The following is a 72,089-nucleotide window of genomic DNA, read 5'->3' on the forward strand; positions in this document are numbered from 1 at the left end:
GTACACACCCTGGCTCTGTTCTACAGTTCTATGAGTGATGGGTATACACCATTGCTCTTTTCTACAGTTCTATGAATGATGGGTATACACCCTTGCTCTGTTCTACAGTTGTATGAGTGATAGGTAAACACCCTTGGTGTGTTCTACAGTTCTATGAGTGATGGGTGTACACCCTGGCTCTGTTCTACAGTTCTATGAGTGATGGGTACACACCCTGGCTCTGTTCTACAGTTCTATGAGTGATGGGTATACACCCTTGCTCTGTTCTACAGTTCTATGATTTATGGGTATACACCCTTGCTCTGTTCTACAGTTCTATGAGTGATGGGTATTGATCATGGCTCTGTTCTACAGTTCTATGAGTGATGGGTATACACCCTTGGTGTGTTCTACAGTTCTATGAGTGATGGGTATGCACCTCGGCTCTGTTCAACAGTTCTATGAGTGATGGGTATGCACCTTGGCTCTGTTCTACAGTTCTATGAGTGATGGGTATACACCCTTGCTCTGTTCTACAGTTCTGTGAGTGATGGGTATATACCCTGGCTCTGTTCAACAGTTCTATGAGTGATGGGTATACACCCTTGCTCTGTTCTACAGTTCTATGAGTGATGGGTACACACCCTGGCTCTGTTCTACAGTTCTATGAGTGATGGGTATACACCCTGGCTCTGTTCTACAGTTCTATGAGTGATGGGTATACACCCTAGCTCTGTTCTACAGTTGTATGAGTGATGGGTATATACCCTGGCTCTGTTCTACAGTTCTATGAGTGATGGGTATGGATCATGGCTCTGTTCTACAGTTCTATGAGTGATGGGTATACGCCCTGGCTCTGATCTACAGTTCTATGAGTGATAGGTATAAACCCTGGCTCTGTTCTACAGTTCTATGAGTGATGGGTATACACCCTTGCTCTGTTCTACAGTTTTATGAGTGATAGGTAAACACCCTTGGTGTGTTCTACAGTTCTATGAGTGATGGGTGTACACCCTGGCTCTGTTCTACAGTTCTATGAGTGATGGGTATACACCCTTGCTCTGTTCTACAGTTGTATGAGTGATGGGTATACACCCTTGCTCTGTTCTACAGTTGTATGAGTGATACGTAAACACCCTTGCTCTGTTCTACAGTTGTATGAGTGATGGGTATACACCCTTGCTCTGTTCTACAGTTGTATGAGTGATGGGTATATACCTTTGCTCTGTTCTACAGTTGTATGAGTGATGGGTACACACCCTGGCTCTGTTCTACAGTTCTGTGAGTGATGGGTATACACCCTGGCTCTGTTCTACAGTTCTATGAGTGATGGGTATACACCCTGGCTCTGTTCTACAGTTCTATGAGTGATGGGTACACACCCTGTCTCTGTTCTACAGTTCTATGAGTGATGGGTATACACCCTTGCTCTTTTCTACAGTTCTATGAATGATGGGTATATGCCCTGGCTCTGTTCAACAGTTCTATGAGTGATGGGTATACACCCTTGCTCTGTTCTACAGTTCTATGAGTGATAGGTACACACCCTGGCTCTGTTCTACAGTTCTATGAGTGATGGGTATACAACCTGGCTCTGTTCTACAGTTCTATGAGTGATGGGTATACACCCTTGCTCTGTTCTACAGTTCTATGAGTGATGGGTATATACCCTGGCTCTGTTCTACAGTTCTATGAGTGATGGGTATACACCCTGGCTCTGTTCTACAGTTCTATGAGTGATGGGTATACGCCCTGGCTCTGATCTACAGTTCTATGAGTGATAGGTATAAACCCTGGCTCTGTTCTACAGTTCTATGAGTGATGGGTATACACCCTGGCTCTGTTCTACAGTTTTATGAGTGATAGGTAAACACCCTTGGTGTGTTCTACAGTTCTATGAGTGATGGGTGTACACCCTGGCTCTGTTCTACAGTTCTATGAGTGATGGGTATACACCCTTGCTCTGTTCTACAGTTCTATGAGTGATGGGTATACACCCTTGCTCTGTTCTACAGTTGTATGAGTGATGGGTAAACACCCTTGCTCTGTTCTACAGTTGTATGAGTGATGGGTATACACCCTTGCTCTGTTCTACAGTTGTATGAGTGATGGGTATATACCCTTGCTGTGTTCTACAGTTGTATGAGTGATGGGTACACACCCTGGCTCTGTTCTACAGTTCTGTGAGTGATGGGTATACACCCTGGCTCTGTTCTACAGTTCTATGAGTGATGGGTATACACCCTGGCTCTGTTCTACAGTTCTATGAGTGATGGGTACACACCCTGTCTCTGTTCTACAGTTCTGTGAGTGATGGGTATACACCCTTGCTCTTTTCTACAGTTCTATGAATGATGGGTATATGCCCTGGCTCTGTTCAACAGTTCTATGAGTGATGGGTATACACCCTTGCTCTGTTCTACAGTTCTATGAGTGATGGGTACACACCCTGGCTCTGTTCTACAGTTCTATGAGTGATGGGTATACAACCTGGCTCTGTTCTACAGTTCTATGAGTGATGGGTATACACCCTTGCTCTGTTCTACAGTTCTATGAGTGATGGGTATATACCCTGGCTCTGTTCTACAGTTCTATGAGTGATGGGTATACACCCTGGCTCTGTTCTACAGTTCTATGAGTGATGGGTATACGCCCTGGCTCTGATCTACAGTTCTATGAGTGATAGGTATAAACCCTGGCTCTGTTCTACAGTTCTATGAGTGATGGGTATACACCCTGGCTCTGTTCTACAGTTTTATGAGTGATAGGTAAACACCCTTGGTGTGTTCTACAGTTCTATGAGTGATGGGTGTACACCCTGGCTCTGTTCTACAGTTCTATGAGTGATGGGTATACACCCTTGCTCTGTTCTACAGTTGTATGAGTGATACGTAAACACCCTTGCTCTGTTCTACAGTTGTATGAGTGATGGGTATACACCCTTGCTCTGTTCTACAGTTGTATGAGTGATGGGTATACACCCTTGCTCTGTTCTACAGTTGTATGAGTGATGGGTACACACCCTGGCTCTGTTCTACAGTTCTGTGAGTGATGGGTATACACCCTGGCTCTGTTCTACAGTTCTATGAGTGATGGGTACACACCCTGGCTCTGTTCTACAGTTCTATGAGTGATGGGTACACATCCTGGCTCTGTTCTACAGTTCTATGAGTGATGGGTACACACCCTGGCTCTGTTCTACAGTTCTATGAGTGATGGGTATACACCATTGCTCTTTTCTACAGTTCTATGAATAATGGTTATACACCCTTGCTCTGTTCTACAGTTGTATGAGTGATAGGTAAACACCCTTGGTGTGTTCTACAGTTGTATGAGTGATGGGTATACTCCCTGGCTCTGTTCTACAGTTCTATGAGTGATGGGTATGGATCATGGCTCTGCTCTAACGTTGATTGTCTTATATGTATGTGTGTGTGTGTTTGTGTGTGTGTGTGTGTGTGTGTGTGTGTATGTATGTGTTTGTGTATGTGTGTGCGTGCGTGCGTGCCCCAAATACAAACACACACCCCTCCCCTATAATAAATGAAAAGCCCCTAAATAACGTTCACATTTATGAATACATACTCGCAGAAATCGGACTTTCTCCACAACCCTACCCCCCTCCTTATAGTTGTAGGAAAGTTTGCCCATATCTTTTCCGCTTCCGCTCTAATCTCATCTCCCCCCGCCCCCATCACACACACACACCTCACCTATTGTAAATTACCAGTCCATACATTCATGTTGAACATGTCGTATAGGCCACTACACCTTAAACGGAAACGTGGTTCTTGACAGTGAATATTTTATCTGTCTGGTGTTTTATGTAATAATTCATATACACAAGAATAGTCCCATCTTGTGGAGCAAGCTCTGCGTCAATCAAATTCTAATTGCGAAACATGCACACAAATTGAGCATCTCCACAAAAGTAACTACGACGTCTCTCCATGCGTTACCAAAACTAGTTCCTGTAGCATACGCTGGATGAATCCGTATGACGTTACTGTCACCGTGCAGTATGAATAATACCTGTTCATCCCGTCTTTGTGGTTCCGGATGTCTTACAAGCGATTCCGCTTCTCTTGATATATTATGTCATAGCAACAGATCGTATGATCCTTGTGCCAGGAGTCAATTACATTGTAAGCCGATGAATCTTACAACACCTCAATCAGAAACTGTGACAGCCTTTATAGCACGTCTGTATTGAAAAGACCGAAATGTTGCCAGAACTTGCACCGGGGGTGTTTTCTTCCAAATCTCACAAGGATACACTAAAATCCTCAGTAGAATGAAGTTCTGTTCTGGCTGGGGTAGGCAATGCGTATCATCACTATGTAGCTAGATCTCCAGCGCAATCATTCAATCTTCTCATGGACTCTGATTAAAAGGCTACATTGCTTAAAAGCTTGCCTTTGTCCCCCCAAATGGACAGTATTGATCCCGCGATCGTCGACGTGACATTCCGGTCAAATGGTCAATTGGGAAGATGTACACCTCTCTAATCTGACCATCTGGTTTCATACATTCTATAATCAATTATAATCCGTCTACTTAGTGTGTTTAATGAAGGTCAAAGTTAATCAAACAGCCGATGAAGCTATACCACATACGCAGCTGCCTTGGGAAGATGGTAATTATTTTTCGGGACCCAAACTGTTGATGGTTTCTGGTTCATTTTAATACTACAGTAAACTACGTTTATATCGAACACGCTTACAACGAACTGACGAATATAAGGAACTATTTCTTGGTCCCGTTCATTTGCTGTATGTACATATGCTTATAACGAACTGCGGTTATAATAAAATAAGATTAGTGACCCTTCAAAGTTCGGTATAACCGTAGGATATTGTATATGAAAAATATATCAGCTATGAATATAACAAAAACACAGTCTGTATATATCATAATGAATAGATTCAAGGTTGATTTTTTGGGAAAGGAATATCCTAAATTATTGGCGGGGGAGGGCAGTTTATCGGGAGCATTAACATATACGACACGTACTCTTTATAGAGTTGTACAAAACAGACCTCAAAGTGGTGGGTGTAGATATGTGGTTTCACGTGGTAGGAACACGTTATAATACCATTATAATGACAGTTTTCCTTGCTTTGTTTGTTTAACGTTTAAGTTGCTGCTTGTACTAGTCATGACTGATGCCAGGTTATACTGCTAGCCTACTGAAATAGTATGCCGTAGTATAACATGAATACCAACTCAGACACAGTATACTGACTACGAGGCGACCAGATTTTGTTTTCGCCCTTTAATGCCGAGCGCTGCAGGGTAACAAGAAGTCCGATCTTTTAACGGCTTTCAGTATGACGCGGCCGGGCATCGAATCCCGGACTTCCCGCTCTCCAGGCGGACGTATACCATTAGAACACTGAGACGGTCTTTGGGTCGCTTGTCCATTAGAAGATGATCGATAAAAATTATAAAAATCGTGAAATAGAAATATGCTTTTTACTACTACAATGTATATTCTTCGCAACTTCCTGTATCGGAGGTTTTTAATGTTTCTATTACAGACTTTAACAATGAAAAAGAGTGGTTGCTATCATTAGATCACTATAGTTGGCCTACTGTCCTAAGAATTGTAATACACTGCTTACCTATGGTCTGTTGATCTGGTGGATACTATTGTGGTGTTATTTTTGATAGATCGCAGGAAGATGGACTTCCCATGCACTGGAAAATCGAAATAAACAACACCTTCACACAAGTCGATTTACATGCCTCAAGCTGCCGTCAGGATGCACATTTGTCTCATGTCCCGAAACAAACAAAAGATGCCAACATTATTTGATTCTCGCCATTGTTGCAGCCAGTGCTAATCACGGCTGGAAACACAACATGTCAATGCACGAGCTCTGTATACAACCTGTCGTCGCAGACAAAGCAAACATAATCCAGCTCCACCTATCAATTTAGGACTTCAATCTGTCTTTCTGGTTTTGTTCCGATTCGGTCTTTAATCTACCCCCTTTTGTAAATTACTTTGTTAAGAAGATCTGGATGGCTTCAAACACAAGCCCTTGTCTGAAAGCTACCACAACTTGTTCAAATAATATTTTAATCATAACCCTTCAGTAGCTTTCTTTTGTTCAAATTCCTCACAAAATTGTCTCATATGCTTATGTGCTATGTCTTATTCAAAGGTTATGCCGATTAGATATTTTTGTCGGAAATGCAATATGGCCGCCAATATGGCTGCCAATGGACACCAGCGGATACAATATTCGCCTTGGAAAGATCAAAAATAATTTCCTGGACACTATGGGGATTACACAACTGTAAGTTAAACAATATATCTTTCTGGTTCATGTACATGTGGACGGTGTATTCCTACTCGACTAGTGCCGCTACGAGAACGAATTTGTAAATAATGTAAGAGGCTGTAATACTGTTGAAGATTATGTTAATTGTATAACATATACATTTTACTCAGATCTCCGATATATGCAGCTTCCGAAGATCCCTCCTTTGTCCATTTGAACAGCTTGTATACTTAATGCCAAGTTTTACTTTTCTTAAGCCCCTTGCCGCACTTCTATCTCAAATGTTCTAGCAGCGTCATTCTCACGTACTGTATCAGGTATTTACAGCAAATCTGTGATTTGATCACACATCAGCTGCAATAAGCATGAAAGTGCATGTGTGTATGTACGCTTACGTCTGTGTGAGTGTTTTTTTTAATGACCTGTGTGTGTCGTAGGCCTACAGCCGGATGTATTTTTTAATAATCACTTGTGTATTGTTCGTCATACAACATGTGACACATTAATAACATATTTCTCTTCTTCTAAAACAGATATTGATCTTGATAAATATGCAGATTAGTACGTTTAGCCTTGGGCTAACATCATATGACGGATTCAGCTTGTTTAAAAGGAGTCTAAACGCAATTCTGTATTCACATGAAACCAATACTAACGCCGCTGCCAGCTTCATCAACTATTCGGGAGATGCGTTTATTGAGTGAGAAGCATCACATAATACCATCAGTTCTACCTAATTTCACATAAATCCCGTGCATCCAGCCTTGTGTTGGTATACCGTGCTTTCAATACAACTGTGGTAGCTTTCAGACAAGGGCTTATGTTTTAAGCCATCCAGATCTACTTTGAGACAAAGTGATTTACAAAAGGCGGTAAATTAAAGGCCGAATCGGAACAAAACCAGAATGACAGATTGAAGTCCTAAATTGATAGGTGGAGCTGGATTATGTTTGCTTTGTCTGCGACGACAGGCTGTATACAGAGCTCGTGCATTGACATGTTGTGTTTCCAGCCGTGATTAGCACTGGCTGCAACAATGGCGAGAATCAAATAATGTTGGCATCTTTTGTTTGTTTCGGGACATGAGACAAATGTGTATCCTGCTCGTCGGCTGCTTGAGGCATGTAAATCGACTTGTGTGTAGGTGTTGTGTGTATTTCGATCCAACTAGTTACGCATGGAGAATCACATAATAACAGCATCCTTTTTTCTGTGAACATTGGCGTTTGGAAATAGATGTACATTGATCAGAGAACCAGAGGTGGTGAGGTGAAATTGGGTTTAACGTCGCGTCTAAGATTATTGCACTCATATAGCGACGTGGATGTGCGTGTGTGTGTTTGTGTGGCTGATTGTACAAGTCCGGACTGATGCCGATTTATAGTGCTAGCTCACTGAGATACCATGCCGCAGTTTAACATGAATACCCCACTCAGACACAGTATACTGACTCCGAGCCAACCAGTCCTTGATTTAGCCCCCTAATGCCGAAAGCCAGACAGGGTAACAAAAAGTACATTTTTTTTACGTCTTTTGGTATGAGGCGGCCGGGGATGGATCCCCGGACCTTCCGCTCTCCGGGCGGAGGCTCTACCACTAGACCACGGAGGCGGTCCATAGAACCGGTGCCTCTATGTGGATATTGTGGTCTGTTTCATCCTTTTCACCTTTTCGACTTTACGCCCAAAGATTATGTTTTGTCGGTTTATCAAGCCCATCATTATGGCACTGACGTCATATATTTACGTTTTCAAATGTCTGGTGAAATGGGTGAAGCAGACATTGTTATGAATTATGATATTAACAACCAACAATCACATCAAATTCACCATCGACTGAATAAATCCCAACATTAATGTGCAACTAAGAGATACGTTGATCGTTCTGTGGAGCCGTATAGCGTTTACACCTTGAAAATGCTGCAGTTTTCCATACATTTGATTTACGAATGGACTTCAATGTAATTGTGCGTTTATAAAGGTTAAAATAGGTGTGCAAAAGGCAGAAATGTTTTAAAGTCAATTGTTAATAATGTCAACCAACACAAACATGGCAGACAAAAATACGAAACCGGTGGAAATGTTTAGCTCAAGGATTCAGTAAAAAAGTATTTTGTACATGTATATGTTTTAAAGGACAATGATTGGATACGTGACACTTTTATGGATAGTAAGTTCTTTAATTCTTTGCCACGACTTTTCAGAGTTATTTCTTGCTCCTTTGTCAGGTGAATGCTAAATAAGTGCAAAGAGTGCAGATGAAAGCACAAATATAACAATATGATGACAAAACTAAAACATAGGATTAATGTACGAAGATAGCAATATAAATGACGTTGCTGCACTGAGTTTGTTTTAACGCCCTTTTGAACAGTTTTTTAATCACGGCGTGTCAGCTTAATGTGGAAGGAAAGCCCGCGAGCACGGGGAAGTGCTGCCAAATCTTAAAATATAATCGGGGATTCGAACCCACGATCATAGGTTTCTGGCGTGCCCAGAGGACACAACTCTGCACAGCGAAATGCGGCTTGGAGACCTGTACCCTCGAGGGTCGATGAGGACATAAACTAATATCGATGGTACATCAACACACGTCACGTGACGGACCGGTGGACAACGAGTTTATCCGACCGCACACTTCTACACAGCAATAACCTATAAATGCGTTCAGGGGGCACGGGTGGCCAAGTCGTCTAAGGCGCCGCGATTCGCTGTGCAGAGTTGCGTCCCTTGGGCACGCCAGAAACCTATGATTGTGGGTTCCAATCCCGGTTCGCCCCGATTATGTTTCTAGGTTTGTCAGCACCATACCAGTGCTCGTGGGTTTCACCGAATTGGTAAACGTCTGAGACCTGCATCACTTCGGGCTTTCCTCCCACATTAAGCTGACACGCCGCTATATAACTGGAATATTGTTTAAATCGGCGTTAAACCAAACTCACTCACTCACTATAAATGCGTTCATGTTTTGGACCGAGGCGGTAATAACACCGCAGTTGTAGTTGGCGGCAGAAACAAAACTGAGAGTTATTTATCATTTCATTATGAACATATCGTAAATATCCGGAGAATGGCGTCATACATTGTTGATCCGATTTACAAACTTGCCGTTTGTATGTTGCGAATGTAATACCAACAGTTTGGGGAGCATACGAAATGTACATTACATGTATCAAACAGTCATTCATGCTCATGTTAAAATAGTGTTAAATATTCTGCCTGGTTTGACAATATGACTGGGATGACACATATGAAGTTTTCATTCAAATAAATATCCCTGTCATCACCAAGGTGCGAAAGGTCCAAACTGGTTGTCTTCATGAGAAACATGCTTGTATTACTTAACTCTCCGAGTTGGTATAATACGTGCAGGTGAATGAGAAATATCGACATCTTTTGCTACCGTAATTACACACTGTAAAATGTAGTCATCTAATTGACGATGATTAGCTTATGACAATTCATCTTTTTAACGACAGAGATATTTATTTTTTGTTTCGTGTTTCATAATTTGGATTATCTTACCTTCCGTTAAGACGCTGGTGTCTGATTGGTTACTGAGTGGGCAATTTTCTCATGTCCTTCGCTGACAGCAAAGATACATATTTTACGTACATGACACCGCTAGGGGTGAGTGAGTGAGTGAGTTGGGTTTAACGCCGCTTTTAACAGTATTCCAGTTATACCACGGCGCGTCTGAGAAAGACACCACTTCGGGCCCGAAGTGATGTATTTCTCAGACGTTTACTACTTCGGTGAAACCCACGAACACGGGTATGGTGCTGACAAACCTAGAAACATAATCAGGACGAACCGGGATTCGAACCCACAATCATAGGTTCCTGGCGTGCCCAAGGGACGCAACTCTGCACAGCGAATCGCGGCGCCTTAGACGACTTGGCCACCCGTGCCCCCAGACACCGCTAGGACTGCCGAAAGTCTTACCAATGCGAATAGAGTGATACGAGTATACTGTCTCGAAACTAAGCGCTCATCAAAAGCAAATAGCGAACGTAACCGAGCATATCCGATTGTAATGCAAGGGCGACAACTCTGTATGTGTTTACGTTATCTATCAACTGTCAGGATGTTCGTGAAATGGTTTGCTGGCGATTTAGAGACATAAAGTAGACAGAACAGTTTCTTAGTTGTATCAGCTTCGTGTTGGAGGACAGCCCGAAATGAATCTAGTCCCAGACGTTTACAGCTTTGGTGATAATTGAACCTAGAACCTGGAAGTCGAACACACAGTCATATTTTTTCGGCCTAATGCGTATATGAGCGACAAGCGGCGCCTTAGACGACTCATCTTCCCGAGGCAAGAGAGTTAACTGACTATAAAAGTCCAGTTTATACCCTTGCCGAACTAGGCTGGTATTATGGAGTTACATTTTGGCTGGACTAACGAGTCTATGCTTAGTCCAATCAAAACCGCACTCCGAAATCGAAATCCGGTTCGTAAAGTGTCAAGCAGATTTCGGTTGATTGCAGGATTTGCAAAGCATGTGCACCGCTAACTCGTTGTCAACAGATATTTTCTAAATCTTTTCATTTTTTTAATCAGGGTGCTCACGTGATTTGATGCACTTCGCGATGTAAGACTCGTTTTATCACAATATATAGAATGATCTTGATTATCGATCAGATCGTCTTGACTGGGCGCCGCAGTTTTGTTTGAAGCAAATGCAAGTGATACGAGAGGTGAAATCGGATTGGTCCATAGGAGGGGCATCGAAGGGACACAACTCGTAAAGCCACTGGTGAAACTTTGTATAGACAATCGGTGTGCGACCCACAAGCTTCTGTGAGTGTTTGTATTCAATTTAACATAAGTATGCGTGACTCGTCCGTCCCAACTGTGCACCTCATCGAGACACGAATTATTTCAGTATTTCCCTCTTATTAATCAATTACATACTCCTAATGGCAGATTTATGTTTGGCCGATGGAGCGATAAAGTTCCCACGGAACAGTTTCTACAAGAAACTACCCGTACAGCCAGAAGATGCTGCAATATTCTTAAAGCGGTCTTTCATGATGCCAGTAGGGACTCAAGGCATATTTGAGAAACTTAGTTCCAAATCAAATAATAAAATCTATGACATTACATGGCTAGAAAGTCCATTGTCTACCTGTCCCATTCAAGGAGAATGGTGAACCGTGGTAATCTTACCAGAGACTTATTTCCGCTGAGGTTTCTACAGGCCGGACGAATAACATGTATTCAAACAGTAAATTTGATTACGACATCATTCTCATCAAAACATCCTTTTGCAGTGCTTGAATCGCTACGAAAATCTCATTTCAATCGATTGAAATCCTTCTTAGACTATCACCTAATGCAGATTTGTAGCTATCTTGTCTCAACCTGTTGAATCCCACAAAGCACGTTTTCAGTGGGAAGAGCTAATCTAAAAGAAACACAAAAAACTTTAGGGTGATATTTGAACAATCTAATTTGCACTATCAATTCGGTGTAAATCTGCCATTCTTCCCCTTTGAAAACTGAAGCAAAATGCTTGTAATACGCTTGTAATGCTAAACCTTCTCTAACCGCAGTCGACAACACTCGATCAACTTGTATTCACGCTGTGATGCCCTGTTGGTGTGGGAAGGCTGAAATCCCACGACTGGAAGGTTGATAACACGAGGAATTGCAATCACCACATTGATCAACATTAAATATCCATGTTCGGAAGCACGTTATGATTAGATAACCGTTTGGGACATTACGAAAGTCTGACACTTAAAACTGACAAGACTTTACTTCGTTGGAAACTCTCACCTGTGGACACATGCATCAATGACATGAGTTAACCTCCTGATGCTGGACAGACACTGATGGCTTCACTCAAATCACCGACCGTTGTTCCATCAACATACCTTATGAGGGTGTTCTACTCAAGTATCTTAACATCTACGGCCGCCTCCTTGGTCTAATGGTAGAGCGTCCGCCCGGAGAGCGGAAGGTCCGGGGTTCGATCCCCGGCCGCGTCATACCAAAAGATGTTTAAAGATGGTACTTGTTGTTACTCTGTCTGGCGCTCGGCATTAAGGGGCTAAAACAAGGACTGGTCGGCTTGGAGTCAGTATACTGTGGGATATTCATGTTAAACTGCGGCATGGTATCTCAGTGTGCTAGCACTATAAATCGGCATCAGTCCGGACTAGTACAAGCAGCCACACACACACATATACACGTGCATGCACGTCGCTATATAAGTGCAATAATCTTGGACGCGACGTTAAACCCCATTTCACCTCACCTCACCTTAACATCTACAACATAAACTATATTCAGGAACGCTAAACAGTTAACGTTTACGTTAAGAATACCCGACCGCCTAGAGAACGGTGTATGCCGTCACTAATTATTCGTGATCCATTCATATAATTTGTACCTCTATTTTGCCTTTAAGTCCCAATGGAATCTGCTTTGAAGACTGGTTATTCTCTGGCGTTTTATATTATCTTCGACCACAGCGAATCCTAAGATATGAAACTTCCTAAAAGATATGCAAATACTCGTAATACCCCAAATGAAAGCACGTTTTAGTCTGCTAGTAAAAGTACATGTTAGTCTAATAATTAGAGTAAGCTGTTAAGTACTGTACATGTTAATCTGCCAATAAAAGTACATGTTAGTCTGCCAATAAAACTACATGTTAGTTTGCCAATGGAAGTTCATGTAAGTCTGCCAATAAAACTACATGTTAGTTTGCCAATGAAAGTTCATGTAAGTCTGCCAATAAAACTACATGTTAGTTTGCCAATGGAAGCACATGTTAATCTGCCAATAAAACTACATGTTAGTTTGCCAATGAAAGCACATGATGATGCGTCTTTCTTCTATAAGACACAGCGTTCACAGCGGCGTAAAATCTCAGCGGCCTCACTCACTCCACATTTAGTTTCATTGCAAATGGTAGTCATGAGTTTTCCATGAATTGTGTCATTCTGGTTCTAAATGAGTTTGCTTTCGGTATGATTTACTTCCGGTCAGACATGAGTTGTGTGATTCCGGTCAGGCATGAGTTGTGTATTTCCGTTCAGACATGAGTTGTGTGATTCCGGTCAGACATGAGTTGTGGGCTTCCGGTCAGACTTGAGTTGTGGGCTTCCGGTCAGACATGAGTTGTGGGCTTCCAGTCAGACTTGAGTTGTGGGCTTCCGGTCAGACATGAGTTGTGGGCTTCCGGTCAGACATGAGTTGTGGGCTTCCAGTCAGACATGAGTTGTGGGCTTCCGGTCAGACATGAGTTGTGGGCTTCCGGTCAGACATGAGTTGTGGGCTGTGTTGTGTGCACGGATGTGAAAGGCACATGAACACCAGGTGCCATTGTCATATACGTCGACGAGGAATTGCAAGAGTTGGATTTTGAATAGAATACACTCACACATAGCTCGAACCAAACAGGATACATGACTGTCAATGAGCCCAAAGTCTTTACGTTTCAATTGACATGCGTATCACGAATCTTAAAAATCACGAAGCAAAAAATATCAACTTCCTTCTCTATATATAAATGTTCTCACAGTGACACTTGGCTCCCATATACGAATTTTACCAAGATGATCTTTTACTGATTGTGTTTTTTACTAGAAGGATAATCATATTTCTGGACTGCACGATTTACATAGTAGCTGTTCTTTTAAACTGGTAACCGTCTACATATCACCAACTGTTTCCCACCCACGTAGTCTAAACATGATTGAAGACCACGACACATGGGTAGCTGTCAAATGCATGGACGTATCAATGCGCATATACAGAAGGGGTGTATTTTGCGATTTGACAATATTCGTTCAGTAATCGTGTGATTGTTTTGAAAAAAATATCATCAAAATTCATGGTGTTGCAATTACGCTTACAATTGAAATACATTCAATAAATTCGAATGTATAAGTATTCAGTATACTTCAGAAAGAGGTAAGGGTGCGCAACCTTCATCCACCCTGGACCCGGTATGGGGGCCTAGAACATGTCTCACCCGTGCAGTGTTATACTATGAGAGTGGATTGTTAATTCAGAGCATTGTGAACATAATTACTGAAACGCGGCATGACAGGATATAGCTGCTGAGAACATCATCTGTTGACCGGCTACCTACAGCGTCAGTGAAGCGACACTGGTTCTTGTGCTTCATTTCCCCCTTCTTCCGCATCACCAGATCCCTGCCTCACCAGTACGGGGGTCGAGAAGTTTCACAGAAACCCGCACAGGCTCCCAACATACGTTTAGTCGCTTTCACAAGGTTAACACACACAGTGATTGGTCAAATGAAAGCATCATTTCAGCTCGGCCATTCGAGGAAATATTTCTCTCCCAATCTGTTCCTTTGCAGTTTCAATTTGTCCATATTTATCAGAAAACGTCATTATCTGGGATCTGAGAGGCAGCGAGAGGACGGGCGCTCTGTCGTAGCCGTGGATACAAGGGGAGAAGGGATAAGATCACAAAATCAATACCAGAAGCCCATAGAGGGCGCTGACGAATTCATTAGCATTTTGTTCGCTTAGCCATGTAAGCTCTGCAGCACTCGCTCTTATCATCTCCAGCTAACAGACGATGAAAACAGGTGTGTCTTGACCCTCCTCGGTTGTACCTGTTGGTTGCTCTCATTCCAGGTGCCTGATCCAGCATGATCACCTCCCAGGTAAGTCAACACTATGTTGTCCTTATTGTCACACCGGGGATGTCAGTGTATGTCCCGGACAGCCGGGCCAGATGTTCACGAGTTCGTATCAACCAAGTAGCTTGTGCGTCAACCATGATCGAAAGTTGGCGCAGGCTGCCCTTCGCATTGACCGGTGAAGACGACGGACATGTTATTGGATTGTTCGGGTAATGAAAATTACGAAATGTGATTAAATGTATTGACCGGTCATGCCACAGAGCGATAGTTGCTTGCTGTTAATTACCATCTATAGTATTTCTTCACACGAGGACGGTGATCTTTTTGCGTTTGGTAGTACATTTTGTTTCGTGCGACTAAGTCCGCCAGGATAAAGAGATAAAGGGCCTTTAGACTCCATGGTGTATAAGTTCTGTCATATTCTGTCTTGTTCTGTAATGCTCTGTAATGAACCTCTCATGCTTGATGGTTCGACGTTAGTTCCCGAGCTGATGCTTCTGATAGTAATTTAATGAAGCAGAGAAGTGCGAGGATGCTGAACTTGTTACTCCTATCTATCTTCATGGGTCCTCGCCCTGCAGAGGTATTACGTGTTTCAAGACATGCTCAGATTGTGTCCACAAGATAGTGGACATTCTCGAATGTCTTGTCCATTCCTTTAGGATCGCTGTTATAAAAATGGCAAGGTTTGCATACACGAGGCCACGATGAAGACTTGTTTTTATCAGGGAGTGTGTATTTAGCTGCATGTTTTACAACTTAATGTCTTCTTTTATTTGAACGCTTAATCCTTCCTAAACCATGACTAATGTTAGGTTCATAATATTGATCGGTTTGTGAATACATAGCTATTAAAGGCTATGTTTGCAACTTAATGGTCCCATTTATTTGAACGTTTGATCCTCCCTAACGCATTCCTAACAACGTCTTCGGAATAATGATCTGTTTAAAAGTAGATTGGGATTTCATAAACCAAGCTTATATTTCAACAGAAGCTGTTTGCTTTTTTGTAATATATATGAATATGTGAAAAAGGATGTTTCTAACTATGCGCCAGGTGTTTAGATTCAGACTGATATAACTGGCGTTCAGCAGTACACAGTTTCAGTAATAGAACCAGCTACTAAACATTTCGGCATCAAGATATGAAAGTTATCCTGGCAATCAGCAGAGAGATATTAGCGGAGGGGAGAGAGGGGACAATCTCATTCGTGATACAATTAACTGAAATGGTCGACAGACAATTGTTGCCCTGTTCCGATCCACCAACAGAGTGGTGCTCAATGCAGACATTTCCTGAGCGTACAGGACGGTAAATCCAGTTCAGGTTTTCTTAAACATTAATTTGGAACATCTTGAGCTGGAATCAGGTGTGTCCTGATATAAATGAAAGTCGAATACACCTCCCGTTTCGCAACTTAATTAACTAATGATAGAGTATATGTCAACGAGACATGAGATGTTTTCTTCTTCGTTTGGGTTTAGCAAGTCTGACAGTCAAATTAAAAATAAGCCTTTATATATCTGGGAGGGAAATCACTCGACTTGCACTATGCCTGCCTGTGGAAATGTTCAAACCAAGTCACTGAGCAGGAAGCATTAGTAGGTCTGTTTTCAAGACAGGCAAAGAACATAAGTCCCTGTTACTGGCCTTCAGGAACCCCTCGAGAACCTGAGGAGAATGTGTAAGTATTTGCCAGAGGGCAATCCGAAGAAGCATGGTAAACACTCGAGGTGCTCTCCCTGAAGCAAGTGTTAAGTCATTATGCTAGCGGAGGTAAGAACTAAGCTCTTCGTGTCGGAGGAAGGGACAGACATTGACGGTCCTAGCAACTGTAGGAAACGTTCCAGCGTCTAGCTTTGGCGACACACAAATGTGTCAAAGTGGTTGGGATCTAGTGTCGATCATGCGTTGATGTATGCACATTTTTAGACGTTACAGTGGATTTCATTGCAAATCTCTCATACCATGTCAAATGACGTTTTATTTGATTTTAATCGTTTTCCATAGAATGTGTGCTTTTCCATCGTTACCTATTGGTGGGTGCTACAGGTAGGGCAGGACATGCTTACCCTTTTCGCGAACGCCTGGTGTCATCACTGATGTTCAGTGTTCAATTCATATCATTTTCACGGCTATTTTGTCTTTTGCGCCCAAAGGAATCTGTTTCGGTGGATAATCGAGACTGTTTATTCTCTGGCATTGACGTTCTATAGTTATGTATCACTCGGCTGTTAACAGTGGCCAGTTCAGTTTGTTGTCTCGAGTGTTAACAATGGCCATTTTAGTCTGTTGTCTCGACTGTTAACTGTGGACACTTCAGTCTGTTGTCTCGACTGTTAGTTTTTAGCCAATTCAATCTGTTGTCTAGACTATTAACAATGGCACATTCAGTTTGTTGTCTTGACTGTTAACTGTAGCCAATTCATTCTGTTGTCTAGAGTGTTAACTGTGGACAATTCAGTCTGTTGTCTCGACTGTTAACAATGGCCAATTCAGTATGTTGTCTCGACTGTTAACTGTAGACAATTCAGTCTGTTGTCTCCACTGTTAACAATGGCCAATTCAGTATGTTGTCTCGACTGTTAACTGTAGACAATTCAGTCTGTTGTCTCCACTGTTAACTGTGGACTATTTGGTTTGTTGTCTTGACTGTCAACTGTAGCCAATTCAGTCTGTTGTCTCTACTGTTAACAATGGCCAATTCACTCTGTTGTCTCGACTGTTAACTGTAGACAATTCAGTCTGTTGTCTCCACTGTTAACTGTGGCCTATTTGGTTTGTTGTCTCGACTGTTAACTGCAGCCAATTCAGACTGTTAACTGCAGCCAATTCAGTCTGTTGTTTTGACAGCCTCAGCTGTCTCCAGTGTAGCTGTAGTCGTTGGTTGTGCTGGTAGTGACATCAGGTAGAGCTCACTCTACGTTGCAGTCAGTTGATGGGTTCCAAATCATGCTTCTCTTACGCTCATCATGCTCCTTGTATGCACACACAATCCTCATTGTTCTTATGTGTTTTGCAAATTACAAATATTGTACACGACGTCATGCATGTATCGTGTATCTGAATGCAGCCTGCATCCTACCAATAGCAGCCGGTACACGTAACAAATGACAACAGCTGCAATCCCGCGGGGCGGGAAACAGTGTTATACACTTGACAGGAAGCATAGATCTCGGAATGTTTTATGTCTATGAATATATTCATGAAGTTAATTATAATAGCCATGGTTTAACTACATTCATCATATACGGAGAAACGTGATGCAACCCTGAATAATTATTTGTGCAGACGAGCACGACATGGCACATAAACCTTTCGGTAGTGTCGTAACACATCATTATCTCAGTATTTAGTTATATAAAGCGCGTTTGGTAGTAATGTTGGATTGGATTGTTGTGTGTCGGTAACTCTGGGCGGTTTACTCACACTAATCATTCTTATCCCTATTTGTTGACCAATTACGCCTATCCCCGTGGGGAGAGATTGTCCTCAGCAACCTATGTTTTGAGTTTCGGCCGACCTAATGGATCGGGTGAACAGGCCCGGTGACTTGATTTAATGCGTGTCATCTTACCTTGACGGAGTGACACGTTGCTCGTTGTATCAATTACTGGTTTGTCTGGTCCAGATCCTATTCACAGACAACCTTCATTATAGGAGGATTGTTGTTGAGTGTCGCGTTGAGCCACAGTAACAACAACAATAAGAAACATACGTCGTCTTTTCCGAGATGCTAATGTCAGTCAGAAGCGAGGTCGTTGTGTGATCCCATGTCAATACAACACGCCCTTCGCAAGCCAGGTGATGTCCTGTGGCGTGGGGCATGACTACTTTTACTCTGTGTCATTAGCAACATTATGATGATGATGATGATGATGATGATGATGATGATGAAGATGATGAAGAAGAAGAAGATGCTTATTATTATTATTATTATTAACTTCATTCATTAGTAAACATCACGTTCGAAGTAAGCATCACTGTTATCTATTAATCTCTCTCTTCTCTCTCTCTCTCTCTCTCTCTCTCTCTCTCTCTCTCTCTCTCTCTCTCTCTCGCTCTCTCTCTCGCTATATCTCTCTCTCTATATATTTATATATATCTCGAGTATATATGTCTGTCCAGATATAGCCGGCGGTGTTAATAATAACACGAGTCGTTGTGCGTATGTAAGGAGGCTTTATTGACAGCGGTCAGAACAAACGCTCCGAAACATATACTCCAAATAAAATATATACATGTAGATAAATATGTAAGTGGGTGAGTGAGTATGGCTTTACGCCGCTTTGAGCAATATTCCAGCAAATTATATCACCGCAGGGTCACCAGAAATGGGCTTCATACATAGTACCCATGTGGGGAATCGATCTCAGGTCTTCGGCGTGACGAGCGAACGCTTAAACAACTCGGCTACCCCACCGCCCCCTAAATATAAACGGGTACATCACATTCACCTGCAGTCATAGTTATATTCATTCACATCATCACACGGACGACATCATGTAAATAGATGGAACCCATATTTTTAACAAATACTTTGAAACATGTGTAATTAGTGACAATAACTGTATATACATTTGTGTCCCGATACATGCGTAATGATAAATATATTATTGATTACATTGATACACAAACAATACAACCATACCTCGAGGGGTGAGAATGTGACAGGGTGTTCCAAACACAAGCTCACCAGACTATGATGCCTGCATCTACATACAAAATTTAATACAAAAATTAATATACTCAATTAGGAAAATCTCTGTATCTTACCAAACACTTATTATGTATTATTCATAACATATCTATGGACGCGTTAAGTTACACATAAACAACAGTTATAAACAAACACATATATGGTAAGTAAATACGCACTCGCTTACTCATTCTCAAATGAAAGATTTAGGAAAGGTGAAAATATATAGTGCTGGATTTCTGTAGAAACTGAGTAAAAACATTTAAAAAGCTGCAATTCTATGACTTGTATTGACCTTTTTAGATAAATGTAACTTTGTTACTTTGTAACACTATTACCGATCGTACAAATAGATACAAGTACTCGATAACAATGCGTGTAAAATACATCACTTGCCTGTAAGGACGATCTGAAAGAAGAAACATGACACAAAGCTAATGACTGTTGTGTTTTGTCAACACGGTCAAGGTTTTGTGGATGGTGTGCTGGTTAAATGCTGTGTGTTAGCATCTTAAACAAGGCCAATCAGACGTAGGCTGAATTAAGCAAAGGACCAACTAAGTAGGGGTGACTATTGGTCTGGAAATCACTATTGCGAAAACTATTGATATTGAAAGAAACTATTGCGATAACTATTGATAATGCAAGCAACTATTGCGATAAATAGCGATAGTTTTCAGTGTATCATTTTAGATTGATATTAGAGTTGAATTATACCTTGGAACTGAAGTTTCCTTTGAATGTGATAACCATTACAAAAAATAAAAAGTAAAGTTTGAGATATGACTGATTTGTTTTTTCTTTACCCTAATAATTTAGGAAAACCAAACTTCCACATTACCATGTGTAAATTACTACCACTCATGATCAAAAGAAAAACAGATTTGAACAGCATTGCATGTACAATCGAAACTATCGATGTTCCTAACTGAAATCGATACTAATGATCGGAAACTGATTTAACAATCGATTTATTGACTTTAAGTGCTTACCGATAGCAATATATCGATATTTCGATTTATCGTGACACCCCTACCACCAAGCCACCTACCCTACGCCACTGATAGTAGAAGTTGAATAAGAGAACACTCCTCAGATTGTCATTATTGTGCTGAAATAGACTACAGCAGTGAGTGAGTGAGTGAGTTGAGTTTCGCGCTGTTTTTAACAATCATTCAAGTTATATCACGGCGTGTCAGCTTAATGTGGGAGGAAAGCCCGAAGTGATGCAGGTCTCAGACGTTTACCACTTCGGTGAAACCGACGAGCACGGGTATGGTGCTGACAAACAAAGAAACATAATCGGGGCGACCCGGGATTGGAACCCACAATCAAAGGTTTCTGGCGTGCCCAAGGGACGCAACTCTGCACAGCGAATCGCGGCGCCTTAGACGACTGGGCCACTCGTGCCCCTAGAATACAGCAACAAAACAGGCTTATTCAATTTAATGCAAAACAGTAATAGGTTAAACATCATTTCATTACAATATATATGTCATATAAATGTGTATTTTCAGCATATATATATATAAAACGCTGAAAATACACATTTATACGACAATGCCACTCCAGAACCGCTCCCTTACTCAATGCAATCTGTTACCACCTCCTAACATCAACAATGACATCCGTAAAGGTTACCCATTATGGCTATAAATGAAACAGAAACATAGATCTATGTGCAATCAGATGTTGATAAATATTGGTCTCATCAAAGTGGGCACGGTTCATATTTAAGTTGAGTCAGTACATGGATTTTGAAAAAAATGCATAAATGTTCGTCTACCTTTAGGCGGCAAAAATAGTTTGATCATTAAGCTGGCACGAAATATATAATATATCCGAAATTATGTTCAAAGTGGCATTAGACCAACACCCTCGTCCAGGCAACGGAAGTAATGAGACAGTTAGAATCAATATGTAACACGGGTATTAAGTCACTTGTTCTATTGCTCAACATGACACACGTATGTTTAGTTACAGGGCTGCCATATCGCTGGGACCTACCACACAAAACGCCCACAGTTTCATCTCCTCGAGTTCAGTACGTCAACTGACAATCCACATCTTATCACGCTTAACCTGGGCACCACCAACCAACTGAATACCTTAACACCACCAACCAACTGAACACCATAACACCACCAACCAACTGAACACCTTAACACCACCAACCAACTGAACAACTTATCACTACCAACCGACTGAACACCTTAACACCACCAACCAACTGAACACCATAACACCACCAACCAACTGAACACCTTAACACCACCAACCAACTGAACACCATAACACCACCAACCAACTGAACACCTTAACACCACCAACCAACTGGATACCTTAACACCACCAACCAACTGAATACCTTAACACCACCAACCAACTGAACACCTTAACACCACTAACCGACTGAACACCTTATCACTACCAACCAACTGAACACCTTAACACCACCAACAAACTTTACACATTAACACCACCAACCAACTGAACACATTAACACCACCAACTGAACACATTAACACCACCAACCAACTGAATACTTAACACCACCAACCAACTGAATACCATAACACCACCAACCAACTGAACACCTTAACACCACCAACCAACTGAACACCTTAACACCACCAACCAACTGAACACCTTAACACCACCAACCAACTGAACACCTTAACACCACCAACCAACTGAACACATCAACACCACCAACCAACTAAACACATTAACACTACCAACCAACTTTACACATTAACACCACCAACCAACTGAACACATTAACACCACCAACCAACTAAACACATTAACACCACCAACCAACTGAATACCTTAACGACACCAACCAAGTGAATTCAACATCGATTCTTTCGCATTTTAAAATTTAGCTGCAGCTCTGAACTTTTGAATGAATAATTAAAGCTTAAAAGTTAGAAAAAACATTGTGTGTAACAAGTGTTGCAGATTAATGACATAACATAGAAGTGTCGGCTTAAGACTGTGTGAAAGATCAGGGTAGGAGCGCAAACCAGAATTATTTCGATCCGAAAATTAGATTTAAATGTCACCAATGGGAGAGATTTGTACGATATTAGAAAAATCCCTTTACTTTGCTTAATTGATTTTCATCGTTGGATGCGAAGAAACCATTAAAAAATGTGATGAAATATTCATAACCAACTGCGAACAATCATATGGTGTTTAAGTCTTAAGGTGCCTCTACTCCATGTCACTACCCTGCTCTAGAAGTACTCATGACGTTTGAGATATGTCTTGCATATTTGATTCCATCATTGCAATATCGCACCTTAGTGATTACATCTCATTTCTATCCTTGAGTGATTGATACATCAGTGTCTACAGTGAACCGAGGGTTTCTGATAATCACATCTCGATTGTCTACCAATATAGGTGCTGGTTGACCTCACTCCAACATTTATTGGATGCAAGTGCTGAATACGATAAATAACACTACGTTTTAACCTCACTATCCACAAGAACAACTAGCTTGTATGTATAGTCTCATTATAAGGCTAGCTCCAAAGCATCGCCAGTCCTGGAAGCTCTAATGTTATTAACACAGCGTTCCAGGCCGTTATAGGCCAACTGGTAGCCTGGGAACACAGGTAGGGGGATGTCTCTAGCGATCGCCAACCACTCCGACAAGCACGACCGACGTCGCTAATGCATGCTACCTTAGGATGGTTTAATGCAAGTATTGTTATTTCTGGGGACGACCACATGCACGGCGTAAGTAGAGCAGTTAATCGAGCTAATCTGATGATGGTTACCTCTACAATGAATGCTATTAGTAAACACAACAATGGTTCCGTTTCGAGCGATGCGTGTGTTTAGCTTTGCCTAACGGTACCACAATCTATGAGAATGGCCACCAGGAACACACAGCCGTGTTTTCAACTCATTTGGCAGATATGTACATTGCATTTCTGAGGGCAATAGAATGTTACTACACCGCTTCATACCGTGTTACCAGTGCTTGGTCATGAAATCGAAAATATCTATATATAAGTATTTAGCGAGTATGTAATGGTGCGATGATACGTTGGGACATCTGAAAGATATAGATTGACGAGGAAGAACTCCGTGTCAGGTGGTGACATCTTACTGTGGGTGGGGTGGGGGTGTGTGATCAACGGAGAGGCGTCAGCGAGGACGTGTGTATATTGATTCACTATGAAAACGCAAAGGGAAGTTAGGAAATAACTTTCAGCGAGCTGACAGAAACAATGAAACTGGTATGTGGCAGGGTTGTGTGAAGACATGCAGCATTGCAATCATGTGTGAATGCCCATTCACAGTGTCATCCTGGGATTTTTTACTCACTTGTTACCTATCAACAAAGTCCAATATTCGTTTTCACAGTGTGTCAGTGTATATTACATATTATAATTATTGTAAATTAACTAATTACGTTTCCATGTTGTGTGTGTTTGTTTAGATATATACAAAACGTAAAATATGACTACTTTTTGTGACGCTCAATGTAATATTACCTTGCCAAATTCTTTTTCTTGTTCTACAATGTCAGATAACTCAATATCATACAACATTGTACAATGTACCGTCTCCATGTGTTTGTGTGTCAACAAAGAGTGCCTACATTCGTACACCTGTCTCAGATCGCATACATGTATGTGCTGGTGGTCTGCACAGCCTAATATCAATAACGGCTTTAGACCAACTGATCAATACGCCGTGGAAGGTACGACATTAGTTATTGCGCTTGTCCAACACTGTCAGAGTCAGCTATTTATCAAGCGGGTTTAATAATGCCTAAATGCTTGTGCCGGCGGCTTTTGCAGATTAAAGACTACTGTAATGCCGATAGAAATCAGTCATTATTCTGCTTAATTGCATCAAGCCGTTTGATATGGGGTTCATTTTTAAGTCTACAACCATTCAAAACGATTTTAAATGTTGACCTTGTCAAACAGGCGTTTAGTTATGGACTGTGAAAGATATTAAGAGATGTTATAGACTATAACGGACTACAAGAAATAATCATAGTTGATTGGTGCACTGATCACATTAGTGGATGGAGTCTGGATGAGAAGAAGGATGGAAGAAGGTTTGATGGAAGGATGGATGAAGGTGGATCTATACTAGAGGATAACACTGTACAGGGGCACATCATCACATGGACCTTTTCTACCGATGCTAATAATACACCTAGGATTTATTTGATCAACCGCGTTACTTCGTTGATAAGGTCGTTATCTGCGGTCAGCTGCTAAAGCACATTGTGCGTCCTGAATAAATACCACTAATTTAGTTTGTGGAGATCTGCAGGTGACGAATGTTGAGCTGATAGATTGGGTGGGCGTAACGATATACCTCCGTGGACATTACGATCATCTGGCTTGTGCTACTTCTGTACTAAAGTACTGTAGGAAATGCTAGAAAACTGCTTTTGTGGTTTCGTGTAATAAATACGGATCACAGGACTATAAAGAAAGCATATATCTAGCCTGTCCTAACTGACATTGTGATTACCCTTTAAATGTTCTTTTACAGGTAAAATTATGATAAACTTATGATGAAACGGCCCATAACTTGAGGTACTTACCTGACACCTGTCACGAGGTGATGACCTTACACAGTCCCGTGCATTTTCCCAGGTGCAAATGCCAGTTGGGGGGTGGTCTTAATATATTTAGGATATGCAATTTAGGATATGTACTGCATTATATTTGCTTGGAAACATGATGGACTAGTTCGGAGTTATGAAACGGGATTAGTATTGGAAGGTTGCGGTTTTTGAATCAAGAAGTATTTGTTGTTCTACAGATGGTTTCTTGAGGTAACATGTATCTCCGCTGATGACGTATTGAATGTTGTGTTATGTCTTGCCAAGATGGGCACAACAGGTTTGAGCTCACAATGTCTGACTAGCGTACGTTAGACAACGTAATCGTGTTGTGCCGCCAGCACATATGTCTTGTACTTTACTGGTTTCTTATTCAGCTGAAACTTTCGTTTCATATGGTCTGAAGTCGACAATGTCATATATTCCTGTATGGTCGCCTTCAGACTACTCAAGGTTTGGGCGACAGTATCTGGTTTCCGGACGTTATATTAACTGGCGTTATCCATGACAATCACACTGACGTTGTTTAAAATGGGCAATAGCTGAAGTTACAATCAGTCTATGAACACATCACCTCCTGTAATTTCCTTATGAAAATCCCCAGTTTTCTTTTGCGCCTGGAAAACTAGCACACGTCCATCAATAAGCCCCATATCATGGGTTGCAGTGTTCAAAACAATGACACGATTACCTTTACCTGATGGTAAAATGGTTACTTTTTGTCCATCTGCCGATAGCCACATGTAGTCAGTGGAATGATTCATCAAGGTAAACTATCTGGACGCCCTGACAATGAATGGTTAGGAGATAATGTGACCTCAAAGACAGGGTGAAAATTCGCTCATTCAAGGATTTGGCATCCAGGTCCAGTTGCACAAACTGATCTTTGGAGTCTCGGTTGTATGAATATTGATACTTGAAAACCGTTATCTTGCAGACAAACCGCGAACAAAGATAATTGTTATTGTTCATGGATGTGTTCAATTTGTAAGTCTGTTCCTAAAGAAATTCAGAATATGAGAGGCTGGATATCTTGATTGACAGTGTAGTTGTTAAGTTTGTGGATAGACCATGCAGGCAAGTAGTATGTATCCACATGGGTACTACCTGTATCCCCTTCCAAGCTTGACCCGTGAAGATCCGTGAAGATCCAGGGTAGTATAGGAAAAAAACTGTAAAAGGCGACTATGCATGTCGTAAGAGGCGACTAACGGGATCGGGTGGTTGATGCATGTCATCGATCCCAATTGCATGGATCGATGTTCATGATTTCAATCACTGGTTTGTCTGGTCCAGACTCGATTATTTCCAGAGCGCCGTCATATAGCTGGAATATTGCTGGATGTGGCGTTAAACAACAAACCAAAACTTCCAAACTGATCTGTTTCTCTTTGCATACAAATCGATTTTGTTACTACTTCAGTTAAATCAAAGAAAGGACATGTTCCCAAACGCTTCATCTCTGTTTCAGATATATAGATGATATAATGGCTTCAGCAGCGATTTCTTATGAATAGTGAAAGGGTTGTGTCGCTTTTATTTCAACAATGCCAAGATTAATGAGTTTCTTCATCAAGAAACCACATTCAGTTTGCGATCTGCAATCTCCTTCGTGTCGAGCAATAGACCATCAGTTACAGCTTATGGCGTCGACATTTCTCTCATTTGCGTAAGAGCAAGTGCATTGTATTCAAAATTTATCAAAAGACACATTTGGCTTACAGCTAAGCTTTTTAATCAAGGTTTCACAGTCACAAGTTCATTAAAACAATTCCAGATATTTTATGGTAGATATTCAGAGGAATTCACTAAATATGACACTTCGTTTGTCAACATGATGCGCGATGCTGTCTTACGTTGAGACACGTACATGGAGTTTTCACACCTCCTTCCTCACTGGCACTTACTTTAGTGAGTGAGTGAGTATGGCTTTAGGTCGCTTTAAGCAATATTCCAGCAATATCACGACAGGGGACACCAGAAAAGGGCTTCACACTTTTTGCCCATGTCGGGAATCGAACCCGGGTCTTCGGGGAGACGAGCGAACGCTTTAACCACTAGGCTACCCGACCGTCCCTGCACTTGCTTTAACGTCAGACGTTGCCGGAGGACGTGAAGCATTGCTCCTAATACCAATGACTGTATTGTCTAATCCAGATATGATTTGCAGCCTGCCGTCGTGTGGCGGGAGTAGTGCAGGTAAGCGGTATTAACTCTGGGCCACATCCAAACACTATTTGGGGGGAAATTATGTCTACGGGGTGTGCAACCACTAGACCAGGACAAGCTTCCCCTTTTCGAGAACATCTGGTGTCTTCGCTGATGATCCATTCATATAATTGTCATCTTTTATTTTACCTTTTACGTCATATGGGTGAGTGAGTTGGGTTTAACGCCGCTTGTAACATTATTCCAGTAATATCGCGGTGTGTCAGCTTAATGTGGGAGGAAAGCCCGACGTGATGCAGGTTTCAGACGTTTACCACTTCGTTGAAACCCACGACCACGGGTATGGTGCTGACAAACAACATTATTGGGGCGAACCGGGATTCGAACCCACAATCATAGGTTTCTGGCGTGCCCAAGGGACGCACGTCATATGGAATCTGTTTCGACTGATAAACAATTCTCTAGTATTGACGGTTTAAAGTTAGTTAAACTGGTATGTTTGTATAATTGTTACCTTAACGGCCATACGAGTACCATAATAAGTGTACGGCGTTGACCGAGAATATATGCTATAAAGCCAAGGATCACGATGTGGACTAAACTATAACAGGATCTCTTGCTGGCGAAAGCATCATTTCACATTGATGAGCTCAAACTTCAAATGAAAAGGGAGACGATGGAACAACTAAAGCTGAATCCGTATCAATACTTATAATTTTATTTTTGTAAATACCTAATTGATAAATATATGTGTTACGTGATAAAATCTAATTTGTTTGAGAGATGCATGAGCTCTGGTAATTGTGAACTCAAACCCTCAACTATTGTTTTTTGTCTGTTTTTAGTTTACATGTTTTGTAGAATTTCCAAATTAGGTTTAAATTTGGTTTGTTTCAGCGTACATCCAATCAGGTGTAACAGTAGGGTTATTGCAAAATATGGTCAATGAATCTGAGCTCGCTATCCAGGAATGGCTAATGAATTATAATCATTGTGCAGAATAGCCTATGACTTTAGATCCACTATGCTGGAGTAGCCATTGAATAAAACTCGCCCTGAATGAATAGGCAATCAATAAAACTCACTATGCAGAATAGCCTATGACTTTAGATCCACTATGCTGGAGTAACCATTGAATAAAACTCGCCCTGAATGAATAGGCAATAAATTAAACTCACTATGCAGTATAGCCTATGACTTTAGATCCACTATGCTGGAGTAGCCATTGAATAAAACTCGCCCTGAATGAATAGGCAATCAATAAAACTCACTATGCAGAATAGCCTATGACTTTAGATCCACTATGCTGGAGTAGCCATTGAATAAAACTCGCCCTGAATGAATAGGCAATGAATTAAACTCACTATGCAGAATAGCCTATGACTTTAGATCCACTATGCTGGAGTAGCCATTGAATAAAACTCGCCCTGAATGAATAGGCAATGAATTAAACTCAATATGCAGAATAGCCTATGAGTTTAAATTCGCTATGCTGTAGTAGCCATTGAACAAAATCGCTCTGTATGAATAGGCAATGAATAAAACTCGCTATGCTGGAATAGAACGAACATCTTTTGATAGATTCATCATTAATAACGTTGTACACGTATTGTCATTGTTAATATGTCTTTTTATGAACTTACGTGGGTGTCATTGTATCAGTTTCAAACGTAAATATGTATTCGCCCTCCAAGTAACGAACAAAGCGTCAATGTCTAGATGACAGCTGTTGAAATATGGTCTGAAAATGGAAAAAAAGTCTTTCGATGACCTAGCATAAACATTAACCGCTGGATGTCAGCGTAAATAATTCAGGACGTTGTGCTCCGTTGTTATTCCAGTTGCTGGTGTTTCGTTATTGTTAAATAAATTAATGTGCGAAGAGTGTAAAAAATATTCATGTCACCCCTTGCGAACGGATTCCATGCTACAATGCGCTACATAGGCTCATTTCTTTTACAGTATTATAAACATGTAAGCGATATGGTTTATATTGAAAACAGCTTTTGTTATGGTTCATAAAAATAATATATTTACGTAGAATACAATATGCTTGAAACACAATAAAAAAGATGCGGTTTGTTGTTTAATGCCGCATTCAACAACAATCTAGCTACTTGACGGCGGTTTGTAAATAATCGAGTCTGGACCATACAATCCAGTGGTTGATACCATGAGCATCGATCGATGCAATTGGGTTCGATGACATGCTTCAACCAAGTCAGCGAGCCTGACCACCCGATCCCGTTAGTCGCCTCTTACGACAAGCATAGTCGCCTTTTACAGCAAGCATAGGTTGCTGAAGACCCATTCTACCCCGGGATCTTCACGAGTCCGTTATCAGAAACTCAGTACATGGATATTTATATTGTATGTTTATGCCATATAGTGCATAAAGGGTTTGTGTGTGATGCTCTAACGTGGATGCTGCAGGGCAGATTGATAGGATCTGGCTACGCAGCATTTAACCGCCTGATCCAGTATATAAATCCCTATGTCAATTATGCATTGATTTGTATCGAACTAAGCAATTACGTCTTAATTATTAATATTTCACATTCACGTCTAATACCATGATGATCGTTATCTGGGATCGTTATCATGGCATGGAAGGTGTAGTGATTGCGATGTCCAGTAAAATTCCGACTGGATATGCTGAGCAATGACATCAAGCCATCTGCAGCCCCCGATGGCCAGTACATCACGACTTGATCTGAAGAAATAGACGATTTTCCATTCCTCGTCGATACTTTAAAATAGAAACGCATTTGCGCATTTGCTTAATGTATATTTTGTCCTCACTTCTGATGTATGGCTTCATTCACTAATAGCTTCGTTACAGACATTCTAATGTCACTGCATCGACTGAGCGGGAGTGATGATATACTTTGATCCAAACAGAGGATAGATGGTTCCATTATAGATTTAACAAAAACAGCTATAATCATAATAAACCTGATCTCGTCCTTTTTGATAAATCCAATTAAATAATTTATATCATTGAATTTTCTGTCACTTTTGACACTAATGTGGTTGACAGATTAAGGAAAAACGTGGCAAATGTCACACTTGCATCCCAAGTGCCAAGTTGTCCGACTCCCCATTGTCCTTGGTGCCTTTGGTTCAGTACCTCCCAATCTGTTGCTACCAGGAATACAACCCTTCTGACAATCTGGGTAATGCAGAAGGCTGCAGTGTTGGGGAGTCGTCACATTCTCCGAAGTTCCGGGTGGGTTTGACTTGGCAGCGCTTCCTGGGAGAAGTCCCATTCGCTGTCTGGGCTGCGTGTAGAGGGGGCAAGGGCTCTGAGCTGATGAAGAGCCTAACGTTAACCAGCCTGACTGTGCCAGGATCACCCAAACTCTCTTTGCTGCATTTTTTATTTTAATATGTACATAATAATAATAGTGCCAGGAATACAGTCATTCTGACAATCTCGGCAATGCAGAAGGCTGGGGAATTTTCACATTTTGGGTGGGTGGGTTCGACTAGGAAGAGTTTCCTGGAGAAGTCCCATTCGCTGTCTGGGCTGCCTGTGGAGTGGCAAGGGCGCTATATTTCCATGTTCAAAACGCTACATTATTTTTATCCCGGTCAATATGGATCAGTGTGCACTCGATTTATATTATCAACACCCAGAGGAGTGTACTATTTTATGTTTCTTTGTGTGTTACTTTGTTATCATCCAAAATGTAGCCCACACTTACTGAAGTACAATTAGGAGGTACGTATCCTAAAAGTTAATCTTAAAAATCGATCGACCTAATTTCATTCATTGGCAGACATTCGAAAAAATGAGATTGTATAAATTCTTGATGAGCCTTCGTGGCAAATGTACTCAAAAAAGACTTTCTGGTGATAATGTTGATTGAATGAACTTACAGATTTCAGCTTTCACAGCTTCTACGGATGAACATGAAGCGGCGTAATTAAGGATGAATAATGTACTAATCTCGCCTGTCATGTATCAGTTATCTCCCTTGACATGTAGCAGTTATCTCCCCTGTCACGTAGCAGTTGTCTCCCCTGTTATGTAGCCGTTAACACACACACACCCCTTGCTTAAAAATCTGTTACGTATGGAGTATGATCAATTATGTAAAATAATATGATAAACAGTTTGAGCACAGTTACCTAGGTATATCCAGAGGCGTCAGTCATATTCATTGTTGTGGTGGTTGCTATTGTTCAGCGTTCACGAATATGCTTCGAATACCTCCATGCTGGTCACGGTAGGACGCCTTCATGAAAAGCATGCTGGATGATTGCTTGAAATTCCTCTCAACTGTCATTGTATGTTCACAGCTGTTACTTACCAACACCATGATTGACAAGCTCCAAAACAATTGCAAACAATGAACGCTACTGAATTTCATTTCAAGACTGATTGATATTTTGACTTAATTACATATTGAAATAACAGGTGATTTTTATGAAATATTTGATTTACGGAAAATGTAATAATGGACAAAACATGAAGACGTATGACATGATCTACATGAATAGAAACGCTGACAATTATAGCAAGTACTACCTTCAATAGTCGACGCGCTCGTTATCTCCTGTAGTTTAAATAGATGTGTACCGCTCCTCTGCAGATGAATATTTCATATTTCAACTGTCGATGATAGTAAGATGCTACTAAAATGAACTCGAGAGTTCCACGTATCCTGTACACGAAGTGCCGGCTTGCATACAGACAGCTGATGTTTCCAGCCTAGATGAGAGACCGTGAGATGTCAGGCGATGCTAGTTCTATTTTAGTTTAGCGAATTTCAGTCGCGCTTAATGGGTTCGTGACATCTTCATTTACGTTGCTGCACACACTCAAAGAAAATCTTTTGCGACGTTTTCCAACAAACCTTGTAAGATATGAAGCCACTTCGATACTGGTATTCCTTACGTTCACGCTGACCGGTAGCGTGTTTCTGGCAAAGCAATTTTCAGTTTTGTTTTCCTTTCGCTGCTGAAAAATGTGTTTATAGTTTCGTAGTTAATGAGGGTCCACGATTTGGACAATTAGGATAACACGATATTTTCTGCTTTTAATTGTTTTGACAATAAAAAAAAATGTGCAGTGTCTGCGATACCGTGTTGTATGTGAGAAACACGCACGTGAGGCAGTCGTTACTTTGTGTACATTTATAATGAACATATAGATTGAACATGTTTTCCCTTAATACATCGTCATCGTCGTCGTCGTAATCATCATCATCATCATCATCGTCGTCTTCGACGTCTTCGTCGGGTTTTTTAATATATAAACTTCACTGATCAGCAGCAGCAGCAGTAGCAACGTCATCTTGCTTAATATAAAGACATCACTGATCTTCGTTTGAACGACGGAGCTACTACATATACACAAAACAATAAATATGTATAAAGACACACAGACAGTGGAAACATACATAGAATTATCCGATACTTATTTCACTATGCTTAATATATAGTGATAAATATTAATCATGTGAAGACATCCATATTTTAGTGGCATTGTTTAACAGTGACTGACAATATCTGCAAGTATTGATACACGACGCCATGTATTTGTCTCCTTGTCTTTTAGACAACGAGTCATAACGACATCGGCCTTATCGATAAGACGTTGGTTTCGAGTCTGGACCAGATAATCCAGCGATTGACATCATGAGCATCGATCGATGCAACTGGGATACGATGACATGCATCAACCAAGTCAGCGAGCCTGACCACCCAGTCATGTTAGTCGCCCCCGGACCTCCTGTTCCGTTTTCGGGCGGACGCTCTAACACTAGACCACGGAGGCGGTCTTATAGATCCCGAAAGACCAAAAGTCTATTAAGTGGTGAATATCAAGAGGAATGATGCCAAGTCTTAATCTGTTTCCTTCCGGATTCCACTCGTCCCAGACATACCCATCACTGTTCCCGCCTTCCTCCTCATCCTCATCCCAGCTCTTATAGCCTCATTCTAATCACATGTTTTTTCCACAGCTGTGTACACCGTAACCGCTGAGACAAAGAACAGGTTGGTATTTAAGTTATTTATCACACCTGCCTCTCAAGAGTGCTGCTATATAGTTTCTTCACTCTTTGCCCCTGGGTAAAGAAATAACTGATACGCTTGTTAGCTCATTATGTACAATCCTTAAAAGCCATCAGTGTTGAGAGGGGGTATCATTGACATAATACAGGTCGGACTCCTTTGAGATCAAAGACGATACCTTGTCTATTGAATTCAGGCGATATTTACATCGGTCTTGTAGATTGCTTGGGGAAGGAAAATACACTGTGTATGCCTGGCGTGATAAAATGCTTGTACATTCAGGTGATAGACACGTGAAAGTGGCACACCTCTTCAATCGTCTGAGATGCAATGAGAAACGTGGCAGATATCTTGACTCATTCATCTTTATACCCTCTGCGTATAGCCCAAACCATTGTCGCCCTCGTCTTCAATAACAAAATGTTGTTTAGCACCGCACTCAGCAATATTCCAGCTACAAGACGGTGTTCTTTAAATAATCGAGTCTGGACCACGCAATCCAGGGATTGATATTATGAGCGTCGATCCACGCAATTGGGATACGATGACGTGAATCAACCAAGTCGGCGAGCCTGACCTCCCGATCCCGTTAGTCGACTTTAGATCTAACGACAAGCATAGTCGCCTTTTAAGGCAAGCATGTGTTGTTGAAGACCTATTCTACCCCGGATCTTCACGGGTCAAATGGTAATATGTCGCGCACATATAATTACTAGTATTACAAACATGTTATTTTATGGAATATATCGGTTATCGAGTTTTGCTGATGTAAATTCAATTCCATTCATATAATGACTCCATTCATGTAATTTCCACCGCTATTTTTCCTTTTCCGCCGAACGAAATCTGTTTTGTTGAATAATCGAGACTGGTTATTGTCTAGCGTTGACGTATTAAATTTCCAAGTTAAAAAGAGTAGACGACCTGTTGTTCAATTGTTTAATTCCTCCTATTTACTAATCCCTTCTCCTGGTAAAAACTTTCAATATAAGATTGACATCGTTTTTTAATAAAAAATGTACTGTTTTTCTTCGGCTTCCAGCATTGCTAAAAAAACATAAAAGGAAATCATATTTACCTGTTCAGCTAAGAAACGGTTGTATTTGCTTTTTTATTCCACGTGCTTGTAGTATTGTTCTTTCTGCCGCCACATGAAATGAATTAATCACAACCTTGAACTGTGCAGTGCAGGAATAATTATATGTTTCTACTTCGGCAGTACAATACATCGCAAATATTGACCTCAGACGATGCTGATGTTATCGCGCTATGAACTTTTGTTTGTAAATATTATATTGTTGCCATAAACCAAGGTTTTCCAACTGTCTATTTGTGTCAATGATTTTTTACTAATTATTGAGAATAGAATAGTGCATACTCTGGTCGATGCTACTCGGTACGAACAAATTAATCAGTTTTTCCTCCACTGAGTCTGGGGTCATCAATTAGAAATTTGAAAACTGGCCCTATGTACAGCTTCGCTCATATATACGCCAGATGCACGAATAGTACTAATTAAATTAAGCCCATTGTCTATATGAAATGAGGTGAGGTTAAATGAAGTTTCTCGTCGCGTATAAGATTGTTTCAGATATATAACGACGCGCGCGCGTGTGTGTGTGTGTGGCTGCTTGTACAAGACCAATGCCGGTTTGATAGTGCTAGCCCACTGGGATACCTTGCTAGAATTTAACGTGGATACCCCACTTAAATACATTATACTTAACCGGCCAGTTCTTGTTTTATTCTCAAATGCACCAGGCAGGGAAGCAACAAGTACCATCTTTTAACGTGTTTTTGTATGACGTGACCAGGGCATCGAACTACCGACCTTCCGATCCCGGGCAAAGGCTCTATCCACAACACCATGGAGACAGTTACCGGTATATTAAGTGAACACCTAATGGCCATTATATGCTTTTGTCCCGTAACGATGAAGTAAATGCACATCTCAAGGCTGTATGAGATGTGGTTAGGACAAAGCCAAAACATAACAATGGAAACATGTGCTGGACGCTTATTTGCACAACTATTCTTTGAAACGTTAGCCTATAGACCACGGAGACATTAAGTATATTTAGATTACTTTGTCAAGTGTTTGAATTGACTCCATTGAACATTTGTAAACCTACAAAATAAATCTATATGTATTGTACACCAGCCAGACGGCGACTCTAGGCCTGACTGATATATTCTCTGATCAAGTACAGGGGAATTAACTCTTTTTGTTCTTGAGGAACCGATGTCACACCCAGGATAATATCATGCAATAGATTAGTGTCAGTACAATGTCTGGGCTAGATCCATGTCTACTTTGTCCTGCCAGCTTCATGTCGACTTTGTCCTGCTGACTTCATGTCGACCTTGTCCTGCTGACTACATGTTGACTTTGTCATGCTAACTACATGTCGACTTTGTCCTGCAAACTAAGTGTCGACATTGTCCTGCAAACTACATGTCAGCTTTGTCATGCTAACTGCATGTCAATTTTGTCATGCTGACTACATGTTGGCTTTGTCCTGCTGACTACATGTCGATTTTGTCATGCTAACTACATGTCCTTTGTCCTGCTGACTACATGTCGACTTTGTCCTGCTGACTACATGTCGACTTTGTCATGCTGACTACATGTCGACTTTGTCATGCTGACTACATGTCGACTTTGTCATGCTAACTACATGTTCTGGCAAGGTGTTCCGGCACTAAGTCGCAGCTACTACCCAGAAGGAGCGAGCTCCACATGTAGAACCTGGGTTTCCACATTGGAATATGTGTTTTGCGCCTGCTGATTGCCCTTAGCCGTTAGCTCATGTGTATCCAATAAACACACTATATATGAGCGGTCTTCAATCAATACATATATGGGACAGCCGTCACTTTCTACCATTTAATGCAACATGTATCTCTGTATTATTTTTTAACAAGCTTGATCTACAATTACATTGAGAGTTTCACCTACACATGAACATATGGAGGGGCATGACGTCATCCCACAAATATTACTACATTGTCAGCCTGAATTGATCACCCGTGCAAGGTGTCCCATCTTCGACCATAAGCGAAACCAATCTTAACAATACACTGACAAATCATTCTAAACTGATAGTGACACACACATGTCCTAAATAAAAAAGGTCTGGATCTTGAGCCATTCAAAATTGCAAAACTTCACTTAGTTCCTGATAGCACGTGCATTTCTCCCTACACTGACGTTCTTTAACGTCTCCCGATAACACGTGCATTCCTTGCAACACTGACGTTCTTTAACGTTGCTTGGTAGCACGTTCATCCCTTCATACGCTGACGTCATTGAATGTCGACTAAAAATTCGTGCAATCCTTCCTACACTGACGTTCTTTAACGTCGTCTGATAGTCACGTGTATTCCTTCCTACACTGGTGTTTTTAGCGTCGATTGACAACACGTGCATTCCTTCCTACACTGGCGTTCTTTAACGACGATTGAGAACCCGTGCATTCCTTCCTACACTGGCGTTCTTCAACGACGATATAGAACCCGTACAGTCCTTCCTACACTGACGTCCTTTAACGTCGATTGACAATACGTGCAATCCTTCCTATACTGACGTTCTTTAACGTCGCCTGATAGCACGTGCATACCTTGTCACACTGACGTTCTTTAACGTCGCAAGGTGACGCCACAGGTCGTACTCTGTGACCCCTGTATTACTCCGCTTGGTGTATGAAGCTACTTAAGCATGTAACTCTTGTCATGACTCCCCTTACCGACCGTACACATATGCACAGGAAGGGGTAATAAAGGTAGTTTATAACTAAATATAACCGCCAGATTTTATGGAATTTCAGCAAAAGAACGTTTGTTTGTTTGTTTGTTTGTTTCAGGAAAAACCTGTAAATATAACAACAAAATAGACACAGTGTTCACTGCATGGACAGGTAGGAACAGTCTTGGTAAACAACTGCTTCCGAGTAAATCCGTTACTTTCCTTCTCTCGATAAGTCGATAAGCGTGAAGCGTCCGTTGAATGTTTTACACTCAGCCAGACACCCATTGGACCCTATAGTTTTACTTAATATGGGAAAACGTATTATTGTTTTTAAAAAAAAACCTTCGGGGAAACAACCCACGTACTCTGTGCCTCCTGTCACCAGTGGCAATAATAGGAGGGGAACTCGAGTTCTCCGTACAAGTCTGTGATAATTTCCTTCTTTGAATAGGTAACAAGAAAAACAGGCTTCGTTCGTGAAAAGTAGGACCAGTGAGACTCCGGCAATTGAAGATAATAACCTGTAATCACACTTCGAAAAAATGAACGGTAAGCAGGGGGTTTGAGGAGGGATCTATTGACCTAACTCGTAATGGTTGTTAGTTGGATCCAATCTATATATCTTGCTGGGACAATGTACCATGGCGTTAACGGGCGGAAGGGTTGGAGAGAATCACGATAGTTGGACGATGTGACCAAGTTCTTAATACACAGACATTTGGGTTGTTTTGCGTTTAATAATATGACGTATTATCCTCCTCTTCTCGTGCCCATAGGTCCATAGGATTTCAATGAATGAGTGTTAGAAGTGTTACGTTTTCTTAAACGAGTTCAACAGAGGATTGTATGGATTGTCAGTAATAGTTCTCACCGCTGTTTTGCCTTCCAAGCCAAATGGAATCTGTTTCGTGGGGTAATCGAGACTGGTTCATTTCTGGCGTTGACGTCATAATTTGTGGTGACTGTGGTGAAAATAGTGGCACAAAAGTGGTGAAAGTTAATGACACAGGGTGTTCGCGAAAGGGTAAGGATGTCCTACAGTGTACTCTACCGATAGCACTCTCCACTCATTCGATTTTCAAAAGAAATGTGTTTGTTATTTAAATCCGCACAACAGTCCTCCTGCCATACCACAGCGGCATGTCAGCATTTGAGTCTTGACGAGACAATCCAGTGATAGTGAATCAGACAATCTAGTCACACGGCACCATGTTTAATCGATACATATGTCATTACATTGCGTGTGGTATTTCATTCTATATATATTTTCACTTTTTTAGCTGTTTAATACAATGTAAATTAGGATGTAACTGAGATGCTATTCTGGCGCATCACCTGTTCTACGAGTATTATATATGTCAGAAATAGAACCGTGGGCGCTATAGTAGAGCGTCAGTGCTTTGAAGTCTAGTTTTGGTTTGGGTTTGATTGTTGTTCCAGCTATATGACGGCGGTCTGTAAATAATCGAGTCTGGACCACACAATCCAGTGATTAATATCATGAGCATCGATCCACGCAATTGGGATCTATGACATGCATCAACCAAGTCAGCGAGCCTGACCACCCGATCCCGTTAGTCGCCTTTTACGACAAGCATAGTCACCTTTTACGGCAAGCCTTGGTTGCTGAAGACCTATTCTACCCCGGAATTTTCACGGGTCTGAAGTCTAGTTGCGCGTGCTGATTTAAGCGTCTCAGTGATATTAACGGCAAGGAACTCAGCAACAAATCAGGATTGATTTGTTTGTTTGTTGTTTGACGCCGCAGTCAGCAATATTCCAGCTATATGACGGCAGTCTGTAAATAATCGAGTCTGGACCAGACAATCAAGTGATTGACAAAATGAGCATCGAACCACGCATTTGGGATACGATGACATGCATCAAGTCAGCGAGCCCGACCACCCGATCCCGTTAGTCGTTTCTTACGACAAGCATGGACACCTTTTATGTCAAGCATGGGTTGCTGAAGACCTATTCTTCTGGAATACAAATCCCGATAATGAAACCTGTTTATAACATACATATTATTACTGCAGTACCACACGATGCTGTCTCTGTTCACCCCTAGACTATAGATAATCAGTGTCCACATCACCGGCCATTACCATCTTACAACAGATTGGTCCCAATTACAACAATGTATAACAATGTGTTAAAGATCATTACTTAGCGCTAACGAACGGTTACTATGGGGACGAGTTTATCTAAATCACAAATATCCCTATAGTCCGGAAACAGCGGGATGCTAATCAGCTGCATGTTTGTCGACACACAGACATAGAACAACACATTGCGGTGAAATTTTGTCAGTTGTGATACACGTTGATCTTGTATTTCTAGCACAAAAGTACAGATTGATGACAAATGAGAAATAGGTTTACACCAAGTACAATTTCTTTTCGTATTTACTGCTTTGTAAGTGCGTTCTGTCATAGTTGAAATAATTGCAACAAGACTCCTGTAAAATCCTGTAATCATATTTAAATATCATTCACGCTGTAATGGCTGTTCACTTCACACAGTAACAGCTTGTGCTCTTCATCTTCTTTGAAGACTCTATCATATGTACATCTGCTGGCCTTTGTTGAAGACAGCAGTGTCCAATGAGTATTACTGATTACAGTACAGTCAGTAAACTACGTTTATAACGAACACGCTTATAACGAACTGACGGATATAGCGAACTTACTTTTTTGTCCTGACTAATTGCTGTAGTTATGTTGTATATATGCTTAAAACGAACTACGGTTATAACGAACTAAAATTAGTGGTCCCTTTGAGTTCGTTATATCCGTAGTTTACTGTGTTACTGATGTACTGAAATAGCATCGTCAGGTGTTTTCATGAACGGAGTTAAAAAACAAAACTTATAAAAAGAGACATCATATGCAATATGCGATCATTGACACATTCAGACTGGCCTTAATAATGTTATATTGGGAAAATAAAATCTACTGCTTTCATTAATATTTATTGATTCTCTCACACTCTTTCTTCGACAAACCTTTTGACCCTTTCGGGTAAATGATATGGTATGCTATAATAGTTCATGTATAATGCGCATTATCCATACTCAAATGTTATGCTCAAAGCGCAGACAAGTGAGGGCAGTTCACTATAAAAGCATGGCGAAAGAGATTGGTCTTGATTGATGTTCTGAAAGCAGAGTAGGTAGGACATTCACGGAGATTAGGGGTAGATTGTTCCATTCAGAGGTCTCAGCGGCGGAGAAAACTCTTTGTCCATAAGTGGAGACATTTACCTTAGGTCCGTAGATGTTTGGATTTAGGTCGGAGTGTTCGAGTTGATGTAGGTCACAGAGATAATTAGGGGCGATTTGTAACTATGGTTTTTAAAGCAGAATAACGATTTGTTTCTTTTCAAATCTTTAGTTTCCCAAGAAAAAAGACACATTCCCCCGAGCATATGTATGGCTCGGGACGTGTGCGCTGAGACTTCTGGTTAGATTTATCTGTGAAATTATCAGGTGCTTGCATTTTCATCCCATCTTTGTAAACACATCACTATGCTCCGTGGAGTCAAGTAGATAGCTGCAGCTGATTGAAGATAACAAACTTCCTTTCACGACCTCAGCCTTCGGTTGATAGCGCTAACACTGATATGGATGGTGCTGTGTGTCTACCATGAGAGCATCCAGCTTGATGAAGATGGAAGTAAGGTTCTAGTGGTTGTTGCAATCACGGGGCATGCTCAGTCATATGATGGGGAGAGATAGTGTGTGTGTGTCTCTGTGTGTGTGTGTGTGTGTGTGGGGGGGGGGGGGGGGGGGGGGGGAATCGCTCCCGAATGTCTTTTGATATCGTATATTTATTTAATCTATATTTGATCTCTGTGTGTGTGTGTGTGTGTGTGTGTGTGTGTGTGTGTGTGTGTGTGTGTGTGTGCATATGTGTATGTGTGTATACCAAGATTAGAGCTCATATTTAGTAAATAGCAATGCACAATGCAAGATGCATCGGATTTGTCCCGAACAATAACTGAATTATCCGTTGTAGCGCCATCTCGTGGCTTCCTGGAGCGGATATACTGACGTTTCTTTACAACTCCCAGTCTCCACATGGAAAACAAGGTTGCGGTATTGATATGAAAACAGACACGTTTCAGAAATCTAATTGGCACGAAACGGTTCTGTAGGAAACATTAGGTAAAGTGTGTGTTAAGTGTTTGTTTACAAAGCCATCTGTTCGTGCTTGGACGTTAACCATGAACAATCCATGGCACGGGTAGGAAACAATCTATACGGCTGGAGCACAATGCTCTGTGGAACACATCACCCTTCTGGGTCTATACCATGCATGTGGAAGGAACCACTGCGAGTCTTGAAATGTCAGACTACACCAAGACAATACCAGACGTATTAACCAGGAACTTCCCGTTATTTGTGTTGCCCCAATAGACATTTGGTTGTACATATATATGTATATGCTGCCTTTCACGACTTCAGCCTTCGGTTGATGGCGTTGACACTGATATGGATATGTTTGTGTTTGGCATGGAAGCATCCAGCTTGGTGATATGGACGTAACGTTATATTTGAGAGGGAAGCGTCCAGTGCGTTGTTCCCCATAGATGTAGCTGGGAAACGTAGCTAAACGCAATAGCCGAACGATCGATTCCAAAAGTGAGAGATATGGCATTCGGTACTGGGAGAAAAAGTACAGATAATCAACGTGAAGATTGTGAGAATATGCGGGAAGGACCATATGTAACACCTCCCAGTTACAAAAATAAACTTGTCCGACATTGCCGCCGTCGGATGCTATTCTGGGAGTCATCATTATTTAAATACATTTAAACATTTTTAAAGCGTGTACTTTTTACTGACATCCTTAAAGAAGCCGTACGAATTGTGTTGATATTTTATATAAGAAATAAACGACTCGTGGTCGTTGTTTATCGTACAATAAAACACTGCAGAGGGAATAAACCACGAGGGGCGCAGCGTTTTCTTGTGGGATAATCAACTCCCACTCGTCGTGTATTTCTTTTGAAGTGATTTTTTCAGGTGGATGATCACTAAATATTCAATAAAACAGACCAGATATGTGTGCTTGGCAAAACTCCTTTATGTACACAAGATCTTTGGCCGCTCAACGGCTCTTCGGCGCAATGAAAACTTTAATGCTGTCATAGGTGATGCACAACAGCCGTATTTGTGTCGTCATAATGCCTATGACGTAACAGTTGGTGACAATAGTGTAAGGTCTAAATACACCGGATGTGAGTACATAAACATACATAGAACTACATAGGAAAGTTTTGAAAATTATACTTTTGAATTAAGTTTAGGTTTAATGGACATCTGTTCTTTTTCCATTCGTAAATATTTACATCATTTTTAAACAATTTATAAAAGGGAAACACAGTAAAATAGCCACTCCCTCATTCATAATTATGTTTGCTTGCATTTATACATTTGGATCTCGAATTTGGTCTGTGTACAGTAATTCGGTCTTTTAGTTGCATACCACTTTCCCCATACATAACATCTTTATTGAGACAGGTCATGTTGTTTTTGACAGTAAATAGTTTATCTTCGCAAAATTGAAATTTGCAGTCTTCAGTTATTATTGGCCAAGTTCCACATCGAGTTGTGTGGCATTTTGTTACACTGACGGTGTTTGTATTTTGTGAGTATTTAGATGGACAAAGAATTGTTTGGGATTTTTAGTCCTTCTTGTGCGGGGTAGAAAGTTTACGCTCAGTAAGAACTGTTACATTTTTTTCATAGTGTTACTTTGCTGTAAAAGTGGAAGATTGGCTTTTATTAGGGGCATAAGTTTACAGTTACGAGGACTGTAGGTACACACAAATGGAAGAATGTTCGTGTCTGTTTGTTTCTTTTGTTTTACAGTGTTTCTCGTGGGATTTCCATTGCTTTGTTTACAGCGTACTCAAGCCATGTTTTTAATTGCTGTACTACAGCATTTTCGTGGTCGTTAGTTTCCTGATAGAATTCCCGGTCATGCAATAATTCATTCGCTTTTGTTTTCCAAGAATGCAGAATCCATAATGCCACCGTTTCACGTTTTACCAGCCTCTTTGATCACAATGGAATTTAAAACGTATTGAATTCCCGCTAGTGCTTCTATCTCCTCAAACGATAAATTGTGTTTTACTCTGTTGGAATTATTTAAAGTAAATGTCTCCATAGTATCCGTAAATTCATCCAGATATTTGTTTCTATTTCGTTTAGGATCAAATCCACTTTGGTTTCTTAATAAGGGCGATTAGATTCATGACTTACGTTAAGTGTCGCACCTTGCTGTGAGTTGACAATATGATCCACTTCAAAGCCTTCAAAATATTTCATAAATCTCAGTCGTCTACAAAAACGATGTATATACACTTACAACTGTTTGGTGTTCTGGTTTGGTGTTGGTCTGAATTTCAGACCCTGTATCGGTTAAATTTCTTTTGGAGAGATTTAGGATAAATTCGTGTACCTTCGGGGTTCTCAGAATCTGGTGATACTGGCTTTACCTGTATCAGTTTATTTGAAGACGGTAGTAGTTTAATTTATGGTTGTTTTCATAATTTTCATGATTTCTATTTCTCTTTTGTTGTCATTTATGTTCTTGACCACGGTGGTTCACGTTTTCACAGAATCCCTCACCTCGCATCTTCCCGAGGCAAGAGCATCCAATTATCAAAGTCTTGTAGAAACTAGGCTTTGGTATAGGCTAATGGACACGCTTGCCTCGGGAAGATGCTCACCTCGAGGAGGGAAACCCAACTGTTTCCTCTTGTGACTATGTTGGAGCGACCCTACACGTATCTTCCACGTGGTTGCTTCCTTGGTTTAAATCACTTGATCCTCATGATTGTTTTGTTTGTCATTTCGCCCTGACCCAGCTTGGCGGAATGGCTGCTGCACGTCACACTTAACCACACTTGTGTAACTCCGGCCGGGGTTCTTTGCTCCAGTTTGGTTGATGTTCCTTGTAATTTTAGGGTGGGGATTGTTGCCTCTTTTTTCCTTCACTCATTTTCTTTCTCCGCAGTAGTTGACAGCATATGCCAGGAACTATGTCTCCTTAAATTCCTACTCCATGGGCGGTCGGGTAGCCCAGTGGTTAAAGTATTCGCTCGTCACTCCGAAGACCCGGGTTTGATTACCGACATGGGTACAAAGTGTGGAGTCCATTTCTGGTGTCCCCGCAGTGATATTACTGGAATATTGCTATAAAGTGGCGTAAAACCATACTCACTCACTCACTCACTCACTCCTACTCCATATTACCACCGACTTTTTGCAGCGTCTACCTTTTATAATCTATAAGTCCGAACCTAAGGCGGAGTGTCCTGAAATGCAAATCACGTATCTCGACAGCCCTTTCCCTAATAGTTTTACTTTCGGTTGGAACCTCTTAACGGCCAACTCTTTACGTGTGTCTGTCTCTTCCGTCTGTCCACACAGGATCTTATTTGTCCACAATTTGCGTAGGAGTACTGGCCCGTCCTTGCTAAGCCAGTCTTTGTAACTCTCCACCTTGCGTCTTGTGCTGTAAACATTATAGAATCTTCATTCACTTAGGTTACTTTGCCTTTACTTTTCGGAATACGTGCGATTTTGTCTCAAATATGCCTCATTATCATCTGACAAAGATGACACAGGTGTTTGTTTACATATTAATGTTAGGTTGTTTTTTAGTTAAGTTTCACATACCTTGAAAAGTTGTTCTTCGTTAAACGCCTTTTCTTTGGTCCCGTTTTCGTTAATGTTTTTCACCACATTTTGTGCATTATTTGACTTCTTGATGTCAGTTTGAATTTCTTGTGAAGAGATGTTGGTTATTTCCAACTTCTCACTTCTCACTAATTTCTTCTAGTTTCCCTTTGGTAGTATCACTGAAAAGTTTACATGACTATCGAATTCAGGCACTGAACTAAATTATAGTATGCAATATGTACTTGTATCTTAGATTCAACTATAGAGATAGTGAGTTCTGCGCCATGGAAGACCAATATCTGGTCCTTAGAAGAATACAATGCTTTAGGCAATCTATTCACGTTGTATCGAGACACGTGTAGATTCCGGAGTAGATTAGGTCTTCGGCAACCCATGCTTGCCGTAAAAGGTGACTATGCTTGTCGTAAAAGGCAACTAACGGGATCGGATGGTCAGACTCGACTTGGTTGATGCATGTCATCGATCTGCATATTAACCAAGCTGTGAGGGACTGGTGCTTACAGAATCGGTTTCGATTAATCGAGTCGAACGTTTTCTTTTGAAAGATGCTCATCATTTGTAACACCTGCTTTAAAAGAGTCGCATTGTACTATCTTGTGTATCTTCGTCACATCCGGAACGCGTTTGTTAATGACCTAACCAAGACAAACAGTATATATAGATTAATGTTATAATGATAGTCTATAATAATAATAATTTATAGAAAAACACAATAATATCAACACCAGAGAATAACCAATCTGCCGAAACGGATTCCATAGGGCGTAAAGGCACAAACATGTGATAACTATAAAATGAATGGATTACTAACATCAGTGGTCGCAAAAAGGGTAAGCATGTCCTGCTCTCCTGGTAACGGGGCACGGGTGGCCCAGTCGTCTAGGATGCCGCAATTCGCTGTGCAGAGTTGCGTCGCCTGTGTACGCCAGAAACCAATGAGTGTGGGTTCGAATCCCGGTTCGACTCGATTATGTTTCTAGGTTTGTCAGCACCATACCCTTGATCGTGGGCTTCACTGAAGTGGTAAACGTCTGAGAACTGCATCACTTCGGGCTTTCCTCCCACATTAAGCTGACACGCCGTGATACAATTAAGATACTGCTAAAAGCGGCGCTAAACCCAACTCACTCACTCACTCTACTGGTAGGCGTGTGTAAAAGAGGACAATGTGTTAATAACCACAGAACGTTGTACACATATTGGCACGTATAGGATTCATTTGTGAATATGAATTTGGATTATTACTTTGACAATGATATGAATACGAATATCCCCGAATCACGTACATCTGCCATTAGATATATCCACTATGACATTTATGTACACTGCACTTCACGAGGCATGTGTCGACAATGATTTAAGTGATACGGCAATAGGCGATACATGAATACTATTTCGCAAAATTAGGCTGCCGTATTTCAACGTCTGGTTTTGACGAGGCAATATCCCAGAGCGCTGGCGTGTCGTTGGCTCAATGATGTTAGCACGTTCACCTATCGTGCAAACAATTGACCAGGACAATGTACTGTTGCCAACAAACATTTTGTTATTGGCATGACCAGAAAGCCAACATATTAGCATCGCCTGACGGGGATGTGTCCTTGTGCTGCCTTGCGTTAATTCATCCGCCTTTGCGTCAGATAGTGATTGAGCGGTCTTTGCCCCGTCTGTCGACACAGCGTGAATAGATTGACTAACACATTGTATTGTTCTCAGGACATTGGTCTCTGACGGCGCAGGACTCACCAACTCTGGTTTAGTGTAACATAAACATTAGCAACCCCCATGGATGGCGCCGCGATTCGCTGTGCAGAGTTGCGTCCCTTGGGCACGCCAGAAACCTATGATTGTGGGATCGAATCCCGGTTCGCACCGATTATGTTTCTAGGTTTGTAAGCACCATACCCGTGCTCGTGGGTTTCACTGAAGTGGTAAATCTCGGAGACCTGCATCACTTCGGGCTTTCCTCCCACATTAAGCTGACACGCCGTGAGATAACTGGAATACTGCTAAAAGCGGCGCTAAAAACCATCTCACTCACTCACTCTTACGCTGGATATATCAGTCGTGGTTAACATTACCTAACACGTGCAAGACGTACGTCAGCCGCGGTGCGGATTAAATATTACTGACGAGTCGTGACGTGTTTAATTGATTGTTTTGTAGGTACTGAGACACATCTGTTACCAACCTGCCCCCCGGGCTTAAGCCTCGCATCATGTGCTCCCCCACCCCCACCCCCCGACTTCCTATTCCCGCGGTCTGCAGCTCTTTCTAGACCACCCCCGTGATAATACCTTGAGACTAAGATGCTTTTAAGCTGTCTCCCCGTGAGTGGTGAGAGGGACAGCGATGCATTGATGCAATGGTAGCTGTCAACAGCGTAATCGTCAGCGTGTTTTATTTTCTCGACCTCGATTTTTTGGACACGCAATCATATGACTTAAAACGTCTTGTCTCTTGAGCTGTATTTCATCATCTATAGAATGATCTATTCCTTCTGCAGATGATGCAAAGTTTTGTTGTAAAAATATGCCTTAAACAATATTGGATCCGTGAAGATCCGTGGTGGAATAGGTCTTCAGCAACCCATGCCGTACAAACCTACTTTGCTTGTCAAAAGAGACGATTAACGGGATCGTGTGGTCAGTCTCGCTGACTTTGTTGATGCATGTCATCGTATCCAAATTGCTCATGATATGAACTACGGGATTGTCTGGTCCAGACTCGATAATTTACAGACCGCCGCCATATAGCTGGAATATTTGCGTTAAGCTACAAACAAACAAATATACAGTCTTGTTTTATGTTGATGCTGCGTTTCAACATTATCACACATATACTCCTTCTGTAGAAGACATCACGTGGACGTCCGTGCATGATGTGATGATAGCTGGTTGTATCAGAGACCATTTAATAAAAATCTGTTATATGATCTCTGGTTGTATAGATGACCAGATTGATGGATGATGGGTGAATGAACGTAAATGGATGAAGGTTGTTTCGTACTAACAGCTGTTTAACTAATGGTTCAAGAAATGGCAATAACTTCCTCTCCTCTGTATGTTTATGCGCTTGGCCTAGTGTTTATGGAAGAGTCTACGGCGTCTGAGGGACGTGTGCGTGTTCACAGTGTCATGTCGTGCACCCACGGCGTTGCCTGTTCCCGGGTTTGAAATGAAACTTGATGCTTTTGGATTGCTGGGCGTTCACTGCACAAAACATATCCCTTATTTTACAATATTATATGATTGTTTGTTTGCGTGCGTGCGTGTGTGTGATGTTTAACGCCGCACGAAGCAATATTCCACCTACAGTCTTCAGCAACCCATGCTTGTCGTAAGAGGCAACTAACGGGATCGGATTGTCAGGCTCTCTGACTTGGTTTATGTTAATCACTGGATTGTGTGGTCGAGACCCGGTTATTTACAGACATCAGTCATATAGCATGAATATTGCTGAGTGTGGCGTTAAACAACAAACAAACAAAACAAAAACTCCATAAACTAATGACGAGTTTTCCCGATACGCTAAGATACGTGTTACCCAAAAGTGTCGCGGCTGCACGACATTGGCATTATGTGATAAATTGAGCGGATCACTCAAATATTGTATTCACACTAAGTTCCTAAAAAGACCATTACCATCGATTATTTAGCATGACATCACTACCCTCGTGATTTCCGTATTCTAAATATGATATATTTGAAGTACGAAATACTATCAATGCATACTCGTCAAAGGCTCAAATAATATAATTATTTGTATTCTTAACATATGATATGTACAACATGGAAACGCACTTTGCTAATAATCTCTCTTTGATGAAAACAAACAAAGATCCAAATCGTAATTGTGTGGCCCTGTAAATGGAGGAATTGCCATGAGGGATATTAAACTCCATAGAACAGTACCAAAACCAAATTATTACCACGAGTCTATTGTGTTTCTGCTTGGCTAATAAAGCGACTGTTTTCAATGTTACATAAGGTTCAGTACAATAGTGTTTTAATTACTTGTACGTTTTTGTTATCAATTCAAGTATTTAGTGAGTGAGGGAGTTGTGTTTAAAGCTGCTTTTAACAGTATTCCAGTTGTATCACGGTTTGTCAGCTTAATGTGGGAGGAAAGCCCGAAGTGATGCAGGTCTCAGACGTTTACCACTTCAGTGAAACCCACGAGCACGGGTATGGTGCTGACAAACCTAGAAACATAATCGGGGCGAACCGGGATTCGAACCCACAATCATTGGTTTCTGGCGTACCAAGGGGACGCAACTCTGCACAGCGAATCGCGACACCTTAGACGACTTGTCCACCCGTACCCCCTAATTCAAGTTTTTAAATTTTTGTGTTAATAATTGAAATGTCACAGGTGTTCCTCAAAGATTAAATCTTATATCATTTCCATTTGCAGCAATAACAAAAAAACAGAATCACATATGCAGTGTGCATGCTACAAAACATAATTGATTTAAACCCACGTTAGTCCTTTGTTAGCGAACACAACCGAAGATGAGACACGGTTGTTACAAGACTGGCACAGTCACTGTTTACGCTGGTTTGTTGTTCATCCATCAGTCCACGTAACGTTATTTGAGTAATGAGGTCAGGAAATCACGTCTGGAGTCGGACCACCTTCCCGGGCAAAAGCGCCACCTACATCGTGATACATTCACGTGCAGACATCGCTTGGTTAGATGCCCGGCAGGTGGCGCTGATTGTAACGTTGTTGGTTCCTGACCTAGGTGAGACCACAGATGTAAACTCATTACCCTGAAGGAACATAGTATGAAGATGCTGGAAGCGAGAAGGTGGCCATGGCTCTGGAGCAGGGTGTCTCAACGCTGCAGATACTCCTACGTAGCGGTGTTGTTACAGTAGTTCCCGTTGTTATGTGGCCGTGGCCGTGGACGGAGACACTGTCGTCAAGGTGATGCCGTTGGTACTGGTGCAAGGTATTATCATGAGTGATGACAGCTTGTCAAAGTAAATGGGCGCTAAAGAGATTTTTTTTCTGAGTAATAAATCAGTAACAAAGAACGTGTAACTAATGGTCATTGAAACAGTTATAACAAGGGCACATTTACTTGTGGAACATAACCAATGATGGTCTTTTGTTTGGCATAGTTTGGAATTCTTGCGGAAATGACTGGTGTATTGGTTGTATTTGTTTAATTGGTTGTATTCGTTGTAGCAGTGGCCGGTGGTTAAAGTGTTGTTGAAGGTGTTTTAGCAGCGCTGATAGTCATTTATTTCAATACAGGTTAGCCAAATTTATTATATTTTGCGAAACATTCATAATGATTATTTTATCATTTACATAAAACGTTGGAACATTGTCTCAGGTGTGTTCGTGGGGAGTTCCGGGATTCAGCGTCCTTAACACTGACGCAACACGTGTTCTGCACACAATCCAAGCAACTAACGACTAATCCAACAATAACATACACACACGCACACGCACACGCACTCGCATACACACACAAGCATTGACACACACTCACAGACACACGCACACGCACGTACACGCACGCGCACAAACACATACGCACGGACACACATACTCAGAAACAATATCTGGCTTTCCGTGAAAAACTACTATACATGTCGAGTTAGTGACGGAATTTGGTCTTACGCAGATTTACTCCAGATGCCCAGTTATATCACGGCAGCAGTTATATTTCGGTGGCAGTTATATCACGGTGGCAGTTAAGTAACAGAATCGGGCCAGGCAGACCAGTAGTACATATCACGGGCAACGCACAATTGTAGGATGACACAGCCAGCTCGCCTCTCACGTCACGCGAAAAGAACCGGGCACGTGTTAGTTCCTGAACCTCTGTGAGCAACACGAAGAGTAACCCGAAGCACATATGTCTGTATGTGAGGTCCACGGAGTAAACCGTACGATATGCTCCAGGTGCCATGTGTTAGATAAGTTCATTGCGGACATCAGTTCGTCGTAGTCAAGGAATAATCTGTTATATCCACATCGATCTAATTACTCTGGAGTAACAATCACGAATATCATTTGTCACGAACTGTCCAAATCCCCCTGGAGGTGGTGTATACATGGAGGTTGAGTCCAACAGCAGGACTGCGAAATAGACGCATTTAATTAAATCAAGTCCATGAAAATATCCACATCAAAATAGACAAGTATTGCTAGCAATATACCGGAATCTGCAACAGAAAATTAAATTAGGAGAGACTAATTTGCGGCTTTATGTTAGTCTGACGAAGACGTATCTTGGTTGGCGATGGAAGGCAATACGCTATGTATAATGTCACGGTGTCAGTACTAACGGAGAGGGCCAACTTGCAGTTGTAGCAATTGGTAATTGTGTTATGATAACCAAGCATTAGAAACCCCCACAGCAGCGGCTGTCAAATTGTCAATTCAGGTTTAGATTCCAGGCATAGCCTGGAATACCAGGCAGCTCTACCAGGCTAATTCCAGTCATTAATAATTCATACGGTCCTCACGCAACCTTTTGTTATACATGGCATGGTATCAATGTCTTTTGATTGTGAAGCTTCATTCTACTGGCCTAAGTCCATACTGAATCAAACAACTATTTGTATCCTTGCCTGGCGTTCCCCATTCCTTGGTACAATTACCTGACTTTTGTTGTCATCGATCTGGCCGCTTGGAATTAGTTGCCTATGAAGCAAGCCTGGCCAGTCGGGTGATTCTTTCACGAGAACTACATTTCAAAGACGGACACGCAACTACGTCCGACGACCACAACAGTTGGTGGTCATTCCAGCCGCGTCTGATAAGTCGCTGACTGACCCCTCTCAACGTGATAATTAAATACGTGACTGTGTCTTGAGTAGCTATAACCACAAACCCCAGTCCAGTTGAATGGTCAAGCTGGTGAACTTTGACCAATCTGTCTTATGGGATTATACACAGGGGAACGTCATTATGCAAACTTTATTTGACCGACATTAAAAAAACAAAACATCAGCGTTATAACTGTCTCTTATTGCGAGACGTTAGACCTGTAGTTATAGACGATGCAATTTTATTACATTAGTTACGTGATGGGATCGACTCCATATAACGTCTTCGGGGCTGCCATACGTTTCATTGATAGATGAATCGTGGCTGATTCAATATGGTTTTGATAACGCTTGAGTTCCATGGCAATCGTGTTTAACATATGTACAGCTTTTGGGGTTTAAAGCCACGCTCGATATCCCAGCTTTGTGTCAACGGCCTGTAAATAAACGAATATAAACCAGAAAATTTCGTGATCGATATTGCGATGCACCGTCGGGGTAGGATGCTTTGCTTTGTTTGTTTGTTGTTTATCGCCACACTCAGCAATATTCAAACTATATGAGGGCGGTCTGTAAATAATCGAGTCTGGACCACATAATCCTGTGATGTCATGACCATTTGTTCACGCAATTGGGATACGATGACATGCATCAACCAGGTAAGCGAATCTGACCACTCGACCCCGTTAGTCGCCTCTTACGACACGCATACTCAACCTTCACAGCAAGCATTTGTTGCTGAAGACCTATGCTAACCCGGATCTTCACGGGCTGAGTTTATTTTGAATGTAGTGCATCGATGTACAGAACTTGAAATTAGTTTCGGCTTGGTGACCGCATTTGCATAATTATCGGATCGTACCAGAGACTATAAATTTATTTTATGGTCTCTGGTGGTACCAAGTTTATAGGATGTGTCTATCGCATCAGCAATACACTAACCATTACAAGATAAATGTCCTTAGCAACAACAGAGCAATGTGTTTTATACGCAAAGGTCCATCCCCCACTGCGGCATGGAGTATCACGCTGTGACAGTGATGACCTCAAGTGTGGCACCTGTAGCTCAAATCACAGCTTCCTTGAAACAAGCAGCAAGACAGGGTCACTCGTCTCATCCCAATAATGAGATACTGCTTTGATTGGATTTCGTTCTGCTTGTCACACTGAATGACTGTCTCTGATATAGGGAACCTTGGATGTCACTGTGGTATCAATTCAGTTTGTATTGAACCAGTGAACCTGTCATTTTCCTCTTCCGTATCGCTGTGTCAGTGTCATCTGCCAACGAAAAATGATGTTAATAAGTGCACATATCCTTCACTCTGAAACGCATCGAGTCACGGGTAACTCTGAAATACACCGAGTTGTGTCTAACCCTTAAATTCTCAGAGCACTCTGACATAGTCACATCGAATCTTGTCGTAAGGGGCGACTAACGGGATCGGGTGGTCAGGCTCGCTGACTTGTTTCATGCATGTCATCGTATCCCAGTTGGCTAGATCGATGCTTATGATGTCAATCACTAGATTGTTTGGTCCAGACTCTATTATTTACACAGATTTCCATCTAGCTGGAATATTGCCGAGTGCGGCGTTAAACAACAAACAAACAAAACATCGAATCTTGTCTAACTCCTAAGTACCGAGTACTCTGAAATACATCGACTCTTGTCTAACTCTGACATTAATCGAGTATTTTCTACCCCTTAAATACATATAGAGCACTCTGACTTAGTCACATCGAATCTTGTCTAACTCTTACAGAGTACTCTGAAATACACAGTCTTGTCAAACACATTCTTAGTAAAGTTCAGATTCTAGTACTATTTGGGGTTCTGTCTCGCCCGGGATTCGAACCCACACTGCAAGAGTGAGGGGCCTCATCGCCGGCACACAAAGTCAGTGATCTGACCCACTCAGCCATCGAGGTTTCACAATATGATAGTCCGACGACTGGTAGTCTAGATCACGTACTTTGTATATCCCTCTCCTCTGCATGGCTCCCATTGCCGAAAACTTTGAACCCACAATGGTCATTTAGAAAGTGGTCAAATGTTACAAATGTTATATTTGGGATAACACTTTCTTAGTAAAGAACCGATTCTGACATACACCAAGTCTTGTCTAACATACATTAAATCTTGTCAACATCGAGTCTGGGGGATTATTCAACGTTTGAAACATCCAATTGTTTTCTCCAAAATGAGGAGACGAATGAACTTTTGGGGAATAGTATTATTTCCTCATGTGGTTATACTGAATACTGCGCCGTATGCATGTTTTGTTTGATTATTCTTTGCTTGTTGTTTAACGCCATACCCTGCAATATTTTAGCAATACGACGGCGGTATGTAAATAATTGAGTCTGGACCACAGAATCCAGTGATTAACATCTTGAGTATCGATCCACGCAATTGGGATACGATGACCTGCATCAACCAAGTCAGCGAGCCTGACCAACCGATCCGCTTTTACGGCAAGCATGGGTTGCTGAAGACATGCTTGCCGTAAGAGGCGACTAACAGGATCGGATGGTCAGGCTCGCTGACTTGTTTGATCCATACCATCAATCCCAATTGCGTGGATGCTCATGATAATAATCACTGAATTGTCTGGTCCAGACTCGATTATTTACAGACCGCCGTCATATAGCTGGAATACAGCTGAGTGTAGCGTTGAACATCAAACCAAACCGAACCGAACAACTTCACAATGCGAGTGGGACCATTTAGGTTAAACGTTCACTTATGTGATGATAATCTGAACCATCAGAACAAGAACTAGTGCTACATATATGTTTTTGTGCGAATGTTATAAGAAGAATGGCTTTTATATTTAGAAGTACAGTGAGTGCTTACGATTCAAAGCAGTAGAGCTCTTTGATGTCTTCATGTGTGTCGTTGTGTGTGAGCTTTCATCTGAGAAGATCCATGTGGGTTCATAGCTTCAATTGTGTCAGACCTCATCCACAAAGAGTCATCACATACGTGGAACAGGAAGGATACGTGTAATTCAGGAAGGCATTACATGACTTGCTCTACTTTAAGGGTCTTACACTACACTTGGCTTTCGTTTCATGAAAAGAAATTCTCATTAGAAGTTTTTTTTAGGCTTTTGTTTGAACGTGTTGAAATTTTACTGACCTATTTCGAACGTCCATTTGTTCGTTGCTTACCCAGCTGAGCACCTAAACTGATCAGCGATATAGGACGTACACGCATGTGGGTTGGGTTCATGGCCGCCTCGAACAATATTTCAGTCAGCTAGTACAGTAAACTACGGTTAAAACGAACACGCTTATAACGAACTGACGGATATAACGAACCTACTTTTTGGTCCCGACTATTTGCTGAGTTATGCTGTATATATGCTTATAACGAACTACGGTTATAACGAACTAAAATAAGAAGTCCCTTTGAGTTCGTTATAACCGTAGTTTACTGTAGTCAGAAGTGATGTATTCCTTAGACGTTCACCACTTCAAAATCCACGGGCTCGGTAATGGTACTGGCAAACATAATCAGGGTAAATTGGATTCGAACCAACGACCACATGCTTCTGGAATATACAAGGGAGACAACTCTTTATGGCGAATGTCGGTTCCTTTGACTGGGCCACCTCAGCTTCCGAGACAAGGGAGTTAACTGTAAAAGTCCCTTTTTCACCCTTGTCAAACGAGATTGAAATGTCTGGGCTCGATCGTAACGCCACCGGTGGCTATTACGATAAAGTTCCTTCTATGTTGTTCCTTTTGACCAATCAGATTCCACCTCTCATATCACGTGCATTTGCTTCACGTCAATCGCTAACCTTAGTCAGGACGATATGATCGATAATCAAGATCTGTATTGTGAAAAAACGGGTCTTACTTCGCGAAGTGCATAAAATCACGTGAGCACCTTGATGAGAAACAAGAAAATATTTGGAAAATATCTGTTTTCGCTAAGTTGACGGTATGCTTTGCAAATCCTGCAATCGAACGAAATCTGCACAGCAGTCGCCATGTTGTTTACGAACCTGATATCGTTTTCGTTAAGCGATTTGATGGGACTATGTATAGACTCGTTTGTCTAGCCAAAATATAACTCAATAATACCAGTAGAATTCGACAAGGATTAAAACTGGACTGTTATAGTCAATTGACTCCCTTGCCTCGGGAAGATGGGGCCACCTTGCCCGAAATAACCCCAAGGAGAGAGTTTAAACCCGTTTAAAAGAGGGAAATTACATACTTAGTAATAAAATACAACATGTTGAATATTTTGTGCTATCATTTGTCAGTGCGATTGACTTTTGTGTTTCCTAATGTAGAAGTCTGTCATTCAATAGCTCACTCAAAGATGTGTTTGGTGCAAATATGTGGTGTTTTAAAATTAAGTTATGGGCTTGCCCATATTACTATTTCATTTATAACATTTACACCTTGATTGCATTGAACTCATGTTAATGTATCAACGATAATGGCTTTATATTTATAGAAATTCCCTGAAAGGAATGTTTCTTCAAGGACTATACGACTGTTGAATTGTCAGGCCAATTTCTTATAACACTAATTAATGCTATCATTATCACTTACTTTTGTAAGATATAAACTGGTATGCAATCATATATTTCATCGTTTTCATTCTTTTCATATGTTTCAGGAATGCCCTTAACCAGTGTTGCCCACTAATCTACTATCTTGAGCGGAAGTGACGTCACAGCCACCATGTCTCTTATTACGTCATCCAGCGGATACGTGGCAAGTCGTTTTGGGGGTGACAGCACCACCCAACAAGCCCCCCGTTATGAGAGCGTCTCTCCCTACTACCCCCTGATGGACCCCGAGGACAATCAGCAGGTAATGCGTCTCACCTGGCTGATGGTCCTGTTCATCATCCTGTACTGTATCATCTTCCTCCTGGGCATCACCGGCAACTCCCTCGTGGTGTACGTGGTGCTCAGAAACAAGGCCATGCAGACCATCACCAACATCTTCATCACCAACCTGGCCGTGTCTGACATTTTGATCGCCCTTCTAGCTGTACCGTTCACTCCCATATCGTATTTCCTGGATTCATGGGTGTTCGGGGAGGGGCTCTGTCACATCGTTCCCATGATCCTCTGCATCAGCGTTTACGTCTCGACCTTGACCTCCACCGCCATTGCCGTTGACCGGTATTTCGTGATTGTGTACCCCTTCAAACCGCGTATGAAGATCTACATGTGTCTCCTGATGATAATCGCTATATGGATCATATCCGTGTCTATTTCTTTACCGCTTGGAATATACCACGAAGTTGAGGTGACCAATAAGACGGACAGCTACGCATGCTCCGAGAAATGGCCGAGAGTTCAAGCCCGACAGTTTTTCACTGTAACCAGTCTTGTCTTACAGTACATAGTGCCTTGCAGTATCATCACCTTCTGCTACACGATGGTGTCCTTGGCCTTGAAGAAAAGGACGAAGGTCAAGATTGGCAGCGGGTCAAGGACGCGGGAGCGGGATGAACTGGAAATTAAACGGAAAAAGCGCACCAACAGAATGTTGATTGCCATGGTTACGATATTTGTGTGTTGCTGGATGCCCTTGAATGTAGTCCATCTAGTACGGGAGTATGAAACTACCATTGCTGTGTGGTACTATTTCACTTTGATATTCTTCATTGCCCATGTCATCGCAATGAGCTCAACGATATATAACCCTTTCCTGTATGCCTGGATGAATGATAACTTTAAGAAAGAGTTCAAACTGGTAGTACCATGCCTCTTTTTTGCTTCACGTCAAAACAGTACTTCGAACAGCTATACGCAATACACTAACGTGGAGACACAGCCATCAGTTATTATCAACCGTTCTCCAGTGAGAAATGGCAATGACAATTGCGCAAAGGAAACCAAAGCGGTTTACGACGCAGACTCGGAAAAAGTCCACCTAAACATTGCGGAGGAGGACAATAGAGTTGATGACACGTGATCTGGGAACTACTTTAATGAATGACGCAATGGCTCACATTGAACGTTACCTTTGAATTGAACTGACGACTGTGATTGGACATGAGGGACGTCTGATGGCTACCATTGAACGCTTAGATCTACGATTTGACAAGTTTGTGAATTCGCAGTCATGGGTAAAAAACATATTAGGTTCGTGAAAACAAGATGTATATATATACCAAAGACCTACATTTCAAACTTCATTGATAATCGTTTTCACTGACATGTTAAGTGAATGGTGGACATGTCAATCATTACGAAACTGGTGACTCAGGGAAGTTAACAGGACTGAGAACGTCACCTTGCACGTTTCCGCGTCAAACAGCCTTAAGATGGCTGAATCAAAACAGACTGCATTGCGCCTTTGAGGCCAAGTGTTTGAACAATGTTGACAGCTGCTCAATTCATGTACGTAAGCCCAGCATAGCGTTCTGTTCCTCAAATAAACTGTGATCACATGGACGCCTGATCATGGGTTTGACGACCGAGAATTAACAATATTGTGCAAAACATGTTAATTGTTTTGAGCTGGGAATATCGCTTCTACTTCGGGATTAATTAAGCCAGAGATATGTAAAGCATATACACAGTGACCTGCTGTTGACCCCTTGGAGGGTGATGATGCATTAGTGTCTATAGATTGTGTGTACCAATGTGACGTGTGCTAATAAATAAAAGTGATCTACATTGACAACGTGAACCCTCAATAGAAATTAGCCTGTGTTGCTGGCAAACACACAAGCATGTCGAAATGTCGATATTTTGTACATAATCTTCACACTGTTTAAATACTTTCAGGACACTCCCGGCGTAGCTTAAGATGTTTTATAACAGCATGCCACTGTTTAAGATCAAAAGTAATCAATTTTGATAAATGTTTTATACAATGGACTAGAAACCTGAAATTTCGAACAATGTCTTGTCTGTTTTTAACAAAAGTATTCTATCGAATGCCATAGTACTAAGTCATAAGAGCCACACAGTTGATAGCCGAGTTATCTCTCTTTGTACGTGTTCTTGTACTGACCCCTAATAAGAACACGAAAGGGGAGGTAACTCCCGTTGGTTTTTCTATTTTGGTTTCACGTTGAAATTCTGCTTCCCGTTTTCGCAGTAACATGATGTCGTTGTGGAACCATGAAGTCCTGTATTACATGAACCGTATTACAGTTATAAGTATCTGGTGTAGTCTTATTTATGATATAGTTTTGTGACGCAGTTTCGGGTACATATCCTTTGGGTACAACTGTTCCTGTCATTATTCACCATTATTGGCATACATTGTTTTAATGTTTAGTGATTTTCTCTAGTTTTTGAAACATCATAAATCGAGAACAATATCACGATGAATCTGATCAGTTTTTTTTGGAATGATTTTGTTTGGCATCAATTATTAGATTTGATTTAACAATGGGCAGTGATATATATTTTAATTCAGTTTCATATTTTCACTGGTTAAAATTGTTTCATTGAATTATAAAAATCGTAAAATGGCCCCCAAGGCCAGGATGGTGATGAAACTGTTGATGTCTGCATGGCTTTGTTTCTGAGCACACTATGATAATTGATGTTGAGTAAAAAGTGTTAAATTACACAACTGCGTTGTATGCTGTTATTGTCATCAAACAACACACAATTGTTCCGAAGCCTTTCTGTCGTCTCATTTCCGTGAGAAAGGCTTTGGCGCCTTATTGGAAAAAATGAAAAAACACACACAATTGTTCCGAAGCTTTTCTGTCGTCTCATTTCCGTGAGAAAGGCTTTGGTGCCTTATTGGAAAAAAAGAAAAAAAAACAAACACATTTATCAACGATACTTTCGCATCTGAAGACGTCTCGATGAACACGAGAAATGTTTCCAAACACCATCACTACAACTACTACTACTACTACCACTACTACTACTACTACTACTACTACTTCTGCTGCTACTACTGCTACAATTCCTTCTACTTTGGCTGATACTACTACTACGTGTCTTACTATAACTATTGCTGCAACTATTATTACGAATGCCCCTGCTACTAATACTTCTACTATCGCAACAACAGCTTACCATTGCACACACCAATACATTGGACTGGTGAAGAGCCTACAGCATGCATCCTGATTACACACACACGAACATCTTGGAATGGCGTCGAGCAATCATCCTCATTGCATACACACTAACATCTTGGCCTGGAGTAGAGTATGCATCCTCATTACAAACACACGAACATCTTGGAATGGCGTCGAGCATGCACCCTCATTAAATACACACTAACATCTTGGAATGGCGTCGAGCAAGCACCCTCATTAGATACACACGAACATCTTGGAATGGCGTCGAGCAGGCACCCTCATTAGATACACACGAACATCTTGGAATGGCGTCGAGCATGCACCCTCATTAGATACACACGAACATCTTGGAATGGCGTAGAGCATGCACCCTCATTAGATACACACGAACATATTGGAATGGCGTCGAGCAGGCACCCTCATTAGATACACACGAACATCTTGGAATGGCGTCGAGCATGCACCCTCATTAGATACACACGAACATCTTGGAATGGCGTCGAGCATGCACCCTCATTAGATACACACTAACATCTTGGAATGGCGTAGAGCATGCACCCGCATTAGATACACACGAACATCTTGGAATGGCGTCGAGCATGCACCCTCATTAGATACACACGAACATCTTGGAATGGCGTCGAGCATGCACCCTCATTAGATACACACTAACATCTTGGAATGGCGTCGAGCATGCACCCGCATTAGATACACACGAACATCTTGGAATGGCGTCGAGCATGCACCCTCATTAGATACACACTAACATCTTGGAATGGCGTCGAGCATGCACCCTCATTAGATACACACGAACATCTTGGAATGGCGTCGAGCAGGCACCCTCATTAGATACACACGAACATCTTGGAATGGCGTCGAGCATGCACCCTCATTAGATACACACGAACATCTTGGAATGGCGTCGAGCATGCACCCTCATTAGATACACACTAACATCTTGGAATGGCGTCGAGCATGCACCCGCATTAGATACACACGAACATCTTGGAATGGCGTCGAGCATGCACCCTCATTAGATACACACGAACATCTTGGAATGGCGTCGAGCATGCACCCTCATTAGATACACACGAACATCTTGGAATGGCGTCGAGCATGCACCCTCATTAGATACACACGAACATCTTGGAATGGCGTCGAGCATGCACCCTCATTAGATACACACGAACATCTTGGAATGGCGTCGAGCATGCACCCTCATTAGATACACACGAACATCTTGGAATGGCGTCGAGCATGCACCCTCATTAGATACACATCAATATCTTGGAATGGCGTGGAGCATGCACCCTCATTAGATACACATCAATATCTTGGAATGGTGTGGAGCATGCGCCCTCATTAGATACACACGAACATCTTGGAATGGCGTCGAGCATGCACCCTCATTAGATACACATCAATATCTTGGAATGGCGTGGAGCATGCACCCTCATTAGATACACATCAATATCTTGGAATGGTGTGGAGCATGCGCCCTCATTAGATACACACGAACATCTTGGAATGGCGTCGAGCATGCACCCTCATTAGATACACATCAATATCTTGGAATGGTGTGGAGCATGCACCCTCATTAGATACACATCAATATCTTGGAATGGTGTGGAGCATGCGCCCTCATTACATAAACGCCATTATTACCCACGTGGTAAAGATACAGCTCGTAAGATACTAAATCCGTACGTCACACGTGTGTCGTACAAGGTTGACCTTGTTTTATTCGTTTTGATTGGATAATCGTGACCTCTGTCACACCGGGACTACTTTTTTCATTCATCAAAAATCGCGAGCCGTCATTCATTTTGCAGCTACAAGGCAGAACTGGAGAAATTAATGAGAACGAGAGATACTTACGAACACTTTATTAAACCAAACAAAATAGACACGCATCAAAATCGGTTTGCATTATATATAAGTTATGCATAGAGCTTCTACAGACATTATATAATCGAGCTATATCCATTTACAATGTAAGACTACTGATCAATAGAGCGAGGGTCCCCATGAGCGTGACGCACCCGACCACTTTCGCAACTTTCAATTTGATTTAACGTAAAAGGATAAGCGTGGTGAAATGGAGTCTGTTTAAACTATCTGGACAGATATTTAGACTGACTTGGGATGATCCGGCTGTGCCATCAGTGTCCCTTTCGAAGCGTATTTTGTGGCGCTGTTTCGGGAGGTGTTGTTCATGAATGAACGTACACGACTGCACGACCAGATCACTAAAAGTGAACAGTTCTGATACAAATCATTCGAAAACTCAGTGGAAGTGTGCCCAACTTCTGATTTTGTGTCCCCAAACATCCCAAATGTGAACAATAGCATTCCCTATCTCCCGCGTAAAACGCTGTGGGTTGGCCTAGATCACGGTTGTCTTTTCTTATTCCGGTTGTGACCTTGCCCTTCGATCGTTCGAAGCTGTCACTGACATGCAAGCAGACGAGTTTGTTGATTTTCACGTCTTCAGTATAGGGTGGTACAATTAACATCAGTGTCTTTGGCGAACACTCTGATTTCCCTCTTCCAGATGGTACGAAGATGATATAAATTCAGATGATAGATCAAGGAAACCGAATCATTCTCATTGCACAGACGGGACACTGGCAGTGTGAGTGACCGTCTGTTAGTTAGTCCGATATTCAAAGCGCAGCGCTAATGTGACTTTTCAAATTTTCATATAGGTGTCCTTCGCACTAACAACATGGCGCTTGAATTACCATAAGTTGAAGAATTTCTTCCAAAATGATCTTGAGCGTCAGTGTTGTTTTGTTTGCAAACACAACTGCAGGCGTATGTTGTTAATGCGTATGCATAGAAATGTTAACAATGCCAATATTTGGGCATATATCAATATTCATGCGCAATAAGATTTTGCAACCGGTTTCAGTTTGGTCTGTCAACGAACGAAAGTTGTAATGTATTTACACTTGAATATATATTTAACGTGGGTAATAAATAAAATACTACACTCATTCTCGTTAGATACCATATTTACTCGCTTTCGCTCGGTCTGATACCATAGAAAGTCTCCTCGTTTCGTAAAATTGGTATCTAACGAGAATGAGCGTAGTATTCTCTATATCTAGAAATAACGAAGCGAATGTACCCTCATTACATAAACACCAATATCTAGGAATGGCGTAGAACATGCACTATTATTACATACACACCAACATCTGGGAATTGCAAGGATCATGCACTCTCATTATACACACCAATATCTTGGAATGGCGTAGAGCATGCACACTCATTACATAAACAACACTATCTAGGAATGGCGTAGAGCATGCTCTCTTATTACATACACACCAATATCTGGGAATGGTGTAGAGCATGCGCCCCCATAACATAAACATCACTATCTAGGAATGGTGTAGAGCATGCAATATCATTGCATATACACCAATATCTAGGAATGGCGTCGAGCATGCACTCTCATTATATAAACACCAATATCTGGGTATGGCGTAGAGCATGCACCCTCATTACCTTAACACCGATATCTAGAAATGGCGTTGAGCATGCACTCTCATTACATAAACACCGATATCGAGGAATGGCGTTGAGCATGCACCCTCATTAAATACACACTGATATCTAGAAATGGCGTTGAGCATGCACTCTCATTACATAAACACCGATATCGAGGAATGGCGTAGAGCTTGAACATTCATTACATACACACCAATACCTAGGAATGACGTCCAGCATGCACTCTCATGACATAAACAACCCTATCTAGGAATGGCGTAGAGCATGCACTCTCATTACCTAAACACCAATATCTAGGAATGGCGAGGAGCATGCACTCTCATTACCTAAACACCAATATCTAGGAATGGCGAGGAGCATGCACTCTCATTACATAAACACCAATATCTAGGAATGGCGAGGAGCATGCACTCTCATTACATAAACACCAATCTTTGTGGGGGATGAAACAAGGTAGCTGTTTATCATCATGTCACTTACCTTAATGTGCTACTATCGTCACCAGCAGCACAGACACAGACGCACTTATAGGTATGACGAAGAGCAATTGCAAGCAGTCTCATTACATACACACCGATATCTAGGAATGGTGTAGAGCATGCACTCTCATTACCTAAACACCAATATCTTGGAATGGCGAGGAGCAGGCACTCTCATTACATCAACATCACTATCTAGGAATGGCGTAGAGCATGCAATATCATTGCATATACACCGATATCTAGGAATGGCGAGGAGCAGGCACTCTCATTACATAAACACCAATATCTTGGAATGGCGAGGAGCAGGCACTCTCATTACATAAACACCAATATCTGGGAATTGTGAGGAGCAGTCACACTCATTACATCAACATCACTATCTAGAAATGGCGTAGAGCATGCAATATCATTGCATATACACCGATATCTAGGAATGGCGAGGAGCATGCACTATCATTACCTAAACACCAATATCTTGGAATGGCGAGGAGCATGCACTATCATTACCTAAACACCAATATCTTGGAATGGCGTAGAGCATGCAATATCATTGCATATACACCGATATCTAGGAATGGCGAGAAGCATGCACTCTCATTACATAAACATCGATATTCAGGAATGGCGTAGAGCATGCACTCTCAATACATACACACTGATATCTAGAAATGGCATAGAGCATGCACTATCATTACATACACATTAATATCTTGGAATGGCGAGGAGCATTCACTCTCATTACCTAAACACCAATATCTAGGAATGGCGTAGAGCATGCACTATCATTACCTAAACACCAATATCGAGGAATGGTGAGGACCATGCACCCTCATTACATATACACCAATATCGAGGAAGGGCGTAGAGCATGCACACTCATTACATAAACACCAATATCCAGGAAGGGCGTAGAGCATGCACTCTCAATACATACACACCGATATCTAGATATGGCGTAAAGCATGCACTATCATTACCTAAACACCAATATCTAGGAATGGCGAGGAGCATGCACTATCATTACATAAACACCGATGTCTAGGAATGGCGTAGAGCATGCACTATCATTACCTAAACACCAATATCGAGGAATGGTGAGGACCATGCACCCTCATTACATAAACACCAATATCGAGGAAGGGCGTAGAGCATGCACTCTCAATACATACACACCGATATCTAGATATGGCGTAAAGCATGCACTATCATTACCTAAACACCAATATCTAGGAATGGCGAGGAGCATGCACTATCATTACATAAACACCGATGTCTAGGAATGGCGTCGAGCATGCACTCTCATTACATACACACCAATATCTGGGAATTGCGAGGAGCATGCATTCTCAATAATACACACCAATATCTAGAAATGGCGTAGAGGATGCACTATCATTACATAAACACCGATGTCTAGATATGGCGTAGAGCATGCACACTCATTACATAAACACCAATATCTAGGAATGGTGTAGAGCATGCACTCTCATTACCTAAACACCAATATCTTGGAATGGCGAGGAGCAGGCACTCTCATTACATCAACATCACTATCTAGGAATGGCGTAGAGCATGCAATATCATTGCATATACACCGATATCTAGGAATGGCGAGGAGCAGGCACTCTCATTACATAAACACCAATATCTTGGAATGGCGAGGAGCAGGCACTCTCATTACATAAACACCAATATCTGGGAATTGTGAGGAGCAGTCACACTCATTACATCAACATCACTATCTAGGAATGGCGTAGAGCATGCAATATCATTGCATATACACCGATATCTAGGAATGGCGAGGAGCATGCACTATCATTACCTAAACACCAATATCTTGGAATGGCGAGGAGCATGCACTATCATTACCTAAACACCAATATCTTGGAATGGCGTAGAGCATGCAATATCATTGCATATACACCGATATCTAGGAATGGCGAGAAGCATGCACTCTCATTACATAAACATCGATATTCAGGAATGGCGTAGAGCATGCACTCTCAATACATACACACTGATATCTAGAAATGGCATAGAGCATGCACTATCATTACATACACATTAATATCTTGGAATGGCGAGGAGCATTCACTCTCATTACCTAAACACCAATATCTAGGAATGGCGTAGAGCATGCACTATCATTACCTAAACACCAATATCGAGGAATGGCGAGGACCATGCACCCTCATTACATATACACCAATATCGAGGAAGGGCGTAGAGCATGCACACTCATTACATAAACACCAATATCCAGGAAGGGCGTAGAGCATGCACTCTCAATACATACACACCGATATCTAGATATGGCGTAAAGCATGCACTATCATTACCTAAACACCAATATCTAGGAATGGCGAGGAGCATGCACTATCATTACATAAACACCGATGTCTAGGAATGGCGTAGAGCATGCACTATCATTACCTAAACACCAATATCGAGGAATGGTGAGGACCATGCACCCTCATTACATAAACACCAATATCGAGGAAGGGCGTAGAGCATGCACTCTCAATACATACACACCGATATCTAGATATGGCGTAAAGCATGCACTATCATTACCTAAACACCAATATCTAGGAATGGCGAGGAGCATGCACTATCATTACATAAACACCGATGTCTAGGAATGGCGTCGAGCATGCACTCTCATTACATACACACCAATATCTGGGAATTGCGAGGAGCATGCATTCTCAATAATACACACCAATATCTAGAAATGGCGTAGAGGATGCACTATCATTACATAAACACCGATGTCTAGATATGGCGTAGAGCATGCACACTCATTACATAAACACCAATATCTAGGAATGGCGTAGAGCATGCACTCTCATTACATATAGACCAATATCTGGGAATTGCGAGGAGAATGCATTCTCAATACATACACACCGATATCTAGAAATGGCGTAGAGGATGCAATACCATTGTATAGACACCAATATCTAGATATGGCGTAGAGCATGCACCCTCATTATATACACACCGATATCTTGGAATGGTGTAGGGCATGCCCCCTCATTACATAAACACCGATATCTAGATATGGCGTAGAGCATGCACTCTCATTACATAAGCACCTATATCTTGGAATGGTGTAGAGCATGCACTCTCATTACATAAGCACCTATATCTTGGAATGGCGTAGAGCATGGACTCTCATTACAGATACACCAATGTCTAGATATGGCGTAGAGCATGCGCCCTCATTACACACAATATCTGGGAATGACGAAGAGCATGCACTCTCATTATACACACCAATATCTAGGAATGACGATGAGCATACACCCTGATTACACACAATATCTGGGAATGACGAAGAGCATGCACTCTCATTACATACACACTAGTATCTAGGAATTGTTTAGTGTCTTCATTCTGATTACATATGCACGAATATCTAGGACGGATGTCCTACCTCAGTAATTCACTATGAATCACAAAGTATAATATTGTAAGTAACATTATTCATGTATTACCCAAATGGAAACCATCTGCTGTCGGTATTTCCTTCGGAAGAATTGGTGGAATAAATTTCAGATACATGTTGAATCCATGCACATTGCTTTGGCTACAAGAGCAGGGGTTGTTGGTGCTGGAGATAAGGGGATGCTTGAGGTAATAGGGTGCTGGAGATAAAGGGATGCTGGATATAACAGGGAGCTGGAGATAATGGGGTGCTGGAGATAAGGTGATGATGGAGAAAAGGGGATGCTGGATATAAAGGGGTGCTGGAGAAAAGGGGATGCTGGAGATAAGGGTGCTGGAGATAAGGTGAATCTGAAAATAATGGGGAGCTGGAGATGAGGGGATGCTGGAGATAGGATGCTGCTGGAGACAATGGGATGCTGGAGATAAGGGGATGCTGGAGATAAGGGGATGCTGGAGATAAGGGGATGCTGGAGATAAGGGGTGCTGGAGATAAGGGTGCTGGAGAAAAGGGGATGCTGGAGATAATAGGGTGCTGGAGATAAGGGGATGCTGGAGATAATAGGGTGCTGGAGATAAGGGGATGCTGGAGATAATAGGGTGCTGGAGATAAGGGGATTCTGGAGATGAGGGGATGCTGGAGATAACAGGGAGCTGGAGATAATGGGGTGCTGGAGATAAGGGGTGCTGGAGATGAGGGGGTGACTGAAGTTCTACATAACATTGATCTAGAGATGATGGATGATTCGGTTAAAATTTATACATGGAAACCCTTCTAAATAATTCAATCAATGAAACCATCAACGTTGTGGGTATATGACTATAATAACCCCCAAAGGCTTCGTCATTGTGGTGTCTATGGAAACGAAACTAAAAGTCTTCAGCGAAGTTTCACCAAACATGAAGGTCGATTAATGTTTTTTTCTTCACGAAGTTTCAACTCCATTGCTACGATATAGATGTCATATGTTTACCAGCAAAGAAATCGCGATGCAAAGCTTATCTGAAAGTGTTTGTTGCAATACATGTACATTTACATATATATTTAGTGTCTTATCAATGTCCCAAAATTAAATATGCCCCAAATCGTGATAATTAAGGATTGACAGTGGATTTGTTGGGGTTCATTGAGGTATGAATAAAAAAGACGATGTGCAATCTATCTGAATCCGCGTACAAAAGCTTGCACATCGGCTTTACATAAATGAACCGAAAAAAATCCGCAGTCAATCCTTGGAATTAAATTCGACAACAAAAACATATGTTGTATATACAATATTTAATAGTTTAACCAAGAACAGTTTTATATTTCAAAGTGACGAGATTGATACTATGGCGTGACATGAATCAGGTGATGGTTAATTTATGCACATAACTTGACACTCCCATGTAGTCAGTAGCCAATCAACGGAGAGTAGGATCGAAACAAAGTTCATAGGACCTGTCATTCAAGGCAAGAGGCCAGAAGAACCGGAACAAATATTTCCGGGAGAAAGCGGTTGTTTCACATGATATGGTCAGTTACCGCGAGATTCAAACATTAGTTCACCGAGAACAGGAAGACACAGTTGGACAAATTCAGGTTAGAAACCGAATACATGAAATTTGTGGAACCAAGGCGAGCGGACAAATAGTGGCGAGCGAGCCTGCCCGTTTGCTGTTTAATTCCTTCTCGGCCTTTGGTCTCAAAGGGTAGTTTGGACAATGAATATGCATGAATTTTGCTAAATGTCCTGTGCATGACGATACACGTGAGCAGAAAGGGATTACCCTCGACTGTAATATTGGTATTCCCCGACATTCCGTAGTTATAAAAGGAGTCTGCTTCGGTTGGCGTGTCTTTTTTTACGTTCATTGGGAAATGAAAGCAATAACACGTATCAAATTCAGCTAAATCAGAATAGAGGATTTACAATGAACACGATTTAATTATTATAGGAATAAGTTACACTGTCTATAGACGCCTGGAAAGGACGTCCACCCATGGCGATCATCCTTTCTGATCATGTTCATTCATAACGTGTCACTACGAAATCGTTATGTTAATATACAACTGTTGCTTAGACGTTGACTTTACATGCCCCAGACTGGGAACAACAACCATTGGGCACGCGATGTGATGACAGAAAGATTCGGTTGAAGGAAACTGTCCCTTCCTATGTCCAGAGCAGGCCGTACAACCTTCACGTTGGCGACGTGATGGAAGAGAGATTCGGCTGAATGAGAGTGTCCCTTCCTATGTACAGAGCAGGCCGTACAACCTTCACGTTGGCGACGTGATGGAAGAGAGATTCGGCTGAATGAGAGTGTCCCTTCCTATGTCCACAGCAGGCCGTACAAGCTTCACGTTGGCGACGTGATGGAAGAGAGATTCGGCTGAATGAAAGTTCCCTTCCTATGTCCAGAGCAGGCCGTACAACCTTCACGTTGGCGACGTGATGGAAGAGAGATTCGGCTGAATGAGAGTGTCCCTTCCTATGTCCAGAGCAGGCCGCACAACCTTCACGTCGGCGACGTGATGGAAGAGAGATTCGGCTGAATGAGAGTGTTCCTTCCTATATCTAGAGCAGGCCGTACAACCCTCACGTTGGCGATGTGATGGAAGAGAGATTCGGCTGAATGAGAGTGTCTCTTCCTATGTCTAGAGCAGGCCGTACAACCTTCACGTTGGCGATGTGATGGAAGAGCTAGAGATTCGACTGAATGAGAGTGTCCCTTCCTATATCTAGAGCAGGCCGTACAACCTTCACGAGGGCGATGTGATGGACGAAAGATTCGGTTGAAGGAAACTGTCCCTTCCTATATCTAGAGCAGGCCGTGCACTCTCCACGTTGGCGATGTGATGGAAAAGAGATTCGGCTGGAGAAAAGTGTCCTTACAAAAGAGCAGGCCGTACAACCTTCACGCAGTCGATGTGACGACGAGCCGAGCTCCAACATGGCCAACTTTGTCCTTACAGTAGATATGAGTTCTGCTGTCACAAACGTTGACGACGGATCTGAACAAACTTGTCACAGGTTCCATCTCGCCATGCATTCGCCACCACAGTGGTATAAATCGACAGTAAGTCCAGCTTAATGGACTCGTTTACAGATATCTAAGAGACGTCGACAGGACAAACATTTATTTCACGTCTTTTTTTCTTGTTCCAATGGCATCTCTGACATGGACACACTTAATCTCCAAGCACACACGCGTCTCTGATTGAATGTTGCTCAAGTCCTGAAGGGACGGATTACATAATGCGTCTGGCGTTCCGAGGATCTTCCGAGTCTCGTTACCACGTGTCACAACGACTTTTCAAATAGGCAACTCTACTTAAGTCAGTATTACAGCATCATTGGCGTCACGGACACAATTTATGCCTGGCACATTGTGGCAAAGAATTCGGAGTGACGAGTTAACGTGTCACCCTCGACACAACCCGCCGTCCTGGAAATGAAGTAACCAAGTGGAAAAAATGTTTTATCAATTTACTGTAAAAAACATGTGGTCGCCTGAGATGAAAAACACACGGTTTTCAATCTATAGGCTACTGGCTAACACTATTGGGAGTGCAATACGTGTAAAGTCTGTAAATTCAATTGCGACAAGTGGCAGTAATACATTAGCCAGCTCTAGGAAAACTGGGCTTGCGTTACAAAATCAGAAGGTCATGTTATATATGTCCGTTATTCTTAAGTGGTGTTATTTGCTAATGCAATGTTCAATTTCAATTTGGGTGGTCGGTTAGCCTAGTGACTCTTCATATAATATATATATATATATATATATATATATGTGTGTGTGTGTGTGTGTGTGTGTGTGTGTGTGTGTGTGTGTGTGTGTGTGTGTGTGTGTGTGTGTGTGTGTGTGTGTGTGTGTGTGTGTGTGTGTGTGTGTGTAAAGCCTCTTCAACCACCGGAAAGCGGATGGCGTGTATTCGTTTAAGGCACCGTAATGCAGAGTGTTGTCCCGTAGGCGTGTAAGTATCCACAGATAGGAGGTTCGAATCCCGATTCGCCCTGATTATCTTTAATTTCTAGCACTTACGTGGTTATCGACAAATACCTGCTATGTTGACACGCCTTGTTATACCATTACTGAAATACTGCTCAAAACGGCGTTTAGCAAGCCCACCCTACACGAACCTTTACTACCGTCTACTCATGGCTCTCGTGATCCGTGTCTTCAATGTCCATCTAGGGCGGCTAATCACTGATAAGAATGGGCGAAAGATGGAGAGGAAGTTATTCGAAGCTAATTTGTCCCAGAAGGACGTGACAATGTGACATCCAGAGTGTGTAGTGTGAGAAGTGGATGAGCCTATACATCACATGCAGAGCTAGGTCAGATCACCATGGTAATCGATAATTCGGAATACTCTTTGTATTTAATTCATTTGCATTGAGTGCATGTTGGCGTGAGCGGCTCTGTAAAAGCACCTGATGCTGGCGTGTTGGTTGACATGTGAACGTATGTGTTTGTCTCATGTGCCACTGTAGTTGCTGATGCATTTTACACGTGTATACACTGAAGCACCCGGTCGCTAGTCTGGACACCCCGTGGATCCATCGACCTTTTAGTCCAGTCCGCGTTGGTTCAGGTGACATGTTAGCCAGAACCAGTCTAAGTCCGGAGACAACATTATTCCGGAGACCTCATTATGATTACTCCAGAGCCACCTTAGTCCATATCATGTTAGTCTGGATACCTCATTAGTCTGGAGACCACGTTAATACAGAGACCACGTTTGTCCGGAGACCACGTTATTGCGAAGACTCCATCAGTTCAGGAAGCATATTAGTCCAGAACCCGCGTTAGTCACAAGACTATGTTAGTCTGGAGACCTCATTAGTCCAGATACCTCATGAGTCCGCAGACCACGTTACTCCAGAGACCACGTTAGTCCGGAGATTACGTTATTGCGAAGACTCCATCAGTCCAGGAAGCATGT

The 72,089-nt window shown here is 41.7% G+C and overlaps 1 protein-coding gene across 2 annotated transcripts; it reads left to right on the forward strand.

Annotated features, from left to right (window-relative positions):
* Positions 1-14,602: 14,602 nt before the first annotated feature.
* Positions 14,603-58,465, forward strand: LOC139452221 (neuropeptide Y receptor type 2-like). 2 transcript variants are annotated; one of them, XM_071233612.1, is made up of 2 exons: positions 14,603-14,925; positions 56,307-58,465. In XM_071233612.1, exon 2 carries the CDS (start codon positions 56,372-56,374, stop codon positions 57,617-57,619), a length of 1,248 nt encoding a protein of 415 aa, XP_071089713.1. In that variant the 5' UTR covers positions 14,603-14,925; positions 56,307-56,371; the 3' UTR covers positions 57,620-58,465. The 2 variants fall into 2 exon arrangements, with proteins under 2 accessions (XP_071089713.1, XP_071089714.1); XM_071233613.1 differs by lacking the exon at positions 14,603-14,925 and adding an exon at positions 33,352-33,387.
* The last annotated feature ends 13,624 nt before the right edge of the window (positions 58,466-72,089 follow it).

This window comes from Haliotis cracherodii, unplaced genomic scaffold (assembly GCF_022045235.1).
Source record: "Haliotis cracherodii isolate W230 unplaced genomic scaffold, xgHalCrac1.p SCAF_9, whole genome shotgun sequence".
NCBI lineage: Eukaryota > Metazoa > Mollusca > Gastropoda > Lepetellida > Haliotidae > Haliotis > Haliotis cracherodii.

Coding starts and splice junctions, on each gene's coding strand:
- LOC139452221 (XM_071233612.1), top strand. CDS start 56,372: ATGTCTCTTATTACGTCATCCAGCGGATACGTGGCAAGTCGTTTTGGG.